At 44.9% G+C, this 71,401-nt stretch overlaps 2 protein-coding genes across 4 annotated transcripts in view; both read right to left on the bottom strand.

Moving 5' to 3' along the window:
* SLC41A1 (solute carrier family 41 member 1) overlaps positions 1 to 15,530 on the bottom strand; it is a 23,796-nt gene extending 8,266 nt beyond the window's left edge. Inside the window, exons 1-7 of one of the 3 annotated variants that reach the window (XM_066361918.1) lie at positions 15,417 to 15,530; positions 11,884 to 12,947; positions 3,772 to 3,879; positions 2,624 to 2,695; positions 1,879 to 2,023; positions 1,596 to 1,742; positions 853 to 1,000 (exon numbers count right to left, since the gene is read on the bottom strand). In XM_066361918.1, the coding sequence (XP_066218015.1) occupies positions 853 to 1,000; positions 1,596 to 1,742; positions 1,879 to 2,023; positions 2,624 to 2,695; positions 3,772 to 3,879; positions 11,884 to 12,258 (995 nt within the window). In that variant the 5' untranslated portion in view covers positions 12,259 to 12,947; positions 15,417 to 15,530. Of the gene's footprint in view, positions 1 to 852; positions 1,001 to 1,595; positions 1,743 to 1,878; positions 2,024 to 2,623; positions 2,696 to 3,771; positions 3,880 to 11,883; positions 12,948 to 14,144; positions 14,282 to 14,576; positions 14,972 to 15,416 lie in introns of those variants that run through there. The other 2 variants (XM_066361917.1, XM_066361919.1) reach the window with 2 other exon arrangements.
* Positions 15,531 to 33,316: 17,786 nt separating this feature from the next.
* On the bottom strand, positions 33,317 to 63,257 carry PM20D1 (peptidase M20 domain containing 1). The gene is made up of 13 exons (XM_066361916.1): positions 63,030 to 63,257; positions 53,283 to 53,369; positions 51,576 to 51,808; positions 51,043 to 51,129; positions 49,826 to 49,959; positions 49,404 to 49,523; positions 48,143 to 48,218; positions 47,705 to 47,766; positions 47,385 to 47,463; positions 45,026 to 45,097; positions 39,424 to 39,592; positions 36,979 to 37,078; positions 33,317 to 35,406 (listed from the first exon to the last, which is right to left on the bottom strand). Exons 1-13 carry the CDS (start codon positions 63,196 to 63,198, stop codon positions 35,283 to 35,285), a joined length of 1,512 nt encoding a protein of 503 aa, XP_066218013.1. The 5' UTR covers positions 63,199 to 63,257; the 3' UTR covers positions 33,317 to 35,282.
* Positions 63,258 to 71,401: the final 8,144 nt, after the last annotated feature.

Genomic DNA, 71,401 nt, shown 5'->3' with positions numbered 1-71,401 from the left:
GACAAAATGACACAAAGGTCATTAAAGGGTTCTGTTCCAGTCCTGGGGTGAGAGGGACAAGCCCATCTGGCCTTGGGCAGGAAGGGAAGCAGGGTGGCTCCCAGAAGTCCCTTGTTTTCCTGTCCTTGCTTCTTTTGCCAGAACCAGCTGCTGCTCATGACATTCGGCTGTCACAATGCTCCCCAAGCAAGCTGGTGGTGCTCACCTCCCAAGTTGGCTAGAGGTGTCCACAGGGCCACCTGCTTATGAGAACGTCTGCTGTTCTGCTTGCTCAGTATTTACTGGTGCTTCTGGTAACAGCGCTGAGCTCTTCCTCAGGGAATGGTCTCTCTCAAACTCAGTCGCTGTTGTTCACATGACATTACTCCAATGATGACTAGGCCCCAAACTCATGCAATCAGAGCATCATATCCCCAGGGCCACACTGATTGGTTCAAGGGATAGTCATGTGACTAAAGGAGAGCCAATGAAAGTCTATAATGGGACTTTGTGAAGTTGCTGAGAGAAAGGCTCTCTCTTACCACTGGAATCAGTAAAAGTAGAAAAGTATAAATCTAGAAGTGCAGGCCAACACTGGGAAAGGCAGAGCTGTAGGATGCAGAACACTGGGGCCCTGATGATAAAATTTCTGCTTCTGAATCCTGCTGTGCCTTTCTAGTTACCTAAGCCAATGCATTCTGATTTTCAGTGAAACCTATTTCAGATGATTTCTCTCCTGCAATAGGACATGTGACTGATACACTATTGAAGGCATTTTTATGGTTTGCACTATGCTCCCTCTCTTCAGGGCTTAAAAGGGAGACTGTGGCAGGGTGGGGAGGGTTGGGGTATGTACCCAAGGCTCGAGCCTACCTGCTGATGGCCATGGCAATGATGACAGGTTCCCAGCCCGAGTACAGCACCTCTCTTGTGGCTGGGCTCCGTCGGGCCAGCACCACCCAGACAGGTAGCAGGGCCACAAAGAAGGCACATACCAGGGGGTAGATGTATTGCCAGTCATCTGAGAAGCAGAAATCAGAGGGAGGTGAGCACTGTAGCTCTCTGCTCCCAGCCTCCCCCTGGCTGAGCCTGCAAATATTCCGACAGATCAAGAGCAATGCTACATTGAATGGCTGTAACTGTATTACCTCATTTGATCTTCACTCTAAGCCCAGGATCGGTGGGGCCAGCCTTTTCCATTTGTAGATGAGAAAACCAAGCTTGAAAGCTCCCCCAGCACTGGACTCATAAGGGGTAGAGACCAGAGTCTAGATTTCTTGCTTTAATCCCCAGAAATCACTATCTCCCCTCCCCTTCTTCATTCTACAAGCAGATTCCAACCTTCAGGTCCGTTCCTTTACCCTTTCTACCCTACCCCTCCAGGGGAAGCAAGAATCCACAGGACCCAGCAGGAACATACATATTTCTCGGATACACGTTTTCCCCTGTCCCCGCTGCCTGCATGAATTTGAGATAAGCACTGAGCCTTACCTCCCTAAAGCAGGGAGTTATTATGACTGTGTTCCAATCAAATAAAGAACACAGAAGAAATGCTCACACATTTGCATATACACTAACCATCCTCCCAATCCCACCCTCGGTAGCCTCAGACTCACCCAGCTCCAGGTAGAGTCCCCAGCTGATGCCTGAGAGCAGTGCCAAGGTAATGAGGTCACCCAAGCTGGCAGCAATGGGCGTGGCCACATTGTCTGGGTTGATTCCAATCTTTCGAGAGCCGATGATGACCCCAATCATGATCATACCTGGGAAGGAAATGGAGGGGGCCAGCAAGGGTAAGAGAGATAAGGGGATACCAACAAAGAGACTGGAAGTACCAGGCAAGGTGACACCTCTGGCGCAGCCCTCCCTACTCCCTTGCCCCGCCCTTCCCTTCCTTACCCAGGACCAGGGAGGCAATGAAGGCCGTGGCCACGCTGCTGGCACACAGCAGGAAGGCATGCGGGATACTGAAGTGGCCATCAGGGATCCAGCCAAAGATCACGGCAGCAATGGATGCCAGGAAGCCCACCACTGTGGCCTGTACCTGTGGAGGGGAGCGGTAACTCAGAGCCCTGGGAGCACAGAGCTTCTTAGCTGAGGCCGCTGAGCACTTGGCCAGACCATTTCCTGGCCCTTGGCAGCCCCAGGACGCAGGTGGAGCAGGACTGTCCAGTCCTCCCAAGCTAGAATGATGACTATATTTATTTAGTTTCACACCAGACACTAGTACTGAGCAGTGTGCCCTGCAGGAGTCCAGGACATGTTACTGACTGAATGAGTGTTCCTCTGGGAATTGTGGTGAGTTCAATGGTGCCCGAGACTTCAGTCCAGAGACAAGGCCTGGGCCTCAAGGGGAAAGACTCCAGTGCAGAATCCGTGTGGCTTTATGGGGACATGGGACAAGGGTGGTCAAGGACATTACAGCACTTCAGTCCTCTCCTGAGTCTGATCTGTTGGGACATGAGCCCCCTGCAGCACTGGGAGTTAAGATCTGACATTGAGATACTGGAATATCCCGGCTATTCACCTGGGAAACCTAGTTACCTGCTAAAGCTGCTTTGGGAGAAGCGAGCTCACTCAGGACCCGGATGGGGCTGACCTAAGCCTTTCAGGTTTCTGACTAAGGAAGTTCCTGCTCTCTTACCTGGATGAGGGCCATGTTCCCAGTGATCATCCTCCAGAGCTCCTTGGGTGTGTCCATGTGCCCGATGTTGGCCTGGGAGAGGGAAGACAGGGGGCTAGAACTCCAGGCCTGAAGCTCAGTCCCTAGAACCCCGCCTAGATCAGGAGGCAGGGCACAGGGCCTAAGACTCTGGGACTAAAACAGGACCCTCCTGGAGAGTGAAGCAGGATAGGGGGGGCTAGAGAGGGAAGGAGCGGCTGGGTGGGGGCAGAGAGGGAGCTCCAGAGGCAGCCTCCTCCTCTCCTCTTCTCAGGAGAGTCACTGAGCAGAGGTAGATTTCATCCACCGCCCTGTTCACCAGGGCAACCCACCCCACAAAGGTCTGAATAACTCGATGGACCCCCAGCTCTGAAGCCAGCTTGCTGTCATAGAGAAGGAAAGATTAGCTGCTGGTCTAGGACTGCGGCCACAAGAGTGTTTGGGAACGGGTGAGGTGGCACGGGAGGTGGCCAGGAGAGGGGCAATGTGGGGCAGACTAGGCTGGCTTCCCTTCTCTCTACTGCCTTGTCCAGACTTGTAACCATGTAGGGACATCCCTGACACCTGGTTCCCCTGGCCTCCTGAGTTTTATTGCCTCCCACCTCCCACCCCATGGCCTTATATCTGGATCAGCCTCTGAACCATTATGGCTGAGCTAAGGGGTTGTAGGAGGAGGTGGGAGTGATGAGCATCCCTCCCTGTCTATTTCTTTAAAGCCATGGGGGAAGGGGAATGGGATGGGAGGGGGCTGGGAAGGCCTGGCTCTGCTCCTGCCCAGCTGCAGAGTAGGGCTGGAGATCAGAGGAGGCCCCCATCTGTGCAGGTGGAGGGACCAGCATGATGCTCGCCTGTCAAAGCTGCAAAAACAGTCACGAGGCGGGTTGCAAAACAGGGGGTGGGGCAGGAGTCCAGGGACGGCTGGGACATCCAGAAACTGAGCCTGGGAACCACTCGGGGCAGGGAGCCCCTGCCAGGAGCAGGACACCCAGACTGGGATCTCCCTACACCTGTCCACCCCAGTCCCACACTCCAGGCGTGGGCAGTCGAGAAAGACCAGTAGTGATGGCCCAGCCTGGCTCTGTGCTGCCGGAGTCCTCGGCATACCCAGTCCTCCCAGCCAGGACACTCACTGCGGTGGAGAGCCTCGATGCCAGGGTCATTTCCAGGTTCCCCTTAAGCCCCAGTAGTGCAGGCACCAGGATGAAGACCTCTGTCACCTTCTGGAAGACTTCCCAGTGCTACAAGGTGAAAACAGATCTCAGGAATTTCAGTGCCCCATGGGGCTGGCTTCGAGGTTGAACACATAGTCTGGATGAACACATAGGCTTGAGGAGGAAATGGAATCAGCAGGGAGTGAGCACACCAGCCACCTTTCCTCCAAGAACCCTGGATCCAAACCAAGCCCACGGTACTCCAAACAACACAGCCCCCCTTCCTGCCACCCAGAGCAGGGGAGATGCAGAGGGTCTCTTGTGGTCGGGAGGACCAGCCTGGCTCGACCTCCTCTGCCTGCTATTTGGAGCTGGGGGGAAGAAAACGGTGAGGACCCACACAGCTGAATTACCCTAGATGGCTTACACCCCCAAATTACTTTGAGATTCCCCCTCAAATCACAATCGCCAACCCCTTTGCCTTTAGTCCATTTTCTCTGTGGCCTCAGCCTTGGGTAGTGTTGTCTCAGCTGTTGAGAGCTGGGCTCCACGGGGCTGAAGAGATTAGAGTTTGTTTGGTTTCTATCTCTAAGAGCTTTGGGCCTCAGCCATTGCAATTTTCCTTCTGAACAGGGTCTGAATAAAGACCGTGGCCCCAAACCTCAAAATGTTGGTCTGCAAGAGGCTTTTTATTCCTCCTCTGTACTCTCTTACTCCACATACTTTCCCTAATCTCTCAGGAGCAGCAAGTGAACCCCTGCGGGGAGATCTCTGGGCTGGGAGTCAGGAGACTCGGTTCTAGCCCTGAGACCGTCAGGCCTGGCTCTCCGCGCCAGTTTCTTCAACTAACATCTACTAAACAGACTAGACTAGGCTAAGTGCTCTACATGCACTTTCCATTTCATGCTATCATCAGCCCAATGAGGTAGGGGCTATTTTTAACCCCCTTTTGTAAATAAGGAAACTCAGGTTCAGAGAGCACCACACTCATTAGTGCTCACAGGAAAAAAGTAGGAGCCAGGATTGGCTCTTTGAAAGCTACTTTAGTTGCAACTGAAACTGAAGACTTGTAAAAAAGGCTAGGATGGTGTCTCCCTCCCTGGCTTTGGCAGCAATGTGGGTCCCTTTATTTGTTTTAAGGATGGAAAGCCACCTGGCTGGGTGGTTCAGTTGGTTATAGCGTTGTCCCGATATGCCATGGTTGAAGGTTTGATCACCAGTCAGGGCACATACAAGACACAACCAATAAATATTTATACATAAATAAGCGGAACAACAAATCTATGTTTGTCTCTCTCTTTCAAATAAAAAAAAAACAACACAAAAAACAAAAAAACAAACAAAAAACAAACAAACAAACAAAAAACCCAAAAAGGAAAACCTTCAGGTTAGAGAGGGAGGAGGGGACAGGTAACCAGGTTAGAAGTATACAGGTTGAGGCAAAGTGCTGTAATGTAGTGACTGACAGCTTTAGGTCCCCTACAAGATACGACAGGGAGGGGCCTCGTGCTATCTCTCCAACACTCTCCCCACATAGACCAGGGGGTACCTTAAACAAGTTAAAAAGACCTCAAGCTCCTGTCTCTAAAATGTATAATTCAGGGGCCAAGTCAAATGGTTTTTAAAAGCAGTTTCAGCACCAACACTCTATAGTTAAGGATGAGCAAGGTTGCAAATCAAACCTACAATGAGATATCCCTCATACTGATTAGGATGATTCTATTTAAAAAACAAACAAACACACAAACAAACAAAAGAATCCTTATTGCTTCTTAGCCTTTTGGCTAAGATCATGTGTAAAAAAAAACAACAATCCTGAAAATAGCAAGTGTTAGCAAGGATGTGGAAAAATTAGAACTTTTATGCACTGTTAGTAGAAATGTAAAATGGTGCAATCACGATGGAATATAGTATGGTGGTTCCTCAAATAATTTAAAATAGAATCTATCACATGATCTAGTAATCTCACTGCTGAGTATATATCCAACAGAGTTGAAAGCAGCGTCTCAAAGAGATATCTGCACACCTATGTTCATGGCAGCATTACTCACAATAGCCAAGAGGTGGAAGCAACCCAAGTGTCCATTGATAGATGAGCAGATAAATAAACGTGGTATGTACATACAATGGAATATTACTCAACCTTAAAAAGTAAGGATATCATGTCACCTGTTATTATAACACTGATGGACCTTAAGGACAATGTGTGTGCTCAGCGAAATAAGCCAGACACAAAAAGACAAATCCTGTATGATTCCACTTATATGAAGTATCTAAAGAAGTCAAATTCATAGCCACCAGTGCAGTGGATAGAGAGTTGGCCTGGGATACTGAGGCCTATGTGTGAAACCCCGAGGTTGCCAGCTTGAGCACGGGATCATCAGCATGATTCTGGGGTTGCTGGCTTGAAACCCAAGGTCACTAGTTTGAACAAAGGGTCACTGGCTTGGCTTGAACACCCCTCCCAACCAGTCAAGGCACGTCTGAGAAGCAATCAATGAACACCTGAAGTGACACAACTATGAGATGAGGCTTCTTTCTCATCTCTCTCCCTTCTTGCCTCTCTCTCTCTCTCTCTCTCTCTCTCTCTCTCTCTCTCAAAAACAACAATAAAGGTCAAATTCACTGAAACACAAAGTAGAATGGTGGTGCCAGCAGAGGGAGGATAGGGAGAAAAGGGTGCTAGTGTTTAATGAGCACAGAGTTTTAGTTCTGCAAGATGAAAACGTGCTGGGGATGGATGGTGGTGATGGCAGCGGGACATGGTGAATGGAGTGAACACTGCTGACCTGTACATTTAAAAACAGTTAAACTGATAAACTTTGTGCTGTTTTTCTTTCTTTTTTACCACAATTAACAAAAGAGGATCAAGGCTGTAAGCGGAGCTGGGCCAGGACTAGAGACTAGGGAAGGCTGGACACTGGGGTCCTGTAAGGCAAGCACCTTTCTTTTTCCCCTCAAGAGTTCTTTTTGTGTATGTATGCTTTGGTGGCAGAGGGATGACCCTAACGACCCTGCCAGTGTCCTGGGGAAGGGCTCATCTCATTGGTGCTACAGTATACCCTTACCTGGCGCCCACAGGCCCGCAGCTTAGGACTCTCTTTAGGGAAGCTCCTCTCAGAACTCCCTTCCTTGCCTCCTTCCAGAGCAGGGGTCCCCAAACTTTTTACACATGGGGCCAGTTCACTCACTGTCCCTCAGACCGTTGGAGGGCCGCCACATACAGTGCTCCTCTCACTGAGCACCAATGAAAGAGGTGCCCCTTCCAGAAGTGCGGTGGGGGGCCAGATAAATGGCCTCAGGGGGCCTGTTGCGGCCCGTAGTTTGGGGATGCCTGTTCCAGAGGATTCGAGTCCCTCCTCACCCCAGGGCCCCAGAGAGAAGGCAGCCCCAGTGAGCCCCATCTACCCTGGAGGAACTGGGATGCTAGTGCATACTGCTGGGGTTCCAGCTCCCTGCAGGCCTGGCCTTGCTCTGCTTTGCCCCTCTTTCCTCACCTAAACTGGACAAGCAGCTTCAGAGAGGGAAGGACTCCCCACTGCGTCCCTTCCTCTGGTGGCCTACCCTGGGCTTCCAAAGCTTCCTAGTCCCTCCTCACTGCAAACGTCTGCCCCTCTCTGCCCCTCCCAGCTTCCCAGCGGCCAGCTGTGAAGAACTTAGTTCTCCAGGTAGGTGTCTGTAATGCTTACGTACTGGCCGAGTGAAAGAGCCCAGAAACAAATACTCCAAGTGCACGCAAGTAACCATTTCTGAACTGTTTCTAAGGAATTATTGTTTGTCTTTATAATTATTCAAGAAAAAAAATGTCCGAAGCTCAGCTAAGCCCCTCTGGCAGCCACTAAAAGCACTCCTCAAACCCCTCCCTCCCTCTCTCCTTTTAATTACACAAGGCTGGAAGGTGTGGGGTTTTAACAGTTAAGGAGAGACAGGCAAGTAGAATAAATAGCCACAATAAATAGCCCTATGTAAATCCTCCTAATCCGCACAGAACACAGCTCAGCCTGGAAAATCACACAGCCTGAGGCCAGCTCAGCGAAGCCAAGTTGGCACTTGGGGTCAGAGTAGCCAGTTCCTACACATTTACTTTCTTTACCCACAAAACCCTCTCAAAGATGCAGCTCAGGGCACGGGCGCACACACAGGGCTCTGGGAAGAGATGCTAGTGAGGTGGAGGAGCCCGGAAGCAGGGTGGCCCTGAGGTCGGGAGTCCGTAGTATGTGGCAGGGGCAGACAGTGTGTCCTTCCTGCTCTGACCTAATTCAGGCCTATCCTGTTCATCCTGGCTGGGAGGGCCTGTCCCTGAAGTCGAACCCGCCAGCCCTGTCAGCCTAACCTTCACCCATGCCTTCCTGCACCGCTGGGGATGGAAAAGGGTGCGCTCCAGGAAGCATGGCCCCACCGGGGTGGTGGGGACACCTACACACTTCAGTGCTCCTCAGAAATGCAGCTCCTTTCCCAGTTCTTTTGCATGGGGGTCCCTGCTCTTCTGGAGGTGAGAGATGAGATGTGCAGCCCACACTCTGCAGTAATCCCGATTCGGAGCAACTGCCTCGTGGCCCTGCCAGGACCTTCCTCTTTGACTTTCCATCCCTCACCTCCGGCCTCACACACTGAGCCCTGCCTGCCTGAGTGTTCTGGGCTGAGCCTCTTCCCCTCTAGGAGGGTAAACAACAGGGAAGAGTCACAGCCAGGAGGAGGTGGAGTCAAGACATTAAGACTGAAACCCGTAGCGATAAAGCTCTAAGCATGGGCTGTAGGAGAACCTGGGGCCTGGGACTGGAGTTGACCTTTCAGGTCGGACTGCAGTGAGCCCAGTCTTCACCTGTCCGAGCCCCCCCACCGTCACCTGCCGCCCCAACCCTGCAGGTATCCTCTAGTTCTCCAAGGAGAAGGGTCCCAGGGTTCAGAGAACTGCACAAAGTGTGCGAAAGGGGTTGCCAAGTGAGACGGAACCCCAGTGTCCTGCTCATGAACCTTCACAGCCATGGGAGCAGGCCTGACAGGAGCGAGGGCCTCTTTCCCAATCCACCTGCCCCAGCTCACTCCTGTCTGCCATTTTCATCATTGTAGAGGCTCCCGCATACACAGTAGGCAGACAGCCAGAGACGGAGGTGTTTGGGGGAGGGAGTCCATTGTCCTTGGGATCCTCAGCCTGTGAGCTGTTGAGTTAAAATACAGATGTAGGGGTCCCAATCTGTCTTAACACAGCTGGGAATTCCAGTGAAGGTACACTACCACTTCCTGCCACCTTCGAAAGGCTGGCAGGAAAAGGGACTGAGATGCCTGCAGCAGCCAGGACCAAACCAGGGACTGGGGCACAAGGCATCAGCGACAGGGATGACCCCCCTTCAGTGACATATCCTAATCCCCTTCAGTTCCAACACGGGGCCCAATCCTGAGTTCCTTCCCAGATGCTGCAGGACTTTTCAGCCAAGGTGGGGAAACTGGGGCCCACTGCAGCCCATTTACCCTTTTCCTACCTCTGGCTAGTGCGCCAGCCCCTTATCTCACAGCAGAGCTGGCTGTACACAGTGAGTGGAGGGCAGGCAGATAAGAGGAGCCCGAAACGGGCCTTCCAGGAAGAGACTGGGTCTTCTGCACTAGAGGGAAAAGACGGGGGACCCTGGCCGAGGAAACATCTGCACCAACACAAACTTCTACTTAGCTGCTCTGAGACACTGGGGACACTCTACAGCCACATCCTCCAGATGGCCCCAGTGTCTTAGCTACTTCCAGACTCTGCCCTACCAAAGGCCATCTTAACCTGTGAAAGGGGAAGGCAGGTGTGAATCCTTAGAAATCATCCTGCTGTTCTTGAATCTGAGAATTGCCACTTTTACTCCTCTGGGTATGGACTAAGAATCTCCCTGTAGTCCAGTGTCCTGGTTTTTGTCCTGCACTCTTTCTCCCATGATATCTCTGCAGCTATCTGCAGGGCCTGCTCCAGCCCAGCTGTGGCAGGGAGGCTGGGGAAGGAGGACCAGGACAATCCAGCCATTGTCATCCATACCAATTGGACCTAACTCTGCAGCAAGCTAGGTGCCACACCAAGGACAAATGCTGGCCCTCTCTGGGTATGCTGGGCAGGTGCCAAAGGTTCCCTACCTAGGTCTCTCAAGGTCCCAGGCTTGTGGGGATGAGGTGCAGGTGGGGCAAGACGTCAGAAGCCTTTTCCAGCCCTAGACTTCTCAGAGTGTGTGGGATGAGAAGGCACGGGGCCTCTAAGAACGTCTGTTCTTGCTCACTTTAGTCTATAACTCCAGTTGTTCCTGTTTTTCAGGGGAAGGCAAAGAGAGCAGGCTCCTCCCAGAATCTTTAAACAACTGGAGAATTAAGGCCATGATGAAGGCCACAGAGGTTAATAGTACAGGCTCTGAGTCAGATGACCAGGGACAAGTTAACTAATTGCTCCAAGCCACAGGTTCCCTATCTACAAAATGGAGATCATCAAGGCTCTTAGGGAGGAGCCCAGCCAATGCTCCCCACACCAGTATTTTCCAGAAAATAAAACCCTCTCCCAGTTCACCACTGTACCCTGTGATACCAAACCAGACCTCAGAAGCTCTTTAAATGAGAACCAGAGCCACAAGAAAGGGATGGGAAAGGTGGAGAAATTGCTACCCAAGTCTCATTTCTCTTCCTCTTGTTATCCCCCACTCACTGCCCTAGGAGGAGAGACAGCCACTGTGGGGAGGAATTCAAAGCTGGCCTTCTCAGCTCCAAGCCGGCTTCCTCACCAGCACGAGGAACGATCCTCAAGGTAACAGGTTAGGGGTGAGAGGAAGCAGAACGAGGCACTTTAGCATGACATAAACAACATCCTCATTAGCAACAGAAGGTGCAGGGTTCTCTTGAGGGGCTCAAGTCAAAGAAGGAACCACCCTGAACCAAACACCCTCAGTTCCCTGGGACACAAGCATGGTGAGACCCACCAACAGGACTCTCTGCATGACCACATGCTTTGTTCCTAGGGTTGGACTGGCACAGAGGAGGGGATGCTGAGCTCCACAGCATCCTGAGATTTCATGGTCAGGGACACACTGATGGGTCCTAAAGGGCAAGGGCCAGATATCCCCCGGCCTCTGTATTTCACCGAGTACCTAGGACAGAGCCCTGCACTCTTCAGGAATTTGATACTTGTTAATGATTAACTTAGTTAAATTCAGCATCTTCAGAAAGCTTTATGTGCCTTATTGTGCATCAAAAACTTTCATCTAGAAAGAAGACTTTATCTATCTCCTGGACCTGGAGGTTTCGGGTAAGTTCTGACCCACAGTATGCTAACATAGCTATCCCTGGCTCGTCTTCCAGGACCTACCAATTTTTATCCTTAATCCTACTCAGCAGCCTTGAAAGGTACACTCTCTGCCCAAGGCACCAGGAAGACATGTAAGGAGCAAAGAAGACAGTTCTGCTCAGGCCTGGTTACATTTTGTTCCCATTTATGTCACATAATTAGTACTTCCAGGTCTTACCATGCCACCACCACCCCCCAAATCATGCCTCAGACAGCATGTGCCCACCACCATTCCCCAAGGAGATTGTGGCAAGGTTACAGGCAGATAAGCACACAAAATGCCTTTAAAAACCTTCCCACTTTAATTTGAGACCCTCTTGGCAGTCAGACAAATTCCTGCCCAGCAGGGGGATGGAGGAGACTTGAAACTGAGCTTTCTACCATGGGTATCCTTGAAACCTCAAGTGAAGGGAAAAGAAAGAGTAAAGTGTAGATCCATCTAAATGTCTCCTACTGAGCCGGGCTGAGCAGGAATGCCCAGGAGGAAGGGCAGGCAACAGCTAGCCTCATTCCCTCTCCTCTTCCAAGTTTAAGCTCTGGAACGGATTCTGCTTCTGTTAAGCAATACTGCCCTGACTACTTACTTCCCCATGGCTATTGGGCTTCCTCAAGGTCTCTGTAGTAAGTAAACAGACCAAGAAGAAACTGAGAAAATGATCCAAAGGGAAACAGTGTTCCAGGAAGCAGCAGCTGCTTCTGATGGAGAAGTGGAGAGAAAGCTCCAAGAGTCAGTTTCCCAGGAAGAAAGGTGGCCCTGGGGCCCATTGGCAAGAGCTGCCCCACCCAGGTCCTACCTGCACGATGTCCAGCACCATGCCGGCAGCCACAGTCCCAAAGCCTGCCAGGAGGAAGGGAAACAGCACTTGCAGCCCGATGGAAAAGGAGGTCTCCTTGAGCGGGGAGGGTGGTGTGGGGCCACGATCTGTGCTGACGTCGTCACTTTCATTGCTCTGGCTCCCGTTCTCCAGCAGGGCGTCCTCCTCTCGAACCCCCTTGGCATTGGCCCGAGACTCAATCACCACCACCTCTACCCCAGCCCCATCAGGCCCCAGGAACTCGGAGGTCCCAGCCAAGGGCTCTCGCCCAGGGCCATCTGAAGGGCAGGGTGAAACAGCAGGGCCAGTCCCGTTCAGCTGGTGGACGTCCTTCGGCTCCGACTTAGAGGACATGACGGGAAGGGAAGACCGGAAGGGGGAAGGTTTTCTCTCTTCTCTCTCTCTCCCTCTCTCTCTCTCTCTCTCTCTTTTTTTTTTGGCTTTCTCTCTTCCTCTCTAACTCGGAAAAGAACTTAGTCTTGGGGTGAACCCAGGCTTGAGCGCCGCAGGACCTCTTCCCACGGCTCTCCGCTCCTACCAGGCTCTGCAAAAACTGATCTACCAACAGGCAGCCCCATCAAGCACTGAAGCCGCAAGCTGGAGGGAACCAGAAACTCCTCACCAGACCCTGCAGCCAGCCACTAGGGGTGCAGACACCTGGCTCCTGCGTCCAGCGCTGGGCTGGGGGAAAATTAATCTGGCTTCTTATCTTCTTTGGTTCTCAGCAGCAGGCTCCTCAGAGCAGGAACATCCAGAGTAGAAAAGACCACCCAAGTCGGGGTACCCTCTGAGGTGACCCTTCTTTCACGGAAAGTAGCGTGGGTTGGAGTCTTTCAGAAGGCAGCCTGGGTGTAGGGCTGTGGCTCCTTCCCACACCTCTGGCTGGGATCCTTAAGCTTCCCACAGCTTTCTGGGCTTTGCTGGTCCCAGGGCAGTGTCTGTCGTCTTTCACCTTTCTTCCAGAGATTTCCTTCCTTCCTTGGAAGACCTTGAGCCTCCCCAAATCTCTGGTCTTTCAAGTCACGAGAACCTGTGTGGAACACCTTAGGTGGGAAGAAAACAAGAAAAAGAGGATGTTACGATACAGTGAAGGACGGCTCACACTGGGAGGTATAAACGTAGGCACAAGCCTAGAATAAAGCATTTTTTCTTTCCACTAAAATGACACACACCTGGAGGCCCAGCAGGCACTATCCCGGCCATCCTCCCAGCCAGCAACCCAATGCCCCACAGGGCCCACCGTGGTGGTGAGCAGCCTGGGACGGAGAAGATGCTGTGTAGGAGACCTTGCATTATCTTCTCAGCAACTGGAGGGTGTCCCGGGGGACATCCCTTCTTGAATGCCCATTAAGAACCCAGGATTCTTTAGATGTGGCCTCCCAAGTAGACTCAGTTCCAAATTCAGTCACAGACTCCCTGCCACACCACTGTAGAATGTGACTGTTTAGTCACAAGACAGCCACACAGAGCAATTAAACACAGAATCTGGCCACTGAGTGAAGGTCCCCAGACCCCCAAGTGCCCTAGCCCCTGAGAAGAGAAAAGCAGGAGAACTCCCTGGGCAAGCCTGCCAGACCAAGGCCAAGAGCCAGAGGCCTTCCCACTCCTGCCCTTGAGAGTCAACAGTGTTACAAAAAACTCAGAGGCTGACTTGGATCCAGGCCTCTGTCTCTGCTTCTCTCCCCCTGCTCTGGGCCCTGTGAGCTGGTCAGATAGGACAAGGGAGTTATCTCAGTTTGAAAAGAAAGACGGTAAAACTACTGCTTGTTATGCACACTTTTTAGTTCCCTAGGTTTGCCCTGTTCTCCAGGGTTACAGAGAGTTGGATATAGTGGAATTCTTAATAAAACAAACAAACAAAAAAACCAAAAGCAACTAAAAAAATAAAAATAAAACAAAGCAAAACAAACAACAGAGCAGCAACATAAACCAAAACGCACTTACTCCCAACTGCATCTCTTTAGCTGTAATGATCACACTTTTTTTGCCTAAAAAAATCCCCAGGTCTTGAACCCACCCACTGTATTCCATTTCACCAGACTAGTTCTTATAAAGAAAAAAATAATTTTAAAGGAAATTTCCCAAAGTAGTATGAATAGGTCCTTAAGTATTCCAAACACACACAATTAATCAACTCCTGTTCGGGAAAGGGTGGTTCAAACTCCAGTAACTGGCCCATAGGTATTGTTTTCTTTCTACTGACTCAAGTCACCAGGACTCCCTTTTCCAGGCTCCTTTACCTAGTCCCGTGGTTCTTTCAAAGACCCTCACTAGAGATCCAGGAGGAAACCTCCGAGCAGGAGGGAGTCCACTGCTCTTGTGTCAGGAAAAGTTTCTGAGTCTGCTAAAACTTGACGGTCCCTCCTCCTGCCTTCCACACAGGCCACCTAACCTGAAAGGGGACTGGAAGGAAGAGAAGCCAGTTTCTTACTGCATTCCTGCCAGTCAAGAGACTCTGAACAGGCCTAAGGGCCTGGGATTTAAGAAGCAAAACAGTACCAGGATGCCCTGAGGAAGGGGCACAAAAGACGTGTTTTACTATCCCCAAACCCAAGTAGAGGGAGAAGTAAATGGGTGTCCTCCCTTGCCTCTCCCCGTTTTCAGACTCAGCAAATGCGCTGCGCGCCAGGACTCCCGCCCTCCGCCACCCCCTCACCCCCAACGGGACTGACCTGCCCCTCACTTAGGAGGAAAGGGGGCGCCTGGCGAGTGGCAGCAGGGGCCCGTGGTCTCGGGGGGTGCAGGGTTCCCCCTCTTCTCATCACTCCTCTTCCTCGGCAGTCCTTCCCGGCCGCCGGCGTGCCCCCCAACACCCTCAGCCAAGGCGAGCGTCCAGCCGCGACCCCCGGCTCGCTACATTTCGCCTCTGCGTTGCAGTGAGGCCGCCACTCCGCTTCCACGGGGGGGAGGTGGCCGAGAAGAGCAGGATATACCGCCTCGGGCCCGGGCTGGGGGCACACAGACGGGGGACTGTGGGGCCGAGCTCACTCGCCCCCAACCGCTTACGGCCCGCGGACTTGGGCCCGACTGGTTGGCTGCTAGTGGCAAACGTGATCTGGGGCAGACTGGGTGGCACCCCACCTCCATCAAAAATAGAGTCTGGATGGACAACTGCAGTAACCAATCGGGGACGGAGGAGGGGGCGGGCTCCGCCTCACCCGGCCCCTTTCCTTCGCTTTGTGCTGGGCGGGGCGTGGGGGGAAATACGGTGAGCTGGGTGACGGGAACCCGGAGCCCGCGGTCGCGCGGCGATCGCGCGGGTCCCCGCGACCCTGCGCTGGCCGCCTCGGTTCTTGCTGTCCGGCGATCGTCGCGCTGTGCCATCTCCCTCGGGCCCGCCCATCGCACCCGGAGACTTCCTAGCCCCCGTAAGGCGTGTGCGCCTGTGCGCGACTGCCCTGGCATCTTGAGTGTTTCCTTGAGACTTTGGCCTTCGGGACGACCGGGAAACCACCCCGTGGAGCTCTCGTGCTCCTTCCTCGCGCTCCGTACTCGGGGAGAATCATCCCTACCTTGTTCTTGGTCACGGTTCCTCTCCGGCTGTCTCGTCACCTCGCGCTTCCGCCACATCCCGCGTTCTTAAGCAGATGGCTCAATCCGGACGCAACCGGCCTTAATAAAGTCCCGGCCTTGAAAGGGGTGGGGATGTGCGGGCGGGAGGGAAAAGAGGTCAGATTCTCGGCTGGGATCCCACACACACCACCTGAGGTCGGGGTGGAGCGGAGCCTGGCTTCCTCTGACCCAATGATCCTGGTGGCAGCATGGGGAGAGATGTCTCCATCCCAGGCTAAACGAAATCGAAATCCAATTTTCCCTGACGCACCTTGTCGGATCAAAGAGGGGTGTTCCCATCTAGCTTTATGCCATTTCCTCCCTGGGGTATCTCCACCTCTCTAACGCAAACTTAGTACCAGTTCTCTTTGGGCTGTTTTTGTGCAGGGGGTGTGACCTGCACAATATAGTAGTAACACGTAGAGGAACTGCCACCCTCCGGTTTCCCCCTCTTTTCAGTGGAACCTGTGACCAGTGGTTCCTTCCTGCCCTTTTCCTCCCGGAAAGTGGCCGAGGGGGTTTACGAGCGTGACTTCAGACCCCTGGATGGGGTTTGGTGTAGAGGTGTGCCTGGGGAGAGGAGAACACAGTGCCAGGTATGAAGTTTTTGACTTCCTTTTCAGACTGAGAAGGAGGCAGGAGAGAGAGGGGGGAAAATAGGGAGAGAGAGAGAGAGATAGAACACACCACCCAGGTAATTCCTTTGGACAAGTGTAATAACAAATATATACTATCTGCCCCCCCCCCCCCCCAACCTCCCACTCCAGTGTTTAGAATTACTCCAGTTTAGCTGCTGGGACATTTGCATCAACGGCCTGTAGTCTCACAGGACCTAGTCTTAAAACTCCAATTACGGCTTCAGACACGGAGTCTCGGCCTGGAGAGAGAAGTAGCTGCTGTGCTAGGAAACGTTGGGTTTAGCCCCAGAGGATCTGTTTTTGAATAAAGGGTGTAGGTCTGAGTGGAGAATTAAGGCTGATGTACCTGGAGACTTTCAATCAGGGGCTGGAGACAATTCCTACCCTGCTCCCTTCAACAGCCCTCACACCCCCCTCTCGCCACAGCTCAGTCACCTCTATGTAAAATCTTGATCTCCCTCCTGTTCCTTTCCCACCTCCCTCCCATATCCCCCAACTGAAAACAGTTCCCCTCTCCTGTGGCTTAAAAAAAATTAATTGAAGTATACCAGACATGGGAAAGTACACAAAGCCTTAGTGTACAGGTCAACAAGTTATGACAGTGAACATACACATATAACTGCCACCCATATCAAGAATTAGATCATCATTGGCACCCCAAAAGCCCTCCTCATATCCCCTCCCAGTCACTGCCCCACCCTCCTTCCCAAAGGTAACCTCTGTTTAACACCACAGATTAGTTCTTTGTGTGCTTTTGAACTTTATGTAAACAAAACCATTTAGTAGGGATTATTTTGTGTCTGGCTTCTCTTACTCTCTCTCTCTCTCTCTCTCTCTCTCTATATATATATATATATTATATATATATATAATATATATATAATTTTTAAAGATTTATTTTTATTGATTAATTTCAGAGAGAGGAGAAAGAGAGAGAAAGAGGAGGGAGGAGCGGGAAGTGTAGGGAAAGGTAGTAGTACATAGTTGCTTCTCATGTTTCTTGACCAGGCAAGCCCAAGGTTTCAAACCAGCGACCTCAGCATTCCAGGTCGATGCTTTATCCACTGCACCACCCTCACTCAATATTATGTATGTGAAATTAATGGATAACATTGTGGTAGCATTAGCTTATTCATTTTCATTGCTCTACATTATGTCATTAAATTAATATGCCACAATTTATTCATCTGTTAGTCTGTCGATAGACATTTGGGATGTTCCCAGTTTAGGGTTCTTATGAATAACAACATTTGTTTGTGCCCTTTGGTATACTTATGTTCATATTTCTGTTACGATACAAATCTAGGGACAAAAGTACTGGGTCATAGAGTAGGCATATGTTTAGTGTTAGTAAATCTACCAAATAATTTTCCAAAGTGCTTACATTATTTTATACTCTTGCCAGCAGTATCTTAGGTTCCACTTGCTCCATATCCTCGTCAACATTTTGTATTATCAAGCTAAAAAAATTAAAAAGTTTTAGCCATTTTGGTAGGTGTACAGTGGTATCTTATTGTTGTTTAAATTTGCATTTCTCTGATAACCAACAAGGTTAAACACCTTTAGATACATTGGTTTGCCATTTGAATATCTGTTCAAGTACTATATCTACTCTTGGGGTCAGTTTTCTCTTGGGCTTTCTGTCTTATGGTTTTGTAGGAGTTCTTAATATATTTAAAAGATGAGCCCTTTGTTGGTTAAAGGTATTGCAAGTATTTCTGAGTGTATAAATACAGAAGACATCAGTTTTGGGGTCTTCTGAAGGCTCAGGGCCGTTGGGACAACACTGTATGCTTTCTGTCTATTTTGATCACTAGTGTATTCCTAGCTCTTGGCACTTACTAAGCGCTCAATAAATGCATTGAATGGATGAGATAGATGAGACTCATGTAGGTAGCTTGTCATGTGTTGTGCTGATCCCTACTGTCAAACATTAAGAGGAACTGGAGGGAGCAAATTTCCTTCCAGCCTAGACAACTGTGGCTTTGGGAAGGGGAAGACATCCCACTCTTTCCTACTGAAAAAGCAGAAATAGCAGGTAGCAAACCAACCACATGCTTCAGAAAGAGAGACTCAGTTGGGGTAGAGCTGTTCGTGGTATCAAGGAGCTAACAAGGGTGAGCATCACAGTGGACTTTGTGTGATAAGAACCTCTAAAGGTCATGGAGGCCCTCTTTGGGGGATACACACACACACACACACAAAATACATACATACATACAAACTAATATATATATGCTTGTATTTTAAATCAGATCTGGCTTTATCTTCCACATGGCCTGTAATGTCCATCCTGAAGATGAAAGACCATTAAGTTGCTGCCAACCCCTTCTTTTCTTTTTATAAACTTTTTATCCATTTTTCATTGGGTTATTAGTCCTATTATTGTTTAGTGGTTTTTTTTTGTTTGTTTGTTTTTTCTACAGAGACAGAGAGAAAGTCAGAGAGAGAGGAACAGACAGACAGGAACAGAGAGAGATGAGAAGCATCAATCATCAGTTTTTCATTGCGACACACCTTAGTTGTTCATTGATTGCTTTCTCATATGTGCCTTGACCGCGGGCCTTCAGCAGACCAAGTAACCCCTTGCTCGAGCCAGTGACCTTGGGTCCAATCTGGTGAGCTTTTGCTCAAATCAGATGAGCTCGCACTCAATCTGGCAACCCCGGGGTCTCGAACCTGGGTCCTCTGCATCACAGTCCGACGCTCTATCCACTGTACCACCGCCTGGTCAGGCTCTTTTCTTTTTTAAAGAGACAGAGAGAGAGTCAGAGAGAGGGACAGATAGGGACAGACAGACAGGAACGGAGAGATGAGAAGCATCAATCATTAGTTTTTTGTTGCGACACCTTAGTTGTTCATTGATTGCTTTCTCATATGTGCCTTGACCGTGGGGCTACAGCAGACTGAGTGACCCCTTGCTCAAGCCAGCAAGCTTGGGTCCAAGCTGGTGAGCCTTGCTCAAAGCAGATGAGCCCGTGCTCAAGCTGGTGACCTCGGGGTCTCAAACCTGGGTCCTCCGCATCCCAGTCCGACGCTCTATCCACTGCGCCACCGCCTGGTCAGGCAACCTCTTCTTTTCTAAGAACTCTTTCCCCAGGTTATATTCTACAGCAGTTTTTAAAAAAAATTATTGATTGACTTTAGAGAGAGAAGAAGGGAGAGAGAGAGAAACATTGATTTGTTGTTCCACATATTTAAGCATTCATTGGTTGACTGGGGATCAAACCCACACCTTGGCATATCAGGATCTCGCTCTAACCAACTGAGTGACCCAGCCAGGGTCTACAATATTTTTCTGTAACTGTCTTTCCCTCCAGTGTTCTCTCCTTCAGCTCTAGCTGGTACCAAGTCAGAAGTCTCTGACTGACCCCCGTTACAATAAGAGAGAGCTTTCCCCCCTTGCGGCATGCTAACAAATCCACAGCATCCCCTTCCCAGGCCCTCCAGAAGATGATGAGGCCACTAGTTGTTCCAAGATTTTCTATATAGGATGAGCTTGATGTAGCAGTCTAGATAATGTGTCATGAAATGGCTTTTGTGTAACCACCAGAGTATTTTCACTTAGAACATGAGATTATTGGCGGAAGTGGAAGAATTGGGGAAAGGGGGAGGTATTGATCACTGCGAGGAGTCAATGGAGAAGCTTCTGAGGGAAGCACCTTCATGGGGCAGACTTCTTAAGTCTTGGCTTGGCACTTTGCCTTATATATGATTCATTTAGCCTTCATCCTGAGGTCCTCCAGGCCCCATGGCTTTTCTTCAGGGACAGCCGCTGTCTACCAATGGCTTATCCATGGATCAACTGGATACTTATCCTGAAATATTTTAACTTTCTAGAGCCTTGTAAATCCTGGGTCTCCTAACCAGCGTGGTATAGTTGCATGACTAGCCTGACATGGATGGACACTTTTCTGCTTTTTGTTCCTGCTAGGGACAGGTAACTGCTCCCATTTTTACCCCTGCTATATCCCTTCCCCTGCTATCTACCTCTCAGAGGTCAACTTCTCTCCTACTACCCAGAGCTGAGGTGATAGCCCCTTCTAGCTTCATTCAATTCTAGGAGAATATAGTGATGAGTGTGGATGGGGAAGTGTGGCCTTCTGTGCTATGAGCTAGTGGCTCTCCCATCCCCTTTGCTTCTGTCTAATGGAGCTCCCTTTCCCAAAGGCCCCTGGTTCCCTCCCTGGGATTATTCTAGGCAGAATTGTTCCAGGAATTTTGGAGCTGCAGCTCTGAAATTACTGGGTGTAGCTGGGAAGCAAACAAAATAGTCTGGTGAACTATAACTGGAGGTACAGAAGTAGTCTTTGAGAGGCAGAATAGAGGGTACTGCAGCTTTGCAATCACACGGGTTTGAATCCAGGCTCACCCACATAAGGTGTGCAAACTTGGACAAGCTTCTATATGTCTCTGAGCTACATCTATAAAATGGAGACACTACTTTCTCAGAGATGCTGTGAGGATTAGTAGTAATATAGCATTTGGAACATTTCCTGCATATAGTAGGAATATTATTTCACCAAAAAGGAAAAGCCACAAACAGGGACTAGACATCTGTCTTTTTTTTTTTTTTTTAATTTTGTATTTTTCTGAAGCTAGAAACGGGGAGAGACAGTCAAACAGACTCCCGCATGCGCCCGACCGGGATCCACCCGGCACGCCCTCCAGGGGGCGATGCTCTGCCCCTCCGGGGCGTCGCTCTGTTGCGACCAGAGCCACTCTAGCGCCTGGGGCAGAGGCCAAGGAGCCATCCCCAGCGCCCGGGCCATCTTTGCTCCAGTGGAGCCTCGGCTGCCGGAGGGGAAGAGAGAGACAGAGAGGAAGGAGAGGGGGAGGGGTGGAGAAACAGGTGGGCGCTTCTCCTGTGTGCCCTGGCTGGGAATCGAACCCGGGACTTCTGCACGCCAGGCTGACGCTCTACCACTGAGCCAACCGGCCAGGGCCGGGACTAGACATCTGGAAGAGCAGATCAGGATCTCTGGGAATCATACTGATGTCTCGACTTCGCAGAGTGTGAGGGCACTCCTAACTACAGGGGACTGAAGATGGACAATCTCCATAGCACACAGAGGGTTCCTGCAGCATCCTTGCATTGGGTCATCAGCCAATAAGTAAGCTTTACCCTTTCAAAGCCAGGATGTAAGAAAGTTGTACAGTCATCCCTCGCCATATCGCATTTCACTTTTCACAGTCTCATTGTATTGCAGATTTAAAATTTGTATATATCTAATTTTGTATCGTGGATTTTGCGATATATAGGTATATTTATTATTTTAATTATTTTTTGCAGTAAAATAAACATAGGAAGTGTTTATAAGAGTGTGGGAAAGGTTAATACCAGTGTAGGAAAGTTTTATAAGAGTGTGGGAAGGGTTTATATAACCTTAAAATATATATAAATAATAAAATAAATATAAGGTCGCTACTTCACGAATTTTTACCTATCGCAGGGGGGTTCTGGAACCTAACCCCCCCCCCCCCCCGTGATAGATGAGGGACTACTTTTGCAACCAGATTATCTACTTTCAAGCTGCTTTCTGTATTTACTGCCCTTTGATTATCCACTAACTCAGGGTTTCCTAAACTGGCCTGGTCATAGGAATCACCTGTGGGTAGTTACTTTATTTTAAAATATAGATTTCCAGGCCTCTCTCCTGGAAATTCTTTTTCCAGTGATCTGGGGCTGGGCCAGGAAATCCACTGTTTTAATTAGTGCCCCACATGACTCCCATGATCCGGCCAGGTTGGGTAACAGTGCCCCAAGCTGGTGGTTCGCAACCATGGTTGCGTAGTAGAAACTCCAGGGGTGCTTTAATTGAAACATATCTTTGTCATAGAAGGAAGCACTGAACTTTGGGGTGGCTCTGGGAATCTTCAAAGACCTGGAAATGTTTTGATTGAATTTTCCTGTGTAGATTTACATATTAACTTATTTAATCCCAATTTTTACTCTATGAAGTAGGCTATTGCAATATAACAAGTCAAAATCAAGTCAGTTACTTAAGTTAGTCATTAGAGAAATGCAAGTCAAAATCATAATGGGGTATTCTCACTCACTAGGTTGGTCATGAAAATAAAAAAGAGCAAAAAACAGAAAATAAGGTGTTAGTGAGGATATGGGGAAATTGTAACTCTTGTAACATTTGCTGGTGGGAATGTAAAATGGTGCAGCTACTGCAGAAAGAGTTTGCTATTTCCTCAAAAAGTTAAACATAAAGTTATCATATCACCCAGCAATTTTATTCCTGAGTAGATGCCTAAAAAGACTAAAGACAGAGGAGAAAGTCATTCTATTCAGAGGAAACAGCAAAATGACAGGCATGGAAAGGAGAATGTGGCCATTTCAAGGAATAGCAGATGATTCAATGTGTTTGGATGCCTATGAGAAGCGTAGGGTGAAAGGCAAAATGATAGTTTTTGATGATATAATAAATTATACAACTTAAGACTTACTTACATGCATTTGTTTTATGTGTCAGTTTTGTTTTCCCAACTAGATTTCAAGGTCCTCGAGCACAGAGACTTAATAGTTTTAAATTAAAATTAGTTTAAAATGTCATATTTATAAAGTTCTGTGATGTTTGTTGACGCACACAATAAAATTGAGACTATGGTGCAGAGATTTTCTATAGACACCCTGCCCCCACACATGCATAGCCTCCCCATTATCAGTATCACTCAGTAGAGTGCTATATTTTTCACCAAGGATGAACCAATATTGACATATTATAATCACCCCAAATCCATAGTTTACCTTAGGGTTCACTCTTGGTACTGTACATTCTGTGGGATTGGACAAATGTATAATTTATCATTAGAAGATCATACAGAGTCTTTTCACTGCCCTAAAAATCCTTTTTCATAACCTCTCTCCTCCACAACCAATGGTCTTTATTGTCTCCATAGTTTTGCCTTTTCTGGAATGTCATACAGTTAAAATCACACAATATGTAGCCTTTTCAGATTGCCTTCTTTCACTTAGTAATCTACATTTAAGGTTCCTCCATGTCTTTTCATGGCTTGACAACTCATTTCTTTTTAGTGCTGAATAATATGCTATTGTCTGGATGTCCCAGACTTTATTGAAGGATATCTTGGTTGCCTCCAAGTTTTTGGCGATTATGAATAAGGTTGCTATAAACATACACGTGTAGATGTAAGTTTTCAAGTCCTTTGTGTAAATATGAAGGAGCTTGATTGTTGGATCATATAGCAAGAGTATGTTTAGTTGTGAGAACCTGCATTTCCACCAGCAATGTGTAAGAGTTCCTGGTTCTCCATATCCTCATCAGATTTTGGTGTTATCCGTGTTTCAGATTATGGCCATTGTAATAGGTATGTGGTAGCATTACATTATTGTTTTAATTTGCATTTGCCTGATGACAGATGATGTGGACCATCTTTTCATATGCTTATTTGCCATCTGTAAATATTTGGTGAGGTATCTGTTAAGGTCTTTGGCCCATTTTAAAATTGGATTGTTTATTTTCCTATTGCTGAGTTTTAAGAATTTTTGCATGTTTTGAATAACAGTCCTTTATCAGATGTATCCCTGAACATTCTAATTTAAACTTAAAAATGTAGTCTTTTTCCTTGATCAGATCCTTAGATATTGTCTCATTTACTCTCATAGTGTCAATTTATGGTGCTATGTTGATGACTCCCAAATATCTTTGACTTAGACTTCTTTTCTGAGCTCCAGATTTGGATGTCTCAGCACTTCCAACTTGTTATATCCAAAATGGAGCTCATCAGGTATCTTACTGAAAAAATTTGAAAACATTGGTATGCAAAGACATATGTACTCTCATGTTCATCGCAGCATTATTCACAGTGGCCAAGAAAGACATGGAAACAACCAAAGTGTCCCTCAATAGAGGATTGGATAAAGAAGATGTGATACATATATACAATGGAATACTACTCAGCCATAAGAAATGATGACATATTGCCATTTACGACAACATGAATGGACCTTGAGAACATTGTACTAAGTGAAATGAGTAAATGAGAAAAAAAGAAGAACTCTATGATTTCACACATTGGTGCAATATAAAAATGAGACTCATGGACATAGATAAAAATGAAGTGGTTACCAGGGGGAGGGAAGCAAAAAGGGACAAATATATGGTGACAGAAAATGATTTAACTTTGGGTGATGGGCACGCAATGCAATCAACAGTTCAAATGCCACAGAGATGTTTACCTGAAACCTCTGTACTCTTATTGATCAATATCATCCCATTAAATTTAATTTTTTATTATTAAATTTTTTTAATTTTATTTATTCATTTTTAGAGAGGAGAGAGACAGAGAGGGAGAGAGAGGAGAGAGAGACAGAGAGAGAGAGAAGGGGGGAGGAGCTGGAAGCATCAACTCCCATATGTGCCTTGACCAGGCAAGCCCAGGGTTTCAAACCGGCAACCTCAGCATTTCCAGGTTGACGCTTTATCCACTGCGCCACCACAGGTCAGGCTAAATTTAATTTTTTAAATAAAATTTTTATAAGATGGAGCTCCTCATCTCATATATACTGTTCCTTCTCTAGTCTTTCCCAACTCAGTAAATGGAGTCAACCTCGGATTTGCTCAAGTCAGCCACCTGACTTGAGACTCCTTCCTCTACTTCCCTGCCAGCCCACCACCAATCATCTATCACTATTCATTGACTCCACATCTTAAATAACTTAAAAAAATTTTTTTTATTGAAGTAAAGATCACATAACATAAAATTAACCATTTCAAAGCATAAAATCTATTGGCATTTAGTATATTCACAATGCTATGCAACCATCACCTCTATTTAGTTTCAAGACACCACATTTCCCCAAAAGGAGTTCTCTTACCCATTAAGCAGTCACTCCCCATTCTTCCCCTTTCCCTAGCTCCTGTCAACCACTAGTCTGCTTTGTGTCTCTGGAGTTTCCTATGCTGAACATTTCATATAAATGGAACCATGCAATATGTGACATTTTGTGACTGGCTTCTTTCACTCAGGTTAATGTTTTCAAGGCTCATTCATGTTATAGCATGTGTATGTCATTCCTTTTTATGGCTGAATAATAGTTCATAATATGTATACATACACCAAATATTGTTTATCCATTCATCTGCTTATGGACATTTGGCTTATTTCCACCTTTTGTTTTTTTGTGAATAGTTCTGCTATGAGGATTTGTGCACAAACTTTTGTTTGAATACCTGTTCAATTCTGTTGAGAATATACTGTGAAATTGCTGAGTGATATGTTAATTGTATGTTTAACTTTTTGAGGAAACAGCAAACTGTTCCTGCAGCAGCTGCACCATTTTTCATTCCCACAGCAAATGTACGAGGGTTCTAATTTCCCTACACCCTCACCAACACTTGCTTTTTCTGTTGTTTTTGTTGTTGTTGTTGTTTTTATCATGGCCATGGCCAGCTTAGTGGATGTGATTTTGCACCTTTGATTTGTATTTCCCAATTACTAACCTAAATAACTTTTTAAAAATGGAGATGAATACTTTTATTTATTATTTATTTATTTATTTGAGAGAGGGAGAGAGAGAGAGAGAGAGAGAGAAGGGAGAGAGAGGCAGGAGAGAGAGAGATGAGAAGCATAAACTCATAGTTGCTTCATTTTAGTTGTTCACTGATTGCTTCTCATATGTGCCTTGTTGGTTGGGGTGGGGGGCAGGGGTTTAAGCTGGGCCAGTGACCCCTTGCCTGAGCCAGTGACCTTGGGCTCAAGCCAGTGACGTTGGGACCATGTTGATGATCCCACACTCAAGCCAGTGACCCTGAGCTCAAGCTGATATGACCACTCTCAAGATGGCAACCTTGTGGTTTTGAACCGAAACCTCAGTATTTTGGGTTGATGCTCTATCCACTGTACTACCACCAGTCAAGCTAACCTAAATAACTTTTTAATCCAGCTTTTCTCCAATCCACTGACTTGATTTTTCAACTATTATATTGCAACAGCCTACTTTGTCGGTTAGTTATTAAGATTAAATGAGTTTATTATATGAGTTAAATATTATATATTATTTAGAACAATGCCTGGCATATAGTAATCACTATATGACTGTTAGAAAGAAGGAAGAAAACGAAGAACAGGACAGAATGATCGAAGAAAGGAAAGAAAGAAGAAACAACCTCTTAACTATTCTCTTTCTCATTGTCCTTAAGACCATGTCTTGATTTACAAGGCCCAACTAGGTCTCTTTTCAGTTTCCTGAAGGTATCACACTCTCATAGTCTCTGCACACTCTATTATCTCTCTCTGGCACCTCCTGCTCCAACTCTTTGCCTTGTTAACTCTTTTTCAATCTTTATAAAAAATTTTAAAAATTATTTATTCAAAAAAATTGTATCATATATAATATATTGGTGCCAAGAGAAGAACAGACAATATAATCTCAAGACACTCTATAGAAAAGTTGTTACAGAAGTTTCAATAAAGAAGTGATGAGAGCCTCACCATGTGGTGGCACAGCAGATAGATCATTGGCTTGGGACGCTGAGGACTCAGGTTTGAAACACCAAGGTTGCTGGCTTGAGCGCTGGCTCACCAGCTTGAGCACAGGGTCGCTGGCTTGAGTATGGGATCATAGACCTGACCCCGTGGTCGCTGGCTTGAGCAAGGGGTCACTGGCTCAGCTGGAGCCCTGTTGTCAAGGAACATATGAGAGAGCAATCAATGAACAACTAAAGTGCCACAACAACAAATTGATGCTTCTCATCTCTCTCTCTTCTGTCTATATGTCCCTGTCTATCCCTCTTTCTCTTTCTCTTACTTAAAAAAAAATGAAGAAGAAGTGAAGAGATATGGTAGAACAGACTAAATGAATCCTAAGCAATCTGCATCATAAAAATCATATTTGGGAAATCTATTAAAGTAGCAATTCATATATATGTCTACATAGAGCTGGTAAGACTCAGTTTTGAATCTATGTAACTGGTAGCTAATTTTAGCATAACTATATAAAAGGAAACAGCTTATGTTTTGTTAAAGGAAAAGTTAGATACAGAGAAAATACTCAATTTTACATTTTAATAATCATAGTATCAATAATAATAGTTGTAATTTATTAAAAGCCTTCTTTATATCAGGCATTACATAAAATGTTAAACTTTCCCATCAGCTACTCAAATTATTACAATCCCTATTTGAAATGAGCATTTTACTCATTTCAATTTAAACTCAAAATTTTTATTCTTCCCATTACATTTTAAAATTGTAATTAAAAAACATTTTTATTTATTGATTTTGGTGAGAGAGAAAGGGAGAGAGAGAGAAAGAAACATCAGTCTGTTCCAGCATGTGCCCTGACCAGGGATCAAACCAACAACCTCTGTGCTTTGGGATGAAGCTCTAACGAATGGAGCCATCTGGCCACAACTTTAATTGTAATTTTTATCTGCCTTGTACTTGGCAAGGATTGCTTATTCTTTTTAAAATTTACTTTTTCAATTATATTTGACATTTAATATTATTTTATATTAGTTTCAGGTGTACAATATAGTGGTTAGTCATTTATGTAATTTATGAAGTGATCCCCTGTTAAGTCTAGCACCTACCTGACAGCATACATAATTATTACACTATTATTGACTATATTCCCTATGCTGTACTTTATATCCCATGGCTATTTTGTAACTGCCAATTTGTACTTCTCAATCCCTTGACCTTTTTCACCCAGCCTTCCAAAACCCCTGCCATCTGGCAACCATCGGTTTGTTCTCTATTAGTTTGTTTCTGTTTTGTTTGTTTGTTTTTTTTTTAGATTTCACATATAAGTGAAATTATATGCTATTTGCCTTTCTCTGTCTGACTTTTTTCACTTAGCATAATACTCTCCAGGTCCATCCATGTTGTTGCAAATAGTACAGTTTCATTCTTTATGGCCAAGTATTATTCCATTGTATATATGTACGTACCACCTCTTCTATATCCAATTGTCTATTGATGGACACTTAAGTTGTTGCTTCTATATCTCGGCTATTGTAAATAATGCTGCAATGAATGTAAGGATGCATATATCTTTTTAAATTAGTGTTTTGAATTTTTTACATAAACACCCAGAAATGGGATTTCTGGGTCATATGGTAGTTTTATTTAACCCTTTTTGAGAAACCTTTATACTGTTTTCCATAATGGCTGCACCAGTTTGCAATCCTACCAAAAGTGCCTGAGGGTTCCTTTTCTCTACATCCTCACCAACACTTGTTGCTTGTTGATTTATTGATGATAGCCATTCTGACAGGTGTGAGGTGATAGCTCATTGTGGTTTTAATTTACATTTCCCTGATGACTAGTGATGTTGAACATTTTTCATATGTCTATTGGTCATTTGTTTGTCCTCTTTGGAGAAATCTTTATTCAGGTCCTCTGCCTGTTTTTTTTTAATTGGATTGTTTGTTTGGTATTAAGTTGTATGAATGAATTCCTTATATGTTTTGGATACTAATTCCTCATTGAATGTTTCATTGGCAAATATCTTCTCCCAATTCAGTGGGTTGTCTTTTTGTTTTGCTGTTGGTTTCCTTTTCTGTGCAAAAACATTTTAGTTTTGTCCTAGCTGGTTGAGCATCAGCCTAGTGTGTGGAAGTCCTGGGTTTGATTCCCAGCCAGGGCACAGAGGGGAAGCACCCATATGCTTCTCCACCCTTCTCCCTCTCCTTTCTCTCTATCCCTCTCTTCCCTTCCCACAACCAAAGCTCCATGGGAGCAAAGTTGGCCTGGGTACTGAGGATGGCTCCTTGGCTTCCACCTCAGGTGCTAGAATGGCTCCAGTTGCAACAGAGCAATGACCCCAGATGAGCAGAGCATCACCCCCTAGTGGGCATGCCAGGTGGATCCTGGTCAGGTACCTGTGGGAGTCTGTCTCTCTGCCTCCCCGCTTCTCACTTCAGAAAAATACAAAAACAAAAAAAGAAAAACATTTTAGTTTAATGTAGTCCCATTTGTTTATTTTTTCTTTTGTTTCTGTTAGCCAAGGAGATATATCAGAAAAAAATATTGCTAAGAAAAATATCAGAGATTTTACTATGCTTTCTTCTAGGAGTTTTATGGTTTCAAGTCTTACATTTAAGTCTTTAATCCATTTTAAGTTTATTCTTGTAACGGTGTAAGAAAGTGGTCTAGTTTTATTTTTTCTGTGCATCTGTCCAATTTTACCAACACTGTTTATTGAAAATACTGCCTTTACCCCATTGTATTTTTTTGCTTCCTTTGACATAGATTAATTGACCATAAAGGCTGGGATTCATGTCTAGGTTCTCTGTTTTGGTTCATTGATCTATATGTCTGTTTTTATCCCAGTACCATGGTGTTTTAATTACTATAGCCTTGTAGTATAGTTTGATATCAGGTACTGTAATACCTCCAATTTTGATCTTCTTTCTCAATATTTCTTTAGCCATTTGAAGTCTTTTGTGATTCCATATGAATTTTAGAATTATTTGTTCTAGTTTTATGAAAAATACCATTGGTATTTTGATAGATTTTGCATTGAATGTATAGATTGTTTTGGGTAGTATGTGCATTTTAAGAATGTTAGTTTTTCTTATCCGGGAACATGGTAGATGCTTCCACATATTTGTACTTTCTTCAATTTCTTTTTTACAATGTCATAATTTTCTGAGTACAGGTCTTTTACCTTCTTAGTTAAATTTATTTCTGAGTATGTTTTGATTTAGTTATAAATGGAATTTCTTTCTGTCTTTTCTTCTCTCTCTCTTTTAGTTTTTCCATTGATGAGAAAGAGAGAGAGAGAGAGAGAGAGAGAGAGATAGATATGAAGGGAGAGAGAAAAAGAGAGAAGCATCAATTTGTTGTTCCACTTAGTTGTTCCATTATTTGTGCACTCATTGATTGTTTCTTGTATGTCTCCTGACTAGGGATTGAACCTGTGACCTTGGTATGCTGGATGACACTCTATTCACTGAGCCATCGGCCAGGGTCTGGGATTGTTTTCTTAATTTCTCTTTCTGAAAGTTCATTATTGATGTATAAAAATGCAACTAATTTCTGAATATTAATTTTGTATTTTGCTATTTATTGAGTTCACTTATCAGTTCTAATAGTTTTTTGGGGACTCTTTAGGGTTCTCTATATATAGTATCACTCTTCGTCAGCTTGGAAGTTTCAGCTTATTCATGGCCTCCTTACCATTGAGCTGTTCCTGGACCAGGCAGAATGGGGTATATAAAATAAGACCTTATTATCTCTTAGATCTGGACAAGAGAATTTTTTGCCCTGGGCTTCATATGTTAGAAAGAACCATTTATTACAACACAAAAGAACTAAATCTATTGGGATTCAGCACTCAGTGCTGGCTCAGAGCAACTAGTCACCCTAAACACATATTCCTAACACAGTTCAAGCCCCGGAGAAACACTTCTCCATAAATCTTGCCCTATGTGTTCAGGAAAAAAAATTACATCAGAACACTCTGAAGCTTTTTTTTTTCCCCAGGGATAGAGAGAGAGTCAGAGAGAGAGGGATAGACAGAGACAGACAGAAACAGAGAGAGATGAGAAGCATCCATCATCAGTTTTTTGTTGTGAGACCTTAGTTGTTCATTGATTGCTTTCTCATATGTGCCTTGACCGCGGGCCTTCAGCAGACCGAGTAACCCCTTGCTCGAGCCAGCGAGCTTGGGTCCAAGCTGGTGAGCCTTGTTCAAACCAGATGAGCCCGCATTCAAGCTGGCGACCTCGGGGTCTCAAACCTGGGTTCTCGGTTTCCCAGTCCGACGCTCTATCCACTGCACCACCGCCTGGTCAGGCAGAACACTCTGAAGTTTTATGGGTTGTGTCAGTGTGAACTTGGAGACAGGCATGGCTTTGAAGTACAGAAAGGAACCGAGTTGTTGAAGGGCTTAACTAAGAAAAGAATATTGACTAGTCAAATCCTTCCTCCCAGATAGCATGATTACAATAGATTCCTGCATGACACATATTTCCCAGCAGTGCTGAGCATCTATTTTCTTGCCCCCGCTTTGAGTTCCAATTTCTGATTCTGGAGGTACTCATGAATTAGTGTAGTGCTTGTAACATTGCACACAGTAGCTGAGGAACATTTTGTAATGTTAAACAATTTGTATTATTCTTAGGTTTTTATATTTGTATGTATAGCTATAACATACATAAAACATGATACTTGGCCCTGGCCGGTTGGCTCAGCGGTAGAGCGTTGGCCTGGCGTGCGGGGGACCTGGGTTCGATTCCCGGCCAGGGCACATAGGAGAAGCGCCCATTTGCTTCTCCACCCCCCCCCCACCCCGTCCTTCCTCTCTGTCTCTCTCTTCCCCTCCCACAGCCAAGGCTCCATTGGAGCAAAGATGGCCTGGGCGCTGGGGATGGCTCCTTGGCCTCTGCCCCAGGCGCTAGAGTGGCTCTGGTCATGGCAGAGCGACGCCCCGGAGGGGCAGAGCATCGCCCCCTGGTGGGCAGAGCATCGCCCCTGGTGGGCGTGCCGGGTGGATCCCGGTTGGGCGCATGCGGGAGTCTGTCTGACTGTCTATCCCCGTTTCCAGCTTCAGAAAAATACACAAAAAAACCAAAACCAAAAACAAACAAACAAAAAAAACATGATACTTATTCTCTTTATTGACAATGACATGGATACTGAACAGGAAATTATATATTGTTTCATTTTAATTAGATTTAAATTTTCTTTTTCTCTTTTTCTTCTTCTCCCTTTCCTTCTCCTTCTCCTCTTCTTCTTCTTTTCCAAGTGAGAGGAGGGGAGATAGAGAGACAGACTCCTGCATGCACCCTGACCAGGATCCACCCGGCAACCCCTGTCTGTGACCGATGTTCTGGGCCATGCTCACAACAGAGCAATTTTTAGTGCCTGAGGCGGAGGCTCCATAGAGCCGTCCTCAGCTCCAGGGACTGATGCACTTAGAACAATCAAGCCATGGCTGTGGGAGGGGGAGAGGCAGAGAGAAGGAGGAGGGCGAGGGGTGAAGAAGCAGATGGTTGCTTCTCCTGTGTGCCCTGACCAGAAATCAAACCTGGGACATCCACACACTGAGCTGATGCTCTACCATGAGCCAACCAACCAGGGCCTAGATTTAAATTTTCAAAAAAAATTAAGTGTCAGTCCCTCTTCAGTAGGGACTCTGTCTTTTTCCATTATCTGCTCTGGAACAAAATAATCCTAGTTCTAAAATGGCCAAGTTTTTAGCAATCCAGGTTCAAAATTAAAGGACTCCAGTCAAACTTTACTCCTTTCCTTTCTCATTTTCTTTGCTCATGAATATTTTGTCTTCCTTCCAGCCTTAGGGAGTGTCAGCTTGAGCTAAGTCCTTGATGGGGGTGCAGGGTGTACCTGTGATTATCTGCTAGAGCTATGCATGGTGGATTTCGGGAGTAGTAGATGAAAGGGGACAGGGGTACATGGAAGTCCCACATTTCTTGCCCCATCCCGCTCAGAGTCTTAGGGCTCAGGTTGTCCTGGCCTGGCCAGCACTTTCAGCCAGTCTCTTCAGAAAAGCCTCCAGGAGCCACAGGGCTGCAATGCCCCTGTGTTCAGAGCCAGGATTTGGAGCAGTTTCCTCTCAAGGGCCTTCCTTCCCACTCCAGGGGCTCTGAAGACTATCCTTTCTGACGCTAGAAGAGAGCGACGAGACTGGTCCCCTGCTTATTCTTCTCCCAGTTATCCCATGGATCATTAGAGACCTGGCTGTCCCCTAACTCAGAGAAGGGAGAAGAGCTGAACCCAGAAACCGGGGGTGAGCAGACAGAGGGAGAGGTGTGAATAGGGAGAGGTCAGCCAGGGGGACACAGACAGCTTGAGCTAAGAACTAAATCCAACAGTAGAACAGCCTTTGTCCTTGAGATTTCCCTGGACCCAAATGAATGAGCCACACACCACAGGTTCTTGGGGCAGACAGTGTGGTGCAAGTGAAAAAGAAAAGGACTTGGGGATTTTGACCTGCATTGGAATTCTAGGGCTGCCTCTTAAGAACTGGGTGATCTTGGACAAATGACTTCTCAGAATCTCCGTTTCCTTTTCAGTACTATTAGCACAAGCTTTAGATTCGCATAGACTCTTCCCCTACCTAACACTTGCATGACCTAGCACAAATACTTAACCTCTGAGCCTCAGTTGCCTTTTGTGTGAAACAGGGGCAATAATACCTTAGTGCTGTTGTCAGGATTAAACAAGATCATTGATGGGAAGTAGGGTCCATCAGTAATTCAGGATGACAGAGTAACTGAGTTTGGGGTCAGCTGACATGGGTTGGATGTTTCTGAGAACCAATTCCTTCTCCATATGAAGGGGTAACAGTACCTTCTTCACAGGGCTTTTGTGGGCTCCAATGAGCTAAGATATATGAAAGCACCGTCTCTGTGCAGTCCCGTACAAATGTGAAAGATTATTTTTATTCTTCAGCCACCCTCTAACAAAGGCTGAATAAGTAACGAATTGGCGAAAAAAAGGAGGGTGAGGGAAGGAATGTGAATCTCAGGGGGAGTAGCAAAAAGGCTCAAATAATCCAGCACTGTGTTTTTAACATTTTTTATTAAGCTCAAGCACCAGGGAACAGCAGCATGCACAGGAGGGAGGTGAGTGGTTGGGGCAGGAGGACGGGGGTTGTGAGGAGGGATTAGGAGCCCACTGCTGTCAAAGCCCAGGACAGTCCTTGTCTGGTAAGGAAAGGAGGGAGTCTCTCAAGTCCTTGCTCCTGTGAGATCCACACAGCCTTGAGCCAAGAAATGGTGCCTTCCAATGCCCCCTACCTGGCAGCTACTGAGCAGAGTCAAATATGCTCAGGGTTGAATTCCAGAAAAAGACAAGAGCTCTGCCATCCCCTAATGGAGGGCAGCTTGTACTCCCTCATGCTCCACAAGCCAGCCTCGTCCTGCCCCCTCCTCTGCCCCCTCCCTTGCCCCATACCCTCCCCTTCCTTTTGAGAAGTCTGGACTAGGACATGATGCCAGGGGCCAGGGCCCTGCTGGTTCTGGGCTTCTCTGAGAGGCTGGATCATGAGTGCCCTTCCCTGAGCAGCTCAGCCCATAGACTGTGCCAGGGAAATGTTTCCACACATCAGTGCTTCCTGAGGTAGGGCAGCAGCAGCAGGTGGCAGGAAAGGGCAGGGGAGGGAACAAAGCCTAGGGAGCCCATGGCAGAAGCCCAAGCACAGAGACGTTTTTCTCCAGGCTCCAGAACCAGGAAGTTTGGGGTTCCTCCAAAGCCCCCTGCCTCAGTTTCATCCCTCAGTGACCAGTTGATGCTGCATAGGAACACTTTATTTGACCAACTGTTGTGTAATTATGGCGGTATCTGTAATGCCGGTGGCTGAGGGCAGGCAGGTTCCCATTGGATTCGGGCAGACAGTAGAGAAACTGCAAATCCAGAAAGTGTTGGACCATTCCCGTTTAATAGATTCTCACAAGGGCAAGCAAACGGGCAGGAAAACCACTTCTCACGGCAGCAGGCGAAGGTACAGCAAAAGGGCCCCTCACAGTGGCAGGCAGGCAGGCAGGCAGGAGGCAGGCAGGCAGGCAGGCAATCCACCCCAAAGGAAAGCACCTGTAGCCCTACATAAGCTATACACACATGCTAACTCACTAATCATGCAAAGCGCAAGCGAGCAAGCCTAACACAGCTGTTTTCCCAACAGTGTCACAATTTGACTAAGTCCTGCTCCAGATGCAGAGTCAATTGGAGGGTAGGGGAAGAGATGTAGGGGCAGGAGAGGAGAGACAAAGAGCCAGCTAAATAATCCAAGAAGAGACCGGGTGGGGGAGGGGAAGTGAAAGAAAGTTACAGCAAGATCTATATAAGCCATGGAGAAGGCAGCCTGGCAGGAGTGACCTAAATTAAATGCTTTCAGCAGGTAAAACCTGGTTAAGATTTCTCAAATCTGCATTTGGTAGGTCAGGCCTGTAGTATGGAGCTGTTAAATAATCAGCATGAGACAGACAGGCCAGGGACCGTCTAAGACAGGGACAAGCAGGCAGCAATCAATGCTGGTCAGTTGAAAGATGGAGATGGCAGGAGGAGGGAGAAGCTAGGTTCCTGCTGGCTGTCCCCTAACCTTGTTCTTGGGGAATTCAGGAGTGAGCAAGGCAGGTGGTGATGTATTACCATGTGGTTCTGACCCAAAGTTTCATCAGCATTGGCTTTCTCCCTTGTGTTAGTCCTGGCCCGGGTCAGGCGCCCTGATCCAGCTGCTCCTGGAACTCACAGTTCGTGCTGGTGAGGAACTGGTTGCTGGTCTGCATCAGCATTCTGGATAAACTCAAAGATGAATTTCACCTGAGTCTCGTAGGCGTGGACTGAGATTTTCTCGTTGACTCCGTGGACGCTGAGGGAAAGAGATTTGGGGGAAGAAAGGGGAGAGCTCACTGCTGCAGCACGAGTGCCCCTGGAGAGCACCTGCCACCCCACAGCCCCTGGAAACACTGGCCTCTGACCCTCGGGCAGGAAGTGGGCTCGGTGAGAGAGGCCATTTGTAAGACGTGAGCTTTCCTATGACATATCTCTCCAGGATTGGAACCTGGAGGCAAATTATAATAAATTTCGCCTCTGAAATCTTTCTAATCTTCCTTCTCTTAGGCCACAGCCCCCAGCTAGACTTAGCTCTAAGCAAGCACTGCTCCCACTGCACCCCCCACATTCCTAGGGGCACAAGAGGTTAGGGAGGGCAATTGCTAGGGTACTTATGGGGTTCTTTACTTTCCCTGGGAACTTCACTATCAGACCTCATGCCCACAATCTGCCTCTACAAAACACAAAACACAACACGCAACCAAACTCCACATGCAACCTCAAAGATGAAAGGAAATAAAGAGTAACTTCCCACTGCTTCATTAAAAACAAACCAAAAGCCCTGGCCAGATAGCTCAGTTGGTTAGAGCATCGTCCCAATACGCCAAGGTTGCAGGTTTGATCCCTGCTCAGGTCACAAACAAGTATCAACTAACGAGTGCATGAATAAGCGGAACAACAAATTGATGTCTTTTTCTTTCCCCCTCGCTCTCTAAAAGTCACCCCCCCCAAAAAAAAATTCCATGAAAGCAGTGCTTAAGTCATATTCAAATATTTTCATTCTGTTGGCAACTGACTTACTGTGAGGAAATGAGGTCTGAATATGACAAGGAGCAGAGAGGTAAACAGAAATCATCTTCCCAGACTCCATGTTTAAAATTTGCCTTAAGGGCCCACAAAATAGTAACTCACACACAATTAAATTAGCAGTTAAAATGGGTAATCATGTCTTAGATTCCTATAGTCAAGCAGTGGTTGGCAAACTCATTAGTCAACAGAGCCAAATAACAACAGTACAACAATTGAAATTTCTTTTGAGAGCCAAATTTTTTAAACATAAACTATATAGGTAGGTACATTCCTTATTGAGGTAGCACCCGCATGTGGTATTTTGTGGAAGAGCCACATTCAAAGGGCCAAAGAGCTGCGTGTGGCTCGTGAGCCGTAGTTTGCCGACCAGGGCTAGTGTATTTCTTTCTGATAATTCAAAGCAGGTGTTATCTTTGACCTCACATATGCCTGCATTTCACTGAGTGGTAATCAAGAGCTCTGGAGTCTCCCCTTCTTTGGAGAGAAAATGAAGTCCAGAGGGTAAGCAGTCTCTGAAACAGAGGAATACCTGGGATTAGCACTCAAGGGTCCTAATTTCACCAGGTTCTTTCTAATCATCTTAAAAAAAAAAATCTTATCCTTGAAAAATAGTGGCCAATTTACACACATTCTGAGGAGTGGCAAGACTCTGGCAATGAGGAAAGCTGACCAATTGAGTTCTAGAATGTCTCCATTTTAGTTCGTGTAAACCCTGGCCTTCCCCCATTCTGTGGACTTTCAGGAGAAAGAGGTGGGAAATGGACAGGTCAGTTGTATCAAACCTGTCCTACTCACTCACCTATGGAAATCCTGAATTTGCATGTAGAGGGGGTTGAACCTATAGATGTTAGTGGTGAGGCTTGAATAGTGTCGGCTGTCTGAGTAGGCAACAAAAGTACCTAGGAAGGGAAGATCAAGAGGAAGGGGGCTTTATGTGAACAGCCAAGCCAAGGAAGTGGTTGGAACTGGGATGGCTAGAAAATGAGGACCCCTAGGTTACTGCAGAGCAAGGCATGGCCCCTCGTGGGAGCCTGCAGCTACGAATATTTGTCATTTAACCTACCCATTGTCAAAATCTTACTGAGACACCATTTCAGCGAGAACATGGAAGCTCCTCTCTAGGGCATTAGTGAGATATCCTTTGCATGGTCTGAGGTCTGAAGTTAAGTATTCTCCCTCCATGTTGACCATGGAGGCCAATACCTTTATTTCATACCCATAGCCAGGCTATTTTAGAAATCTACAGGAATGGGAAAAAGTGAGTTTATAGTTACTAATAAGGAAAAAATATATAATACAAGAATAAACTCTGTGTTTCGTTTACTCACAACTGTAAACCTGTATTTGCCCACACCTGTAGGTATCCAGAAATCTAAATACCACTTCTTTATTGCCTGAGCTTTCTTCTGTATCATCCTAGATGAAAAGTAAACACCCTTTGGGGAACTTTACTGCTATAAAATGCAATCCTCTTAAAGTGGAACATGACTTCCTGTTATTCTCACCCTCTGTCTTCTGAGAGTCAAACCTCAGGTTTGGAAAGTCCCAGGATATTCTCTGAGTAAGACTGTAGAAGAGTCAGCAGAATGCTAATCTCAACCATCTAAAGGCAGGGGATTAGATGGGATTAGATTCTCCAGTGTCTCACTTTCCTGAAGCAGCCCTCCCAACTCCCCAGCTGGGGATAGGTGTGTTCTTTGGGAACAGATCCCCTGGAAAGCATCGATTGAAGTGTAGTGGGATGATATGAGACGGTTACTTCCCCTTTGTTCAATTTCCCCTCCTGGTTTTAGACAGGTAACTAGGCTCTTCACAGTTCCTTGCTTTGGGGATTTCTGCCAGTTATTGTTGCCTACCTTTTCTCTGTAAAAGCCTAAGGTTGTCAATGGGATTATGGAAGATGCCCTAGGAGGGAGAGGGTAAGGCAGGGAGCCTTTGAGGGCCAAGAAAGGAGAATATGGGACGGTGAGGGCCAGTGTCCCTGGATGGCGGGGACCCTGGCCCTGCTCTGTAGCAGGAGTCTGAGGAGGTGGCAGACCAGAGAGGGGATGGCTGCTTGGTGTCTCAGGGACGTGGGATCTTGGACCTAGAGTCAAAGATCCACATAGGACAGGGAATGAATCAGAGGATATCTCCAACCTGAAGTGATGTTGGGACAATGGATGTCTCAGAGTTAACTGCAAGGACCAATGACCATTGAGCAGGGGACTCGAATGCTATGTTGCTACCTAAAACCTTGAAGGCCTGATTCAAAGTGGGAGTGGTAGGAGATCCTTGGAGGCCTCATTAATGTCTGAGGTTGAATTTCTTGAGGAGTGGGGCTTATAGTCAGATTTAAGTTGATTAAAAAAAAAAAAAAAACAAGGCTGCTTTTTTTCAGGCCTGAGTTTGTGGATGTAGAATTTCACAGTAAGCTCTTTAGGGGCTCATGCCAAGCAGAGGGGTAGGTCCTAAATATGAGCTTAAACAATATTTGAGAGAATCCATGACTAAACCTAGATAAAAAGAAACTGGACCTAGTTCTTCGCGTTAGAAGAACTTTCCTCCTCACACCATAGACCAGAGATTCTCAAACTGTGGTCAGCCATCACCTGGTGTTAGACTTCTCTGGGGTATCTGCCTAAAATGAAGATTCCAGGATCCTCTCGAGAGTTGGTTAACTCAAGTCTTTGGAAATAAATCCAGGTAATCTACATTTTAATAAATTCTCTAGGGGGATCTTCTTCCACTCTTAAATTCAAGAACCATTGTCAATCAGCCTGGTTGATTTGGAAAGTGTGCTGAACACTGGGGAAGTTACAGAGACGTACTGTTGCTGGGAGAGAAGGGAGTAAATATAAATGGTGTGGACCATAAGTTGTTGCTGAGCTTCTGATTTTGAGCACTGCTGCTAAGCTGTATCCTAGGATGGATCAGAACTAGACTGGGGGGAACTTGGTTCCCTCCGTGACTCTTCCAGGGGAGGGGGAGTCTGGCCAATCCTCTCCTCCATTCATTCTGGTCTAGGTTAAGCAAGAACTCATGCTTGACTTGACCTAATTTATTGTTTCTGCTCCTTTCCTGTTTGCTTTCTCACTTCCACTCCGGGGAAGGGGGTGGGGGACACAGCTCCAGTCCCATCAGGAGGGGAAGCAGCCAGCTGTTTTCAGGCTCAACAGCTGGGATGGGGGTGGAGCAGTGGACAGTGAATAGGAAACAGTTCCAGCCCCCACCTCCCTCCAGCCACAGCTGATGAAGTCATTACCTGGGACAATAATGTTGACTTCCGGGAAGATGGACTGTATGGTCTGGCGGATCAGCTGGTAGCCAAAGGCTTGATCATCGTAGGAGCTGACAGGCACGGGCTCAAAGGCTTTCAACACATGGAACTGAACCCGGTCATCAGCCACAATGTTCTTGACTAGTTCTAAAACCTCCAGGGAGGACATAAGGAAAGTTTGATTTCTTACTGATTTGTTATCTAAGTACTATAGGGATTTAAATAGTCCTGATTTCTCTTGAGCAAGGCAGAGTCCTGGAGTTACAGAGGAGACTCATTTTAGCACTGAGACCTAATTTCAGCCAACTGGCCATTGGAGATTCAAGAGCCAGGTCTTCTTGGAAAGCAGTCTACAATTGAGTTTACATGTTTATATAATCAATTTAGGTTACATGTTTGAGAGACTTGCCTCACAGCCATGAGGCAGGTAGGGAATTGGAAAACCAGAAAATGATGGGTCTTTCCCTTGGGTTGGGGGCCATGGGCTGAGTAAGATTGTAGAAGAGTCAGCAGAATGCTAATCTCAACCATCTAAAGACAGGGGATTAGATGTGATGACCTCACTTCAACCTGGAATAGTCTCAGATAGGTGATGATACAGGTCACACACACTGCTTTCCCCGCTGGGCATCTCTGCTTCCTGTTTGTAACCAACTGCATCGGAACCAGGAAGATGAGCTCAACACAGCCAAAAAGTCAGGAGTTGGGGGACTGGTATTCAAGTTTTCTCTCTTTGCCTCTTTTCCTCAGGAAGGAACCTGAGGAAGCTCCTAGAAAATTCAGTCTGAAATGAGTAGAGCTGAATCTTGCAAAAGTTCTGGCAGGATGAAGAGCAGACCCTGAGGATGAGGTCACATGGAGCCATGTAGGAACGGCCTAGGAGGCTGCTTAAGGTGGCCCCCTAAACCTCCCCAGCCAGGCAGGGAAAGCCCCAGCACTAGTCCCAACCCATCTGATCAGCAGTTGCTTTAGAACTGCCTCTGTCCTAGATAGGGGAATGTCCCATAGCTGGGGATCACCTAAATGGGAACATTATCTCAAGAGTATCCCTTTTAGGCCAGTGCCCTCTAGAAGCATGCTAGGAGCTGAATCTGATAAGAAAATAAAGGTCCCTGCTTCTGGCTTAGAAACCACCATTTCAGTCAAACCAATATCCTGCTTTTGGATTAGGGGTGGGGGAGGTGGTTGACTCAGAACTTATTCTCACTCTAGCACTTATGCCCCAAATACTATAATACAAAAATATACAGTCTTGATATATTCTTGATGCACGGGGAGGTTGGGATGGGACTGTGCCTGCTGCCCCCTTGATTCAAATGACTTAGATTCCTGCCCCCAGAAATTGAAGCAGACATGCAGGTTGGACCCCCCTCAGTGAGAGGCCACAAGAGCTATCTTCTCACTAGCTGCTGGGCCAGGGGCTCACCACACTCTTGACTCAAGGCAAGTCCTGCGTCAACCTCATTTCTATACTTCCAGAACTAAGAATATTAAAGGCATGCAAGCAATGTTGAATGCATGAAATTTAAAAGATGTGGACCAATAAAAATAATACTTGGCATTGTCTCATTAAGTGGCTTATCCAGGATTATAAAGTTAGTGCCGCTGGGCTGCGTGTTTGAACCCTGTCTGTCAGATGTCAAAAGATAATGTTTAACTGCTTCCAAAGTACATACAGGTTGAGGTGGTAAGGAGTAGAGCCAGCAAAGGATGGCATTCATTTAAAATGAATTCCTTAATGGGATGAATTTTGAGCCAGAATTTGAAGGTAGGAAATGAAACTGATGGAGAAAAGGCAAGAGGCAGTGTGAATGTGGAAAGGGACATGCACGGAACCTGCGGATGACACCTAACTCTGTGCCTCGCCAGCCACTTACTGCTGGATCGCCTGGGGTGAGCGCCCCACCCTCTCTGTGCGTCAGCCTGCTCATCTGTGAACGTGTGGATAATAACAGCACCGACCTGGTGAGTGGTTGTGACCATTAGTGGAATTCATATATGTAATGTGCTTAGGCCAGGGCCTGGCACAGAGTACAGACTCAGTAATAAGTGTTAGCTGCTATCTGTCTGTTTAGAATAGAGGAAATATCTTGGACAATAATCAGAGGCACAAGGATGGGACTAGGAAGAGGGGCTCATCAATGGTAAGAGGGACCCCCAAGTTACTTGAGAGCACATGAATCTCTCATTTCTCCATGCTCGTGCACATTACCACAACAGCGTATTGTTTTCTGTTTAGATATAGTTTCCTCTCAAGGGAACAGTAAATTTGTTGAAAGCAAGGACAATGGTAAGTCCAGCTTCCATCCTGCTGCGAGTCCAGCTTCTGTCCTGTTGTAAGGCTTCTCATTACAATATCCATGACAGCTTGTCACCCAGCCTCTGCTTGAATACTTCTAGTGGAAGAAAACTCCCCATCACATGTTATTCCATTCTACCTTTGAGCAACTCAGTTACGAATGTCTTCCTTCTAATGAACTGAGATACAGCTTCCTGTAGCATCTAAGCACATCCTTCTTCTGCCTGCCTTTTTTTTTTTTTTTGGTATTACACATACCCCACAGGATATAATACAGTACTAGACACATCATTAACCAGCAGAATTTTACCTCTGTGGAAACTAGAGGTTTGCGCTTCTGCCGCCTGAACGCTGCTCCCCAGGTCTGTGCTCCTTCTTGGGTATCTATGTAAATACCTCCTCAGAGGGGACAGAACACTATATTTTAAGCTGCTGCTGCTCCACCCCCAACCCCAAATCACTTTGTGACACATCATCCTATACTTTTCTTTGTGGCACTTACGTCTTAAAAAAAAAATCACTTTGTTCATTTCATTACTTGCTGGTTGCTGTCTTCCCCACTAGACCGCAAGCACCACTGACCTGGGAATCTTGGTCATCCTGCTCACTACTTTCCCAAGTGCTTATAATAAAGTCTAGCCCATAGTAGCCACTCAAAAACACTTGAAGAAGGGAGAAAGGAAGGAAGGAAGGAAGGAAGGAAGGAAGGAAGGAAGGAAGGAAGGAAGGAAGGAAGGAAGGAAGGAAGGAAGGAAGGAAGGAAGGAAGGAAGGAAGGAAGGAAGGAAGGAAGGAAGGAAGGAAGGGGCCTTCTATATTACCTTCTAGATGAATGGACATCCAGCCTCTTAGGAGCTTATTATCAACAAAGGAGCCATATTTAAAAACTCCCCATGAGGAGGGGGCTCCCTGAAGCATCTTCCAGTGGCCTTATTTCTATCCCTTGAGGCCCATTTAGAACAAATCTTCCTTTCCACATGGTGCCCTATTACATTTCTGAAGACTCTTTTCCTCATACATAGACTATGGAGACCTATCTACATCCACAACACGGGAGAGACCAGTTAAAGATGGAGGAAGAGGGCTCTGGGAGCTGTTTGTGTTTCCACAGGATTAGCCTATGGCTCTGTACCTGTGGCCCTCAGACCAGCAGGGAGTGTCCCTGATGCATGGAACTGGGGCACGAGGGAGAGGAGTGTTTTCAGAATGATGGAGGTTTTCCATCCTCTCTGGGCAGGTGGGCAGGATGGGCCTAGGGATTCAGGGCTTTCATCAGATAGACTGGGAAGGAAGGCCACTGTGGCAGGGACTAGAGAGGAGGGAAGGGTTCCAGGCTTGGGGAGATGAAAGCCCCAGCTGGTGGAAACAACTCTTGGAAAGGGCACAGAGTTGGAATGAGGCTGGAAAAAAACTGGTGGAAAAAAGCTCAATGAGAGGAATTCAGTGATTTCCTGGCCCTGCGAGCCCCCAGGGAGGGGACAAAGGTTGGCACTCGATGAAAAGCAGCAGAGCCTAGGGCTCACCCTGGACCCAACTCCCCCGAATGGTTGGGTGACTTTGGACAGGCTGTTAACCTGTCTCCCTGCCCCCTCACCCTGCCACAAAGAATGTTGTGCCTCCCACCCTGCATGACAAAACAAAAACTTTCCGTGGGGAAGAACTTAGGGAGAAAGGACCCCAGATGTTGAAGTGTGGCTGACCCTTGATGATCTGTGCCAGTGACCCAGAAAATTCCACCTGCCCCTAGCTGTTAATTCTGGAACATATTATTTACCTGACAGTGGTTCAGTTGCCTCTTTTCATCACTTTCTGAAGGATCAGATTGAACTTCTGAATTCTTTTTAGCTCAACCTGATGTTTAAATAAACTGCCCTTCCCTGTGGGTATCAAACATCCACTTTCAGCTTCCAGCTCAAATGTCACTTCTGTAGGGAAGCTTTTCTGTGCCCACACAGGGTCTGGTTCCCCATTATATTCTCTAGGTCCCTTTTCATCATAGCACTCATCACAATTTGCCATTATACATTCACTATTATAATTTTTAAATTGATGTGTAGCAGACCATTGCAAGGCTCTGTCCTCAACCCTTTCCTAACTGTACACATCCTTTCTGTGTGATTTTATTGACACTAGAGGCTTCAATTATGTTAATAGCACTCTAGTGTGTATCTCTAGTTCGTCTGCTCTCCAGACCTGAGGTTTTATATTTGTCTATTCATACATTATGAGCTTCTCAACCTTCTGAACCATTATATTTCTCTATGAACTTGCTTTTCTCCAATTCCCAGTCTTGGTTAAAGGCACTTGGCCAACTACCCAGGTGAAAAAAACTTGGAGCCCTCCCGCCTTTCTCTCGCCCATGTTCATCTCTTTCACACAACTTGTGGGCACCCTCTTCTCCACCCCATGACCATATGGCCTCAGTTGAGACCTTCATACCCACTGCCTGAGACGTCACCACAGCTCTCTGTCTCCTCCTACTCTAGCACTTCCTCTGCATTGTGGCCAGCTTACCTCCCTAAAAGCGAATCTGAGCAGATCACTGCCCTGTTTGAAGACCTCTGACAGTTCCCTTATGTCCACAGATGAGAACCCAAACACATCAGCATGACATACAAGGCCTCGATCTCCAAACTATACCTCCATTTCCATCTCTCTTCACTTTCCCCCAATTTATCCTACTCTTCAATTTTACTTGACTTTAGCCTTCCTCTGAATGCCTTACTTCTGGCAAAGTCCTATATGTCCTTTAAGTCCCAACTCAAATTTCCAATCCTTACTGGACTTTCCTGACCCTCACAAGGTAGCATCAGTTCCCTTCTTTGATCAGGTCCTATTTTCATTTGTTCATCCCAAATTGTTACCATCACAGCATAGTGTGGTAGCTTAGAGCACTGAACAGAGTCTGGAACTAGGCCGTTAGATGGGTAATCTTGGGGATTTTACCTACTTGTGCCTCAGTTTCTATATTAAGTGAGGATAATACAATTCCTTCCTTATAGGGTGGTTGTGAGAATTAAATGAGTGTGTGTATATCTTCAGACAATGCCACATGCAAAGTAAGCCCACTATATTTGCTACTATTATTATCATTTATTAGTATTTATCGCCCACCCACAAACTCTAAGTTCTACCAAACCAGAGATCTCCTATCCTAGCCAAGTGCCTGGTGCATAGGAAACCTTTGATAAACAAGAGACTGGGCCATTCCTTGGATTGCAGCTAATCCCAGTGCCCAGGGCCACACTTCCTGATGCTTAACCAGTCATTAGGAACATATGGTACGTACCTCCTGGACTGTCTGTGCAGGGTGAATCCTGAGGTCGACTGTGGCCTGGGCCACTGGGGGGATGACATTCATCTAGAGGAAGAAGCACAAAACCTGTCCTGAGCCAGTCTCAAATCTCCACACCTTATCCCTGTCCAGTAAATGCCAACTACCACCAGTAGGGGGAGAGGAAGAGGATTTGATTTCAAGGTCTGGGGCTTAATTTTCCAGTTGGCCTCTTGTCTTTCCTGGACCCTTGACATGTGGCTGTGCTCAGAGCTAGAGGTGTGTCTCCGCTGTAGGGCAGAGCTTCGTCTTTCTCGGGTCTGGAGGGCATCAGGGAGAACCACTCAGAGTAAGACTGTCTTCCCTGTGATGCCCAGCATCTCTGTTTGGGCCCTGGGCAGCACCATTGGCAGTCTTCTGTGCACACTCTCTTTCCCAGGGTACCCAGGACCTTTATGCAAGGGTTAGTGTGCTTCCCCAGAACAGGGCCCCCAGTGCCTCTGCAGACCCCATCACACATGTCTGATACCTGAGGGGAATCATGGCAGTGCTGCCGCTGCCAGTGATATCCCACATCCAGCTGTGAAATATGACTCTGTTCTTTGACTGCCCCAGAAGAACCCAGGACTAACTGAAGAGAATAAAACTATGGAGGGATATTTTCCCCCCTCAAAGGCCATGAGAAAACAGATTCCCCAATTGTATATCTTCCTTTGAACTGGTATAGTACAAAAAAAGCACCAGAGTAGGGACAGGAGAAGTGGGCTGTTACAAATTAGATGTCTGATTTTGAATAATTACAACCTCTTTGTACTTCCATTTCTCAGATGGCAATTGGGGCAATAATACTCATGGAGCTGTTAGGAAGATCAAATGGAATAATAAATGTTACAGTATTCTGTACAAAAAAAACCCCCACCATTAAATGCAAGGATACAGTACTATTATTTTGCTGGACACCCTAGGCAGCTGGTAAAGACAGTTCCAGTCTGGCTGACATATTGGAAACTCCAGTCAGTTATGCCAGGAATTATTTCTGAGGTCTCATTTACTTCTACTCAACCTGGGCTCCAGATTACCAGAGCTCCACAAGGCTACACTATATTCTACATGAATGGTGCTACTTGCAGTAGTGTTGGTGGTGTTTATAATAAAACGAATGGTCTGTCTCCTTTCACAATTTCAAAAAGGTCTACACCCATGCTAAATAGCATGTCTTGACTTCCTTTAAACAGTGATGCCCATGAGTGGCCAGTTCAACTGGAAATAGACTAATTTACTGAAACATATTTCTTAGAATAAAAATTAATCAAAAAATTATTCACTTGAAATTTGTTTCTATAAAAGCAAACCTCAAATAGAATTTGTTTGCTAAGGCCACCCAATATTTAGTGTATTTTGGGAGTGACAATGTGTATATTTTAAGTGCTGTTTACATTCCAAATGTTACAGATTTTATAAATGGCAGGCGAAATTCTCTTTTCAGTTCAGGGAAACACTAGGAAAAATGCATTAATCACCCATTAAATTTTTTTGTACTTTTCTGAAGCTGGAAATGGGAAGAGACAGACAGACTCCCGCATGCGCCCGACCGGGATCCACCCGGCACGCCCACCAGGGGCGATGCTCTGCCCACCAGGGGGTGATGCTCTGCCCCTCCGGGGTGTCGCTCCGCCACGACCAGAGCTACTCTAGCGCCTGGGTCAGAGGCCAAGGAGCCATTCCCAGCGCCTTGGCTGCGGGAGGGGAAGAGAGAGACAGAGTGGAAGGAGGGGGGGGGGTGGAGAAGCAAATGGGCGCCTCTCCTATGTGCGCTGGCCCGGAATCGAACCCGGGTCCCCCACACGCCAGGCCGATGCTCTACTGCTGAGCCAACCGGCCAGGGCCTCACCCATTAAATTTGTTAGGTGGATATATGTGTCAAAATATGAGAAAAAAATAATAAAAAAAGAGCTTTGATAGTAGGTAGGTTAGAAACCTTTAGTCTATATGACCAAAATGCTAGGTAAATATTATATATATAACATGTTAAATGAGTATGGGACACAAGAATTAACTCCCAAATAAACCCTCTTCATACTAGAATAATGGTTTTTTTTTGTATAACCCAAAGAACCTGAAAGAGATCATAGACACCCCTTAAAATACTAATATACAAAATCTGACCAGCAATTTCAGAGAGTTTGTAGACCTCAGCTAGAACTCTTGCTCTTGAGGCTTACCCTACTGATGATACAGGGCAGTTCAGTACTGGGCCTTCCTATTATTCCAGCTGTAGCCAGAGAAGGACAGAGAAGCCAGGGAGTAAAGCCAAGGAATGAGGGCTGGGTGCGTGGCAAGGAAAAGGTATATGGTAGGAACCAGATGATGTTACCTTGACCCCTGCATTGAACATGGTGACTGCCGTGGTGGTTCTGACCAGTGCATTGGTGAAATAATTTCTCTCCATTAATCTAAAGCAAAAGGACTAAGGTCAGACGTTTCCTAATGGAAAGAAAAATATGGAGGGTTGGAGGATCACCCACTTTCCTGAACCTTAGAGATCTTTAAGACTAGGAGGGACATCCTGTATGTGAATTACAAATAGTGTCTAGTGGCTGAAGGACAACTATGAGTCAGATCCAGTTAAGCCAAGGATAGGGGACTGGGTAGGTGTGGGTGGGGGATATGAGGGAAAAAAAGCTAAAACTTTACCTGCTTACAAGGGGCCAAAATAGCCACAGGTATTTCAAGACTATATTGGCAGGGAAGGAAAGCTGAAAGAAAGAACCAAGTCAGCAGGATTTCAGAGCTATCTGCATAACAGGGTCACTGTACCTGAGATCTGAGGTCTCTTCCTACTTTAGCTCTGCCTTGAGGGCCGTCAAGGATAAGTGGAAATTACCTCTTGAATGGGAACCAGCTCCTGAAGGGTGCTTGGATGTGTTAGGTCTTAAGGTCTCAGAGAAGCACCAAGAACCCCAAGGAACAAGCCAGATCCTTGTGTCTTGGCTCAGCCTCTGGCTGAGAATTAGTGGGAGTGGGCAGAGCAAGGTAAGCAGTAGGGCCCTTTTATTACTCTAAAGGGTACTTCTTGCCACCCTTCGTCCTCTTCCACAGCTGATCAGTAATATGTGAGACTTTTTTCCACACCTCATTAGCCAGTTCCTGCAATGTTATCGTCAACGGCCCACTTCCAAACACGTTCGGCATTGGTGTCTGCTCCAGTCTGTAAGAGAAAAGGAGTTCTCAAGGCTTACCCAACCCCAGTCAATGATCAAAAGTCTGAGGGGGAGAAGGAGGGAGACAAGATGTTTCAACAGACCTGGCCAGGAGGTCTAATATTCACTTCCACCAATGAACCATTCAAAGATCTCAAAGCACAATCAAGACCATGTCTTCACCACTAGCAGGAGCTGTCTCTATCTATCATGTCCTGGTTAGGTTACCCTACCCCCCATAACATTTATCAGACTGTGGCAGAATTGTCAGTCTCCTCCACTAACTGTGAGTTACTTGAGGAAAGGGTTTTTTTTTTAATTAAGCGAGAGCAGGGGAGACAGAGAGACAGACTCCCTCATGTGCCCAACCAGGATCCACTGGGCAAGCCCCCGACAGGACTATGCTCTGCCCATCTGGAGCTGTTGCTCCATTGCTTGGCAACCTAGAGCTATTTTTAGCACTTGAGGCAGCATGGAGCCATCCTTAGTGCTGGGGCCCACACGCTGGTACCTATTGAGTCATGGCTGCAGGAGGAGAAGGGAGGGGAGAGGGAGGATTGAGAAGAGATGGGCACTTCTTCTGTGTGCCCTGACCAGGAATCTAACCCGGGACTTCCACATGCAGTTGGATGCTCTACCACTGAGCCAACAGACCATGGTTGGGACTATCTGTTTTTTCCACCACTGTATGCCTACTACAGTACTGGGCATAAAGCCTGAACATGATAGATAATTAGTTGAATATTTACTTCAATAAATAAAGTTCTTCTCACTTTTCTAAGGAAACAAAACAGAACAGAACAGAACAAACCAGGTAGAGGTGAGTGCTGCTGGTACAGACCCTGCTGTCCTCACCCGCAGCCAGCATCCTTTATTTACCTTTGTCCTCTTATCAGGACAGTTGGAGAGTTTCTACAGTGTACAGCATAGCCAGCTTGCACTTCTAACTTCCGTTCTGGACCCTGGACTATTCCAGCTACTTGAGCTAGCTTTTGCTTCCTGGTCTTTGTTTGCCATGTGGGTAGATCCCCTTTCGACCTCTAAATCTTGCCTAGATACTGGTGGCTCTGTCCTCCCTGCAGCCCTCATGATGGCTTCTCAGCCTAGCTTCGGGGCAGGAAGCTTAGCCTCCTCAAACTCAAAGGTGGGAAGTGCCAGGTCTTCCACCTTGAGTCTGGCAAGGGGTTGCTCACCGGCTGACAGCAGCTGCGAGGATGCCAATGCTTGTCTCCTTTGGAGGAATTGAAGAGTGGCCTGAAGTCACGTTTACTTGCAGCATGAGGTTAAGCATACCCTTCTCCGAGACTGCAATCCTGCAGGAGAGGATCAGAGAGGGCCCTCGTAATTTCCTCCCACCCTGAATGATCCCATAGGTCCATATGCCAATCTGCACAGTGGGCTGGTGGGCTAGGAGGTCCGCTTCATGCTATGTAAAGAAATATACACTTTAAGAGAAAGAGGGGAAAGGAGAGCCCAGAACAGCCTGAAGCTCAGAGATTTTAAGCATGAGGAGTAAAATATAGAGTTGTTTCAGCATGGTTGACAGATACCACGCCGGGTTAATCTCAGATGGGTGAGAATACCTCCCAAGGTGGGGGCGGGTTGCTTTACTCACATGGCAAAGGGCTTCTTGGAATTGGGAATGAAACCATCGAAGATGAAGCTACCCTCATCCACAACAAAGGAGACCTGGACACCCCTTGCCTGTAGCAGGGCTGAGATCTTCTGAGCCCCATCTGCACCGGTTACCTGCAGATATTGAAGCCAGAATCACAGTCTCACCTGTAGATATTCTTAGCCAGACCTCCAAAGATAGCTAATGGAGACCCATGCAGCTTAGCTAGGGGCTCCAGTACCTCCCTGCCCAGTCTCCTTCCTTGGAGGAGAGGGTGGGGGACAGGGCTCCGCACAATACTGCCCCACAGATTCTGTGAATGTCAGAGCTGGACAAATGCCCCTCATTTCACAAAGAAGCTGGGACCCAGAGAATAAAGTAAGTTGCCAAGGGTCAAAGTAAGCAGCATCACTGGAGATACAACATGTTCACTGATCTCCCTGTTAGTTCTCTCTCCATCACATCAATGTTTCTCCAGGTTTAGTTGACGGACCACCTGCCTGCCTCTGGTATTACCAGGGAGTTAGTTAAAAACTCAGATCTAAGCACATCATTCTGTGAAAGAAGCCAATCTGAAAAGGCTATATACTGTGTGATTCCAGCTATCTAACATTCTGGAAAAGGCAAAGATCAGTGGTTGCCAGGTGTTGGAGGAGGGAGAGACGGATGAATAGGCATGGCATAGAGGATTTTAAGGCAGTGAAAAAACTTTGTATGACACAATAATGGTGGATACATGTCATTATACATTTGTCCAAACCTGTGGAATGTACAACAGCGAGAGCAAACCCTAATGCAACCTATGGGCTTTGGGTGATTATGTGTCAATGTAGATTCATCAATTGTAACAAACGTGCCACCCTGGTGAGGGACAGCGATGTGATGATGGGGGAAGCTATGAATGTGGGGGCAGGGAGAATATGGGAAATCTCTCCATCTTCTCAATTTTGCTGTAAACTGTTCTATAAATTGCTCCAAAAAATAGTCTTTTAAAAGCAAATTCAGATCTATGACACAAGGCTCAGGAATCTGTATTTTGGTCAAGAGCCTTAGGTAGTTCTGGCACACAGACACACATAGAAGTTGGCAAACCACCACATCATTTCCTGAAGACCCTGCCGCTGGGGAGCAAGCTGGACTGGGTGAAGACCCCCTGCCACTGTCCCTGGCCAATAGGGGTCCCAGAGATAAGTAGGTATAGGATGAAGAGGCTCTACCTCCTCATCATGGCCCAGGGCAATGAAGAAAGATCTTCGGGGGATGTAATTTCTGATCAGCAAGAGCTCCAAGGACTGTAGGATTGCCTGCAGGACAGAAGCACAACAGAAGAGGAAAAAGAGTTACCTAAGTGGGAGTACCAGGGCATGAGAGCCATTGAGGTGCCTACATCAGGGCTGTTCCGACTAGGATTGAACACTCTCTTTAAAGATGACCAATTCAAGTTGTGCCAGGGGATGGCATGTAGGAAAGCAGAGCTCTGCATAAAACCTTTACCATCTGGCCAAAAGGATAAATTTATCAACATCAGAGTTGAAAGGGTCCCTGGGAGTCATCTACTCTAAACTCTATTTCATGGCTGAGAAATCAAAGCCCAGGAAATGGAAGTGACAAATTGATGGCTGGAACCCAGGTCTCCTACCTGGTTTTTTCTACCCTAATAACCTCTTGCCTCCCAGAGGTCAGCCGAGCATCCCCCCATCCTGGGTTGATCTTTAGGGCCCCAAGGCAGAGGGAACATAGCATTTCAGACCATCACAGAGTTCTTGTTGTCTAGTGTTCCTCGACCATAGATGAAGCCATCACGCTCCAACCCAGAGAACGGGGGCACCTCCCAGCCGTGGTCAGGGGCAGGCACCACGTCAATGTGAGCGAGCAGCATGTAGGGCTGCAAACTTGGGTCCGAGCCTCGGACAGTGAACAGGTGGCTGTATCCGCCCACAACTTCATGCTGGATAAAGCTGGTTTTGAACATAGTAGGAAAGACTAGAAGCAAAGGAATGAAAAGCAGGGAGACAAAGCCAGATTTAAGTTTCCTTTGGTTTTCCCACCATTTAGTGCCCCTGCCCTTTAAAAAAATGTAGCTTTCTGTAGAAAGCCTTCTGGGACATGGCCAGTCTGATTTCTGATTTGCCCACACAATCTGAAATTCCTCTTCCCCATATCTTAATGTGCCATTGCTGTGTAATGACATGCACATCAGGATTCCACCATCACGACAGTCAACAGTGCCAGCTCTGGCTTGGTCTGACCTAGATAACATGCTATCACAGGTACACGTTATAGAGCTATGCAAATTAGGGATATGTTAAAATTTGAATATAGTAGACCCCAGTATCCAAATTACTTGGAACCAAACAAAATATATATATATATAAAATAAATCAGAGACATTTTCTTTTAAAAACCAACACTGCTACTGTTTGTGTTATATGGACATAAAAGATTGTTTTGTCCAGTACAATGCCACACTGCTGCATCCAAGTATGAAAGTTCCCAGCGTCAATTATTCAGGTTATAGATAAGGCTTAACACAGGTGTTCTTAGGTACATGGGAACAAAAACTGTGCTCTCCCACTGGGCTTTGTTGGAAGAATCCGCAAATACCAATGTGGATACCTGAAAACAAAAGCCCAAAGTAGAATATGCTTTTATTTTGTCAGCCAGCTTGTCTAGTTTATTGTTACTGTACATTTATTTCTGTATTTTTGTCTCTTATTTAGTAGACTTCAACCTGGCCTCAGCCTGACTGCTGGAGATTGATCTCAGATTCACCTGTCCCAGGGTGTTAGAGGGGCTACTTGTCCCTAGGCCACCTTCTCTCACCCTTGACAATGCTAGAAGAGGTACTTTTTATCTGATTTAGGAAGGTGGCCTTACTACTCTCCATGAGCTTCTCACATGGCGTGGGAGGAGTTCCAAATCTCCTTTTCCCCCTTGACTCATTCTCCAGCTCATGGGCAGTAGGGGTAAGGAGAGAGGAGCAGTGTGATGACTCAAGCTCGTTGACTGTTTGAAGCTCAGAAATGTGACAGTGATGTTTCTGGAATAGGGCCTGGGTAGGTGGAGAGTGTCTGTAGGTATTTGTACGGAGATGGAGCAGGGAGGGGAAGCATGGGGCGTAATTCTGGAAATGTGCACAGGAAGAATGAATTCCTAGTCCTACTTTTTGCATATTGACTAACACATATTAAGGCAAAGGATTGGGAGAGTTTAAGCTCCAACCCAACAGCTATGCACATTAGTTCTTCAAGGGGCAAATCTTAGTTTCTCTTCTGCCTCCACTCCAACTCCTGGATTCTCCCTTCTATCCTTCCCTACCATGAACAAACTCAAAAGAGACGCTTGGGAATTAGATTGCCCTTTGGTCAGTCCTGAAATAAACCTTTTTATTGCCTTGGTAAAGAACTGTATCCCCAGTTCTAACTCTCCCACTCCTTTTGTACAGTTTGTGGCTAACCTTTACGAATGTATTCTCCGAACTCAGTCAGGGCTGTCGTGTTGTACTTCCCAGGGCTGAAAGACACTGTTGGAATCTGGATGGCACCTGTCAGAGTCAGGGAGTCAGAGATGAGAGATCACAGATGATGATAGCCATTGAGTTTACCATGGTCCTCTGTGTATGAAAACACCTTTTACATTTATTATCTTATTGTGGAGAGGAAAACAATCCTTTAAAGTAGGTACTGCTGGGAAGACAAGATGGCAATGGAATAGGTGGATGTACCAACTTCCACCTCCCAGAACCAAAGTGGATTACAAACTTATTTTAAGAACCATCATCTGGATAAACCAACTTTGGACTAAACTAAGAGGACTCTTCAACCAAGGTACACTGAAGAAGCCACAGTGAGACTGGTAGGAAAAGCGGAAATGCAGAGAGGGCTGCCCAGCTCCCCAGAGTGAATGGCAGCTGGGAGAGACTCGCGTAGCGGGAAGTGAGTTTAGCAGAGAGAGGAGGGTCCTGAGTCCCAGGAACAAAGCCCCAGCCTGCAGCCCCAGAACCTAGAAGAGGCGTATGGACAGTATCTAGCTGGAAACAAGACAGGATACTGTTTGTGAGAAAGAAACTGATTTCTCAGACCCAGGATTCTCCTTAAAGGGACCGCGCAGAAAACCTCTCTCACAACCACTCACCAGGGGCTCCGGGGGATGGGGAGAGAGGAGAGGACCGGAGTAGCAGGAAGAGAGTGTAATCTAGGAGGCACAGGGAGAAACACTTTGAGGGACAGCCACCCTAACCCCTGGGATGAGTCACTCCCCAAATCTGAAGTGAATATTTCCCCTGGAAACAAAAATACTAGCAAAGGGAAGCAGGACACCAGCCAAACAAGCTCTCCCGTGGCACTCAGAGCAGAGTCGCTTAGAAGGAGGGAGCTTTCAGGACTACAGTAGTGAGTCTTAGGGTCTGAGCTGCAGTGTCCCCACCCACACAGCTGAGGGCTTGCCGGAGGGCAGGCGGTGGCGGGATGCAGAAGCACAGTTCTGTTGGCAAGGGCGGAAGCTGGCTGGCCACCACTGAGGCCCAGGTGTGAGCTCAGTCTTGCCCGGCTGGGGAGGAGGGGACGTGCAAAAGTGGTCAAGCCCAGCTGTGGGCTGCCTGCAATCCAGCCTGTGGGGGAAGGGCAGGAGCCCCAGAAGGGGCGGAGATCCGCCCTTGAGCAAGGGCGCAGGAGTACAGCCTTGACCTGCCGGCAGAACCGAGGCTTGTGGCCTGACTTGGGAGCTGGCTCCTCCTGCGGGGGTGGAGCCAAAAGCCCAGAACAGGCAGAGTCCACTACTGAGCGTGGGCACGCAGTCTGCCTGGCCTGTGGAGCAAAGGCTTGCAGCCCTCTCACGAGTGGGCTCCTCCTGCAGGGGTAGGGCGAAAGCCCAGAATCAGGCGGAGACCCGCAGTGGAGCAAAGGTGCTCACCCCACCCACAGGGCCGAGCATAACCCCACCCACAGGGGCGGGGCGAAGGCCAAGGCCACTGAGGCTTGTACACCCGAGCACGAGATCACAGCCACTCCCGTGAAGGAGAGGCGGAAACCACAGCAACAGCCCAGTGGGCAGGCACTGGCAATGCCCATACCCAAATGCCCTAGGCAGCAACAGTAGAGGGGGTGGCGGGCCTGCAGACAGACCACACCTAGGGAACACAGAGGCCATACCCAGTGGACTCCAGTGGTCAAAACCTTCTTTTACACAGACAAAATGAGAAGGCAGAGAAATGCAACACAAATGAATCAAGAGAAATCCCCAGAAAAGGACCTGAATGAGTCAGATATAACCAAATTACCAGATGCAGAGTTTAAAATAACAATTGTTAAGATGCTCAAAGATATTAGAACAACAATAGATGGTCATTACGAACACCTAAATAAAGAGATAGCAAATATAAAAAAGGACATTGAAATAATAAAAAAGAATCAGTCAGAAATGACAAATACAATATCAGAAATGAAGAACACAATGGAAGGAATTAAAAACAGGATGGATGAAGCTGAGAATTGGATCAGCGAGTTAGAGGAAAAGGTACAGAAGCAGAGCAGAAAAAAGGAAAGAGATTCAAAAAGTCTGAGGAAACTCTAAAAGGGCTCTGTGACAACATGAAGAGAAATAGCATCTGCATCATAGGGCTTCCTGAAGAAGAAGAGAAAGAATAAGGGATAGAGACTTTGTTCAAACATATCATAGGTGAAAACTTCCCTCAATTAAGGCAGGAAAATGCCTCACAAGTTCAAGAAGCACAGAGAACTCCATTAAAGAGAAACCCAAAGAAATCTACACCAAGAAGCACAGAGAACTCCATTAAAGAGAAACCCAAAGAAATCTACACCAAGACATCATAATTAAAATACCAAAGCTAAGTGATAAAGAGAAAATATTAAAAGCTGCTAGAGAAAAAAAGACTATCACCTACAAAGGAGCCTCCATAAGGATGACTTCCGACTTCTCAACAGATCACTTGAGGCCAGAAGGGAATGGTAAGAAATATTCAAACTAATGCAGAACAAGAGCCTACAACCAAGACTACTTTATCCAGCAAGGCTATCATTTAATATTGAAGGAGAAATAAAAAGCTTTCCAGACCAAAAAAACCCCTCAAGAAATTCACTACAACCAAACCAATGCTGCAAGAAATGCTAAGGGGCCTGTTGTAAACAGATCAAAGGAGAAAAGAATATAGCAAAAGAGGAATACAGTTTTAAAGAATAAAATGGCAATAAACAATACATATCAATAATAACCTTAAATGTAAATGGATTAAATGATCCGATTAAAAGACATAGGGTAGCTGTGTGGATAAGAAAACAGGACCCATACATATGCTGTCTACAAGAGACACACCTTAAAACAAAAGATGCACATAGTCTGAAGATAAAAGGATGGAAAAAATATTTCACGCAAATGGAAATGAAAAAAAAGCGGGGGTAGCAATACTTATATCAGACAAAATGGACTTTAAAACAAAGGCTATAGTAAGAGATAAAGAAGGTCAATACATAATGATAAAGGGAGCAATCCAACAGGAAGATATAACCGTTATAAATATCTACGCACCTAACATAGGAGCACCTAAATATATAAAGCAGACTTTGATGGATCTAAAGGGCGAGATCAACAGCAATACTATAATAGTAGGGGATTTCAATACTCCACTAACATCACTAGATAGATCCTCAAGAAAGAAAATTAACAAAGAAACAGCAGACTTAAAGGACATACTAGATCAACTCGATTTAAAGATATCTTCAGAACCTGTCACCCTAAAGCAGGAGAGTATACATTCTTTTCAAGTGCTCATAGTACATTCTCTAGGATAGATCACATTTAGGGCACAAAAGTGGTCTCAACAAATTTAAGAAGATTGAAATCATATTGAGCACTTTCTCTGATTACAATGGCATGAAACTAGAAATCAAACACAACAGAAAAACTGAAAAATACTCAAACACTTGGAAACTAAATAGCATGTTATTAAATAACAAATGGGTTAACAATGAAATCAAAGAAGAAATAAAAAAATTCCTAGAAACGAACGATAATGAGCATATATCAACTCAAAATTTATGGGATACAGCAAAAGCAGTCCTGAGAGGGAAGTTCATAGCATTACAGGCATACCTCAAGAAGCTAGAAAAAGCTCAAATAAACAACTTGACCCTGCATCTAAAAGAACTAGAAAAACAGCAAGTAAAGCCCAGAGGTAGTAGAAGGAAGGAAATAATAAAGATCAGAGCAGAAATAAATGACATAGAGGCTAAAGAAACAATACAGAGGATCAAAGAAATCAAGAGCTGGTTCTTTGAAAAGGTAAACAAGATTGATGAACCTTTAACCAGACTCACCAAGAAAAAAAGAGAGAGGACTCAAATAAATAAAATGAGAAATGAGAGTGGAGAAATAACAACTGACACAATGGAAATACAAAATATTGTAAGAAAATACTGTGAAGAATTGTACGCCAAAAAACTAGACAACCTAGGTGAAATGGACAAATTCCTTGAAACATATAATCTTCCAAAAATTAATCTGGAAGAATCAGAAAACCTAAACAGACCAATTACAACAAATGAGATTGAAACAGTTATCAAAAAGCTCCCAAAACAGAAAAGTCCTGGGCCTGATGGCTTCACAAGTGAATTCTACCAAATATTCAAAGAAGAACTGACTCCTATCCTTCTCAAGCTATTTCAAAATATTCAAGAGGAAGGAAGACTTCCAAGCTCCTTTTATGAGGCGAGTATAATTCTGATTCCAAAACCAGGCAAAGACAACACAAAGAAAGAAAATTATAGGCCAATATCCCTGATGAATTTAGATGTTAAATTTCTCAACAAAATATTAGCAAACCAGATCCAGCAATATATGAAAAAAATCATACACCATGATCAAGTGGGATTTATTCTTGGGAGGCAAGGATGGTACAATATTTGCAAATCAATCAATGTGATTCATCACATAAACAAAAGGAAGGAGAAAAATCACATGATAATATCAATAAATGCAGAAAAAGCATTTGATAAAATCCAGCACCCATTCATGATCAAAACTCTCAGCAAAGTAGGAATACAGGGAACATACCTCAACATGATAAAAGCCATCTATGAGAAACCCACAGCCAACATCATACTCAATGGGAAAAAATTAAAAGCAATCCCCTTAAGATCAGGAACAAGGCAGGGCTGCCCCCTTTCACCACTCTTATTCAACATAGTCCTGGAAGTCCTAGCCACAGCAGTCAGACAAGAAGAAGAAATAAAAGGCATCCAAATTGGAAAAGAAGTAAAACTATCATTATTTGCAGATGATATGATATTGTATATAGAAAAACCTAAAGTCTCAGTAAAAAAACTACTAGACCTAATAAATGAATTCAGCAAGGTGGCAGGATATAAAATTAATACTCAGAAATCAGAGGGATTTTTATACACTAACAATGAACTGTCAGAAAGAGAAATTAAGGAAGCAATCTCCTTTACCATCGCAACCAAAAAAATAAAGTACCTAGGAATAAATTTAACCAGGGAGATTAAAGACTTGTACTTGGAAAATTATAAAACATTGATAAAAGAAATCAGGGAAGATATAAACAAGTGGAAGCACATACGTGCTCATGGTTAGGAAGAATAAACATCATTAAATGTCTATATTACCCAAAGCAATTTATAAATTCAATGCAATACCAATTAGAATACCAATGACTTACTTCAAAGATATAGAATACATATTTCAAAAATTTATATGGAACCAAAAGAGAACACGAATAGCCTCAGCAATCTTGAAAATGAAGAATAAAGTGGGAGGTATCACACTTCTGGATATCAAGTTATACTATAAGGCCATTGTACTCAAAACAGCCTGGTACTGGCATAAGAACAGGCATATAGATCAATGGAACGGAACTGAGAACCCAAAAATAAACCCACACTTTTATGGACAACTGATATTTGACAAAGGAGGTAGAAGCATATGTTGGAATAAAGACAGCCTCTTCAACAAATGGTGTTGGGAAAATTGGACAACTACCTGCAAGAAAATGAAACTAGACCACCAACTTACACCATTCACAAAAATAAACTCAAGGTGGATAAAAGACTTAAGTGTAAGCCGTGAAAACCATAAGCATCTTAGAAGAAAACATAGGCAGTAAGCTCTCTGACATCTCTCGCAGCAATATATGTGCCGATTTATCTCCATGGGCAAGTGAAATAAAAGACAGGATAAACAAATGGGACTTTATCAAACTAAAAAGCTTCTGCACAGCTAAAGACAATAAGAACAGAATAAAAAGACAAACTACACAATGGGAGAATATATTTGACAATACGTCTGATAAGGGGTTAATAACCAAAATTTACAAAGAACTTGTAAAACTCAATACCAGGAAGACAAACAATCCAATCAAAAAATGGGCAAAAGAAATGAATAGACACTTCTCCAAAGAGGACATACAGATGGCCAATAGGCATATGAAAAAATGCTCAACATCACTAATCATTAGAGAAATGCAAATTAAAACCACAATGAGATATCACCTCACATCAATCAGAATGGCGCTCATCAATAAAACAACACAGAAGAAGTGCTGGCGAGGATGTGGAGAAAAGGGAACTCTCCTGCACTGCTGGTGGGAATGCAGACTGGTGCAGCCACTGTGGAAAACAGTATGGAGATTCTCAAGAAATTAAAAATCGAACTGCCTTTTGACCCAGCTATCCCACTTTTAGGAATATACCCCAAGAACACCATAGCACTGTTTGAAAAGAAGAAATGCACCCCCATGTTTATGGCAGCATTGTTCACAATAGGAAAGATATGGAAACAGCCCAAGTGTCTGTCAGTGGACGAGTGGATTAAAAAGCTTTGGTACATATATACTATGGAATACTACTCAGCCATACGAAATGATGACATCGGATCATTTACAACAACATGGATAGATCTTGATAACATTATACTGAGCGAACTAAGTAAATCAGAAAAAACTAAGAACTATATGATTCCACACATAGGACATAAAAATGAGACTCAGAGACATGGACAAGAGTGTGGGGTTACGGGGTGGGGGGGAAGAGAGGGAGGGGGGTGGGGAGGGGAGGGGCACAAAGAAAACCAGTTAGAAGGCGACGGAAGACAATTGAACTTTAGGTGATGGGAATGCAGTATAATCAAATGTCAAAATAACCTAGAGATATTTTCTCTGAACATATGTACCCTGATTTACCAATGTCACCCCATTAAAATTAATAAAAAAAATAAAGTAGGTACTGCTATTTTTCCTAATTTCAAGGTGAAAAACCAAGTATAGAGAGGTTAGGTGAGCTGCTCTAGATTTGTCCAAAAACGAGCAGAACTGGGATTTAAACACAGGCCTTTTGGGTTTGGTTAGGCTAATATGGTTCTTAAAGGAAAATAAAATCTCCTAAGGCTTTACTTGCCAGACCTGCAATGGCGCAGTGGATTAAGTATTGACCTGGAATGCCGAGGTTGCTGGTTTGAAACCCCAGGCTTGCCCGGTCAAGGCACATACCACAAGCAACCAATGAACATCTAGAGCAGCGGTTCTCAACCTGTGGGTCGCGACCCTGGCGGGGGTCGAACGACCAAAACACAGGGGTCACCTAAAGCCATCGGAAATTAGGCGACTCCTGTGTTTTGGTCGTTCGACCCCCGCTGGGGTCGCGACCCACAGGTTGAGAACCGCTGATCTAGAGTGAAGAAACTACTTCTCATCAGTCCCCCTCTCTGTAAAATCAATAAATAAAATCTTAAAAAAAAAAATCCAAGATGGGGGAAGTGGAGGAGAGTAGATTTTGGACCCTGGCCCTGAGTGGGAAGCTACTATAAATTGCTTCCTAAGGTGTCACTCTCAGAAATTCATCACTTTAATGAATCAGGAGCCACAGTCCTGGGTCCCTCCATGAGTGAGGCCTTGTGTGCTTTGTGTGCAGAGAGTGGGCTTACTCCTCGTGGACTGGCTCATCTAGCATTCACTGTGTCTCGGCTAAGGCCAGCTTTTTGGGCACATGATACCTGGGAAGGGGTGGATTTAGAGGCTCCCAAATAAGTTCTTCAGTCCTAAATAATCTCATCCTCTTTACCCAGATGTCTCAGTTCCTGAATTGCCAATAGCCTCATCCCTTTGAGCCATGAAGGCTTTGCACTCTTAGAGAGTTCTGGTACCAAATGTAAACACCACTAGGAGGGGAGACACGGTGAATTATGAGAATATTTGATTAGTTAGCTACCCTAAAACACAGTGGGAAAAAATGCACCTGGAGCAGCTTGATGTCAAAGGAGAGCCTCTGAAAGACAAACTTAATTCTGTACTCAGTTTTTCTAAGGACCACCCTACATCATAGCCCGCTACATAATTGGGGAAGCCTGGTTCAAAACAATTAAACTGCCTATGTGAGAGGCAGATCCAAGATCTGAACTCAGGCATTTTGTTCCTTGTTCAGTTCTTTTTGTTTTTCTTTAATTGATTTTAGAGAGGAAGGGAGAAAGAGATTGGGACAGAGAGAAACATCAATTTGTTCCACTTATTTATACATTCATTGGTTGGTTCTTGTATGTGTCCTGACTGGGGATCATAGCCTTGGCATATGGAGCTCCCCTGTTCAGTTTTAAGCCATGTTGTTAGAAAGTTTCTACTTTAGATTCTTATCTAACTTTTGCTGTCTTCTGTGCAGAGACTCTGGTGAGCAGCTGTCTAATACCTTTCTGAGGAATATATATATATTTTGACAAAGCACTACTTTGCCTCCCAGGCCTATCACTTCAGCATTCACCCAGTTTATATTCAATCACAGTGGTTAGCTTTTAGCCCTGGCATTTGCCTGAACATGTTTACATAGGCAGTTTCTTTTAATCCATTACTTAATGAGAGGGAAAAGACAAACTAAGCCTAGTGGTGAAGAAAGCTCTCATTATCTCACAGGATTTAGCAGTCAGCAGAAATTTTCATCTTTTCTCCTGGAAAATGCAGATTCACAAGGTAAACAAGTTTAAGCCTTGGTTTGAGGTCGAGGGGAGATATGACCTTTAATTAGGGGAAGAAATTAGGAATATGCCGAACTCCAATAACACCTTCCACATCATTTCTTAGAGTCATCTAGTGTGCAGCAGGCCCAACAGGTGCTAGATATTGTCACCCAGTGCCCACTCCTTGCTGTGGGGTTCTGGGGAAGATCATTTAACTGACCCAAGCCTCAGTTCTCTGCCTCTGTAGATGATAAGATTAAGATAATCTTGTCTTAAAATAACACAGAAATTTAACATAAGTCAAAAATTTCAAAGGTTAAAAGTACAAGTAAAAAGGCAAGTTGGCACCCTCATGTTTACTGCATTTTTGTTTGCAATAGCCAAGATCTGGGAACAGCCCAACTGTCCGTCAGTGGACGAGTGGATAAAAAAGCTGTGGTACATCTACACAATGGAATACTACATGGCCCTAAAAAAGAAAGAAATCTAACCTTTTGCAACAACATGGAGATTATTAAACTAAATGAAATAATGCAGGCAGAGAAAGACAAATATCATATGATCTCATTTACATGTGGAATTTAAAGAACACAATAAACTGAGGAATAAAATAGAAACAGAGGCAGGGTCACAGGTGAACAGATGAACAGCTATCTGAAAGAAAGGGGAAGAGAGGATGGGATTAAAGAAGGTGACGGGATTAGCCAAAGTCATATATACATAACACATATATACAGACAACAGGGGAGCAATAGCTAGAGGGAAAGGGGAGGTGGGTGAAGGGGGAGCAGAGGAGGGGAAATGGGGGTGGAAAGAGACTTTGCATGGGGTATGGGGGGCACGATGCGGTGTGCAGAGGAGTTATATTGAGAGGGACACTTGAAACCGTGTCAACACAATAAATTAAAAAAAAAAAAAAAAAAAAAGGCAAGCTGGGGCTAGGGTGGGTGATTGCCCAGCCAACAGAGGCAAAGTTGGAGCTTTCAGGCTGGGCAGGAAACACGAAGTCCCCAGGAGGTAGGTCTGGGGGAGAAGTGGCCTCCCTAGAGGCGCCCCCCCCCCTCCGCCCTGCACCAGATGCCGGGATGGGGGCTAACGCTGGGATGCGGTGTGTGTAGCGTCGCCGGAGTTCGAGTAGTGGACCCTCTGCGACCGGAGAGGGGAGTACCGGGTTGGCCTGAGGAGAGAGGGACCTATATATGAGCACAGGTGGGTAAAAAGGACCCAAGTTCACCTTTCAGCGTTTCCTTCATTGTAACACATTCCTCTTGGCTGAACTGAGAAGGAATTCGCAACGCCCTTTGATGCTCCCTGCCCCTCTGGTCCTTTGATTTGGAGACGGTGGCGATACCTATCAGCAGCACAGTCACCAGGGCCAGCACGCCAACGTAAAACGAAGCCATACTCTCAAGTTTCCTTCGCAAGCCTGCGCTGGACTTGGGACCCAAAAGCCCAGCCCGCGGTCAACGCCCAGTCACAGATCCAATGCTAGCAATTACCTTATCTCCTCTTTATTCTCGGACCGGGCCAGTCATCGTTGGCCTATGGCTGAGAGCCAATCAATCGGTGGGGCGGCCACACCCAGGCTCGCAAGGCTTTTTGGGGATTGTGGTTTCTAGCCCTCTAGCAGGTTGATGGAGAGAGGAGGTGAAAGTAGGGCTCCAGGCATGAGTCAGGTCGGGTCTGTGCTTGGATCTTCCGCTTTGAGATAGTGATAAATCCCTTGCTATATGACACTAAATCAAATTAAAGGGAAGAAAAGCAAAATAAAATGAGTGAAGCTTGTCAAAGGTTCATAAACGGCTGAAATAAACCAATTAATTAATCACTGAAGTAGTGAGTAAAAATTCATTGCGCACACACCAAAAAGAGTCTGTAAACAGGAGCATTTAAACCAAAACATGGAACGAAGATTGGTGTGTATTGTTATAAAGCAGCTTATATAGCGAGAAAAAAAGTGACTGTTCTTCACGGTGATTGGTTACATTATTAAAATTTCCAGTGGTTACCTCATATCAACCTCAGTCACGTTTTGCTTACTATTTTAAGAGGCATAAGCAAGAAATGATCTATGTCAAGTTAGTCTTCCAAAATAAACTAAATTAAGCATGTTTGTATGATTCAACTGTTTTTGTCAGCTCCGGGAAACTTCAGAGCTAGTTTCCATTTGGTTTTGGCTAGTTTCCATTTGGTTTTGATTTTAACAGTTCACCCCTTTTGGTCATACTAAATGACCAACCAGAATAGCATCACTCTTGGTTACCGTCGCTGACGTAGGTCGAAGAATCACGCATTCTCTGTTTTCTATTAATTGAGTTGTTAGGCCAGAGAGCAATATCGTCACCATCTTCATCATTTATGTGGTTATTGTTGATTTCACTCAGTTGTTTGATTCTGATGGATGCCATAACATGTGAGCAGCTGCTGACTGGCATTTAAAACCCTTGGGTCTGGAAATTTCCCAGGGCAGAGATTCCCAGGAGCCTACATTTAACCAATTAAAAAAATCAAGTGAGTTTTAATGTTTTAAAAGTTGTTTTACATGGGCAGAACATATGTATTAGTAAACATTTATCCTCATAATAAGTTAGGATGGGATGAACATAAGGATGTTTTATTTCAAATACATATATTATCATAAAAAATAAGAATTAGCCTGACCAGGCAGTGGTGCAGTGGATAGAGCTTTGGACTGGGATGTAGGGGATGGAGGTTTGAAACTTCAAGGGTGCCTGCTTGAGCACAGGGTCTCTGGTTTGAGCGTGGGATCATAGACATAACCCCATGGTCCTGGCTTAAAGCCCAAGGTCACTGGCTTGAGCCCAAGGTTGCTGGCTTGAACAAGGGGTCACTCACTCTGCTGTGCCCCCCCATCAAGGCACATATGAGACAGCAATCAATGAACAACTAAGGTGACACAATGAAAATGCTTCTCATCTTTCTCCCTTCCTGTCTGTCCCTATATGTCCCTCTCTCTGTCTCTTTCTCTGTCTCTGTCACACACACACACAAAATAATTAAAAAAATTTTATTTAGAAAATTAAATTTAACAGGGTGACATTGATCAATAAGAGTACAGAGATTTCAGGTAAACATTTCTATAGCATTTGAACTGTTGATTATATATACCTATCACCCAGAGTCAAATCATTTTCTGTCATTGTATATATTTGTCCCTCTTTACTCCATTCCACCCACTCCCTTCCCTACATCCCCTGGCTCCTAGTAGCCACTTCACTTTTATCTATGTCCATGAATCTCAGTTTTATATGCCACCTATGTGTGAAATCATACAGTTCTTTATGTATTTTGGATATTAACCTCTATCAGATCAAATATCATATCCCATTTAAGTGGCTGCCTATTTGTTTAGCTGTTAGTTTCTTTTGCTGTGCAGAAGCTTTTAAGTTTGACATATACTGCTCACAAAAATTAGGGGATATTTCAAAATGAATATGAAGCGATAAAATATCCCCTAATTTTTGTGAGCAGTATAGTTCCATTCGTTTATTTTTGCCTTTACTTCTCTTGCCCTTGGGGTCAAATTCACAAATTGTTCTCTATGGCCAAGCTCCATGAACTTACTACTTATATTTTCTTCTATGTAATTTATCATTTTGGATCTTATATTTAGGTCTTTGATCCTTTTTTTTTGCATTTTTCCGAAGCTGGAAACGGAGAGGCAGTCGGACAGACTCCCGCATGCGCCCGACCGGGATCCACCCGGCATGCCCACCAGGGGTCGATGGTCTGCCCCTCTGGGGTGTCGCTCTGCTGCATCCAGAGCCTTTCTAGCGCCTGAGGCAGAGGCCACAGAGCCATCCTCAGCACCTGGGCCATCTTTGCTCCAATGGAGCCTTGGCTGCGGGAGGGGAAGAGAGAGACAGAGAAGAAGGAGAGGGGGAGGGGTGGAGAAGCAGATGGGCGCTTCTCCTGTGTGCCCTGGCTGGGAATCGAACCCGGGACTCCTGCACGCCAGGCCAACGCTCTACCACTGAGCCAACCAGCCAGAGCCTTTGATCCATTTTGAATCAATTTTTGTGCAGGGGGACAAACTGTAGTTAAGTTTCATTCTTTTGCATGTGGCTTTCCAATTTTCCCAGCAGCATTTATTGAAGAGGCTTTCTTGTCTACATTGTGTGTTTTTGGCTCCTTTGTCTAAGATGATTTGTCTGTTTATGTGTGGTTTTATTTATGGACTCTCAATTCTGTTCCATTGGTCTGTATGTCTGTTTTTTTTCTGCCAATACCATGCTGTTTTGATATCATGGCTCTATAGTATAATTTGAAGTCAGGTAGTGTGATACCTGCAGCTTCATTCTTTTTTCTCAGTGTTGCTTTGGCAATTTGAGTTTTTTTATGTTTCCATACAAACCAGGTGATTTTTTTAATGACATTGGAATTTTGATGGGGAAATACATTAAAGTTGTATATTGCTTTGAATAATATGGCCATTTTAACTATGTTGATTCTTCCAATCCATGAACATAAAATATTCTTCCATTTCATTGTGTCTTTTTCAATTTCTTTCAATAATGCTTTGTAGTTTTCATATAGGTCCTTCGCATCCTTTGTTAAGTTTATTCCTAGGTATTTTGGTTTTTTTTGTATTGTTGCAATTGTAAAAGGAATTTTTTTTAGTTCATTTTCTGGTTTGATTGTTGGCATTTAGGAAAGCAATAAACTTTTGTATATTGATTTTGTATCCTGTAACTTTATTGTATTGGTTTATTGTTTCTAATAATTTTTTTGGTGGAATCTTTGGGGTTTTCTATATACAAAATCATGTCATTGCAAAATGTGATACCTTTACTTCTTCTTTCCTGATATGAATACTTTTTATTTCTTTCTCTTGACTGATTGCTCTGCTAAAACTTCCAGAACTATGTTGAATAAGAGTGGAGAGAGTGGGCAGCCTTGTCTTGTTCCTGACTTTAGAGGAAAAGTCTTCATTTTTTCACCATTTGGTATGATATTAGCAGATGGTTTGTCATATATGGTCTTTATTGTTTTGAGGTGTTTTCCTTCTATACCCATTTTATTGAACGTTTTAAACATAAAGGGATGTTGTATCTTATTGAATGTCTTTTCTGTATCTATTGATAGGATCATATAATTTTTGTTCTTTGTTTTTTTTTTTTTTTTTGTATTTTTTTTTTTTTTCTGAAGCTGGAAACGGGGATAGACAGTCAGACAGACTCCTGCATGCGCCAAACCGGGATCCACCCGGCACGCTCACCAGGGGCGAAGCTCTGCCCACCAAGGGGCGATGCTCTGCCCCTCCGGGGCGTCGCTCTGCTGCGACCAGAGCCACTCTAGCGCCTGGGGTGGAGGCCAAGGAGCCATCCCCAGCGCCCGGGCCATCTTTGCTCCAATGGAGCCTTGGCTGCAGGAGGGGAAGAGAGAGACAGAGAGGAAGGAGGGGGGGTGGGGGGTGGAGAAGCAAATGGGCACTTCTCCTATGTGCCCTGGCTGGGAATCGAACCCGGGTCCCCCGCACGCCCGGCCGACGCTCTACCACTGAGCCAACCGGCCAGGGCTGTTCTTTGTTTTGTTGATGTCTTATTATGTTGATCAATTTATGTATATTGAATCATCCTTGTACTCCTGGAATGAATCCCACTTGATTGTGTTGTGTTATATTTTTAATGTGTTGTATTCAGTTTGCCAGTATTTTGTTTAGGATTTTTTGCGTCTGAATTCATTAGAGATACTGGTCTATAATTTTCTTTTTTTGTGTTGTTCTTCCCAGGTTTTGGCCTCATAAAATGTGTTAGGGAGTATTGCTTCTTTTTCTATTTTTTGGAAGACTTTGAGAAGCATAGGAACCAAATCTTCTTTGAATGGTAGAATTCACTAGTGTAGCCATTGGGTCTTGGACTTTTATTTTTGAGGAGGATTTTGATAGTTGTTTCTATTTCCTCCCTGCTTATAGGTCTATTTAGGTTTTTCACTTCTTTGTGACTCAGTCTAAGAAGATTGTATAGTTCTAGGAATTTATTCATTATTTCTAGGTTGTTGAATTTGGTGGCATATAATCTTTCCTAGTACTCTAGTATGATACTTTGTATATCTATGATGTCTGTGGTAATTTCTTCTCTTTCATTTTGGATTTTGTTTATATGAGTCTTTCCCATTTTTACTCAGTGAGTTTAGCCATGGGTTTGTCAATTTTATAGATCTTTTCAAAGAACCAGATCTTTGTTGTATTAATTTTTCTATAGTTTTTTGTTCTCTATTACATTTAGTTCTGCTCTAATTTTTACTATTTCCTTTCTTCTCCTGACTTTGGGTTGCCTTTGTTCTTCTTTTTTTCTAGTTCTTTAAGATGTGATGTTGTTTAGTTGGGATCTCTCTTGTTTCTTGTTATAAACCTGTAATGATATAAACTTCCCTCTTATTACTGCTTTTGCTGCATTCCCAGAAATTTTGATAAGTCATGTTGTCATTCTCATTTGTCTGGATATATCTTTTGATCTTGCTTTTATTTCTTCTTTGACTCAGTCATTTTAAAGAAATCTGTTGTTTAATTTCCACATATTTGTGGTTTTATTTACTTCCTTTTTGCAGTTGAATTCTAATTTCAAAGCTTATGGTCAGAAAATATGCTTGGTATAAATTTCAATCTTCCTAAATTTGTTGATGTTAGTTTTGTGGCCCAACATATGGTCTATCTTTAAGAATCTTCCATGCACACTGGAAAAGAATGTTATAATCTGATGTTCTAGGATGTAATATTTTGTAAATGTTTATTATATCCATTTGGTCTCATGTGTCATTTAAAGTTAATAGTTCTTTATTAATTTTCTGTTTGGATAATCTTCAGTGGTCGGCAAACTCATTAGTCAACAGAGCCAAATGTCAATAGCACAACGATTGAAATTTCTTTTGATAGCCAAAATTTTTAAACTTAAACTATATTTGTAGGTACATTCCTTATCGAGGTAGTGCCTGCACGTGGGATTTTGTGGAAGAGCCATACTCAAGGGGTCAAAGTGCCGCGTGTGGCTCACGAGCCGCAGTTTGCCAACCAGGGAGTATGATTGTGTTTTTGTTTCTACTTTTAGATTAGTTAGTGGATGTCTCATATATTTTGGTGCTCCCTAATTTGGTGCATATATATTAAGAAGTGTTATATCTTTTTGATACAATGTCCTCTTTATTATTATGAAATGTTCATCTTTGTTTCTTATTACCTTTGTTGTCTTGAAGTCAGTACTGTCAGATATTAGTATGGCTACACCTGATTTTCTTTGGGTACTATTTGCTTGGAGAATTGTGTTCTAACCTTTCACTTTGAGTCTACTCTTGTCTTTGAAGCTTGGATGTGTCTCTTAAAGGCAGCATATAGTTAAGTTTTGCTTTTGATTTTCTCTGTTACTCTATGCCTCTTTATTGGTAAGTTCAGTCCATTTACATTTAGGGTAATTATTGATGCTTGAGGATTTTCTATAGCCATTTTATGTTTTGTTTTCTGGTAGCTCTGTGTCTCATTTGGTTCTTCGCTTTTGTGTTTCTGGCAGTTGTTTTTGTGTGGTGGTATTCCATACTTCTTTCCCCTGTTTCTTCTTTTTTTAAGCCATGTGTTCCAGTAGTGGCTTTTTCTTGGGTGGCTACCATAAAATTAGTGAGAGAAAATTTTTTATATGTACAAGAATCCTTTGTCTTATGAGTGCTTCTGCACTCAATCCTCCTTTGCTACTGCAGAACTTTAAAAAAAATTTTTATTAATTTTAATTTATTGCATTTACATAAATTCAAGTATCCCACCGAATACATCCCACCCACCCCCATATTCCCTTCAACATCCCCCTTGCCCTCCTCCCTCCAATGCCCTCCCCCCTTCCTTCCAGGATTTGCTTTCCTGATCTCTATAATGCTGTATTATGTATATATAATTTCACCAATCTCTTTCCCTTCTCTGATCCCATCCTCTCATTCCCTTTCCCTCTGTCCACTTTCCATCTGGTCCTTTTGATCCCACCTCTGTCTCTATTCCATTCCTCAGTTCACATTGTTTATTAGATTCCTCAAATGAGTGAGATGATATGATAGTTTTCTTTGTCTGCCTGGCTTATTTCACCTAGCATAATAGTCTCCAGGTCCATCCATGTTGTTGCAAAAGGTAAGATTTCCTTCTTTTTCATGGCCCTGTAGCATTCCATTGTATATATGTACCAAAACTTTTTATCCACTTGTCCACTGACGGACACTTGGGATGTTTCCAGATCTTGGCTATTGTAAATAATGCTGCCATAAACATGGGGGTGCATTTCTTCTTTTGAATGAGTGATTTGGTTTTCTTGGGATATATTCCTAAGAGTGGGATGGCTGGGTCAAAAGGCAGTTCGATTTTTAATTTTTTGAGGAATCTCCATACTGTTTTCCACAATGGCTGCACCAGTCTGCATTCCCCACCAGCAGTGCAGGAGGGTTCCCCTTTCTCCACATCCTCGCCAGCACCTATTGTGTGTTGTTTTGTTGATGAGTGCCATTCTGACTGGTGTGAGGTGATATCTCATTGTGGTTTTAATTTGCATTTCTCTAATGATTAGTGATGTTGAGCATATTTTCATATGTCTATTGGCCATCTGTATGTTTTCTTTGGAGAAGTGTCTATTCATTTCTTTAGCTCATTTTTTTATTAGATTTTTTGACTTCCTGGTGTTGAGTTTTACAAGTTCTTTATAAATTTTGGTTATTAACTCCCTATCAGATGTATTGTCGAATATGTTCTCCCATTGTGTAGTTTGTCTTTTTATTCTGTTCATACTGTCTTTAGCTGTACAAAAGCTTTTTAGTTTGATATAGTCCCATTTGTTTATCCTGTCTATTATTTTACTTGCCTGTGGAGATAAATCAGCAAATATATTGCTGCGAGAGATGTCAGAGAGCTTACTGCCTATGTTTTCTTCTAAGATGCTTACTGTTTCACGACTTACATTTAAGTCTTTTATCCATTTTGAGTTTATTTTTGTGAATGGTGTAAGTTGGTGGTCTAGTTTCATTTTTTTTGCAGGTAGCTGTCCAATTTTCCCAACACCATTTGTTAAAGAGACTTTACTCCATTGTATGCTCTTACCTCCTTTGTCAAATATCAGTTGTCCATAAAAGTGTGGGTTTATTTTTGGGTTCTCTGTTCTGTTCCATTGAGCTGTATGTATGCCTGTTCTTATGCCCGTACCAAGCTGTTTTGAGTACAATGGCCTTGTAGTATAACTTGATATCAGGAAGAATGATACCTCATTCTTCTTTTTCAAGATTGCTGAGGCTATTCGTGTTCTCTTTTGGTTCATATAAATTTTTAGAATATGTGTTCTATATCTTTGAAGTATGTCATTGGTATTGGTATTGCATTGAATTTATAAATTGCTTTGGGTAGTGTAGACATTTTGATGATGTTTATTCTTACTAACCATGAGCACAATATATGCTTCCACTTGTTTGTATCTTCCTTAATTTCGTTTATCAATGTTTTGTAATTTTCCAAGTACAAGTCTTTAACCTCCTTGGTCACATTTACTCCTAGGTATTTTATTTTATTTTTTTGCAATAGCGAAGGGGATTGTTTTCTTAATTTCTCTTTCAGACAGTTCATTGTTAGTG

This window comes from Saccopteryx leptura, chromosome 2 (assembly GCF_036850995.1).
Source record: "Saccopteryx leptura isolate mSacLep1 chromosome 2, mSacLep1_pri_phased_curated, whole genome shotgun sequence".
NCBI lineage: Eukaryota > Metazoa > Chordata > Mammalia > Chiroptera > Emballonuridae > Saccopteryx > Saccopteryx leptura.
The sequence above is the reverse complement of the archived record's forward strand: the minus strand, read 5'-3'. Positions and strand labels throughout refer to the sequence as shown.

Excerpts from the sequence above, each read along its gene's own strand:
- PM20D1 (XM_066361916.1), bottom strand. The coding sequence starts at position 63,198 with ATGGCTTCGTTTTACGTTGGCGTGCTGGCCCTGGTGACTGTGCTGCTG. Across the intron at positions 53,370-63,029 it reads AATGAAGGAAACGCTGAAAG|GTGCCATCCAGATTCCAACA; the intron begins GTGAACTTGGGT and ends TGACTCTGACAG. Across the intron at positions 48,219-49,403 it reads CTCGCAGCTGCTGTCAGCCG|ACTGGAGCAGACACCAATGC; the intron begins GTGAGCAACCCC and ends TTTCTCTTACAG.